At 39.5% G+C, this 60948-nt stretch overlaps 2 protein-coding genes and 2 long non-coding RNA genes across 4 annotated transcripts; 2 read left to right on the forward strand and 2 right to left on the reverse strand.

The window, feature by feature from the left end:
• Positions 1–9873: 9873 nt before the first annotated feature.
• On the reverse strand, positions 9874–11057 carry LOC130070352 (uncharacterized). Its single transcript, XR_008803868.1, has 3 exons — positions 10814–11057; positions 10284–10339; positions 9874–9949 (listed from the first exon to the last, which is right to left on the reverse strand). It is a non-coding gene; the product is annotated as an uncharacterized LOC130070352 (long non-coding RNA).
• A 24092-nt stretch (positions 11058–35149) lies between these two features.
• LOC130070344 (GTPase IMAP family member 3-like) lies at positions 35150–37179 on the forward strand. Its single transcript, XM_056234720.1, has 4 exons — positions 35150–35241; positions 35922–35983; positions 36060–37005; positions 37115–37179. The coding sequence occupies exons 2-4, from the start codon at positions 35939–35941 to the stop codon at positions 37177–37179; spliced, it is 1056 nt and encodes a 351-aa protein (XP_056090695.1). The 5' UTR covers positions 35150–35241; positions 35922–35938.
• A 5432-nt stretch (positions 37180–42611) lies between these two features.
• On the reverse strand, positions 42612–44641 carry LOC130070345 (GTPase IMAP family member 3-like). Its single transcript, XM_056234721.1, has 4 exons — positions 44550–44641; positions 43808–43869; positions 42786–43731; positions 42612–42676 (listed from the first exon to the last, which is right to left on the reverse strand). Exons 2-4 carry the CDS (start codon positions 43850–43852, stop codon positions 42612–42614), a joined length of 1056 nt encoding a protein of 351 aa, XP_056090696.1. The 5' UTR covers positions 43853–43869; positions 44550–44641.
• Positions 44642–58452: 13811 nt separating this feature from the next.
• LOC130070356 (uncharacterized) lies at positions 58453–59636 on the forward strand. The gene is made up of 3 exons (XR_008803870.1): positions 58453–58696; positions 59171–59226; positions 59561–59636. It is a non-coding gene; the product is annotated as an uncharacterized LOC130070356 (long non-coding RNA).
• Positions 59637–60948: the final 1312 nt, after the last annotated feature.

Genomic DNA, 60948 nt, shown 5'->3' on the forward strand with positions numbered 1-60948 from the left:
GCCAGATATTACATACGGTTTCAAATAAACATATTATTTATATTTGTCTTTTGCCCACACATCAGGGAATTTAGACATTACAAATTTCCACTCAGATTGAGTCTGTTGCACTGGCAGTTTCAGCCACAGCACACATCATATTCAGATAAGCAAACTGTTTCATTACAGCCAATAACAAACTTATCTTTTGAAAGCAAAACATCAGCTTCTAGTTATTTCATGGTCAACTTTTCAAGCTGTTTGTTTAATCAGCATTTAGCCACTGTTAATCCAGTACTGCTTCTGCTTATTTGTTCTTACATAAAAATAATTATTCTAGTTCCCTATCGGTCAGTCACTACAACGTAGGTCAGACTGACCAATAGGAATCTCGCTAGAGAGGCCAATCTACTTCGAGTGAAACTAAAACAAGCCAATGCACATTGGCATGCAATCATTTGCATCAGCTGCGCGTCCTCGTCAGCGCGGGTATTTAACAGCAGCTGTTATGATTGCACGCTAGCTTTTTGCTTCGGAGCCAAACGCTTCATGTTAAACCTACAGAGTGTTACTAAGCGAGCCTCTTCTTTGGACCTCTCCTTCCCGGTGCGGGCGTTACAGCACGGCAGCGCGAACAGTCGTCTTTTTCTCTCTCCTGTCTGTGGTGTTGAGCAAACCAAAAAGCTGTTGTAACAGCTGGTAAGGTGCGCCGTACGAGCGCTCAAAAGCTGTTTTCACAGCTGGTAAGACAGCGAGAGAGAGAGAGAGAGATCGCGCACAGACAGGTGCACATTCCTGTCTGTGTTCGCAGTGACTGTTCCCCTGCGTGTTTCAGCACCAGTGAGAGCAGTCCCTAAAAGAGCTTACACAAATAGAGAGCGTCTTTTAAAAAGAAAAAGATGACTTTCTATTTGTGTGTTTCTGGATGCGGTCGTTACCTGGGCTCACAGGATGGTCACAAACGCTGCCTCGTGTGTCTGGGCATTGAACACGCTGAGGCAGCGTTTGTGGATGAGTCATGTACCCATTGTGGGAAGATGACCATCGCGGAGCTACGGTCGAGACTCCTGTTCCTGCAAAGGGGCGGAGTCCCCGTGCCTCTGCCTCGTTCCAATCCTCCTCAGAGGGTTGCTTCGGGCGGGGGCGCGGGTGACCTGAGGATCACGGTGAGCGCGTCTCCTTCGGGGAACCAACCCCCTAGGAGCCCTCACCCCTCTCATGCTCCGCAGCCAGTTGAGCTTCCATTGGAGAAAGCTGGACCATCCTCGAGGTGTGTACCGGTTGTCTCCTTTGGGGCTCCCAGTGACCAGATGTCGATCGCTGCATCGGAGGGTGGGTCAGACTTCTCTGCGGACGACGACTCGGCACCGCTGCCTCCTTCGGGGGTGCCAGCGGTGCCTGAGACGGACCCGGAGATGATGGCCATGCTCTCCCGGGCCGCCAACGGGGTCGGGCTCGTGTGGAATCCTCCACCGTGTCCCGAACCCTCGAGGTTGGATGATTGGTATCTCGGGGTGGCGCGCGCTGGTTCTCAGCAACCCACCCCAGTGCCTTTCTTCCCGGAAGTGCATGAGGAGCTTACGGGAACGTGGACGGCACCTTTTACTGCCAGAAACCGTTCCGGTGGCTCCTCCTCCCTCACCACCCTTGATGGCGGGGCAGCTAAGGGATACACGCGCATCCCGCCAGTGGAGCGGGCCGCTGCAATGCAGCTGTGCCCTAACTCCACTCGGCGCGGAGAACCGTGTCTTCCTTCCCGGGCCTGTAGGTACTCGTCGGACCTATTCGACGAGGCTTACAAGGCCTGTGGGGAAGCTGCCTCTGCCATGCACGCCATGGCGTTGCTGCAGGTCCATCAGGCCAAGGCACTGAAGGACCTGCACGAGGGTGGTCATGATCCACAAGTTCTCCAGGAACTTCGTGCCGCAACGGACCTCGCGCTTCGTGCGACGAAGGTCACCGCGCGGTCAGTGGGTCATGCGATGTCCACCTTGGTGGTCCAGGAGCGCCATCTCTGGCTGTGTCTGGCAGACATGAGTGAGGCTGAGAAGCTCCGGTTCCTCAACTCCCCCGTGTCCCAGACCGGCCTCTTCGGCGACGCGGTCGAGAACTTCGCCCAGCAGTTCTCGGCTGTACAAAAGCAGACTGAGGCCATCAAGCATATCCTGCCGCGGCGGTCAGCTGCTGCCTCCAACCCACCGCCTGCGGCTCCTCAGTCTGCTCGTCGCCGGGGGCGTCCTCCTGCGTCTGCCCCTGCTCCCGCGCTGCAGCAGCAGCCTCCACCTAAACGGCGCCGTGGAGCCAGTCGCAGGCAGGCCGCCCCGCCCGTCCAGGCCCCCGCCAAGAAGGGTGGCAAAGCCAGAGGTAAGCGGCCCCAGGACGGGCGACCCGGAGATGGAAGGGACTGCTCTCCAGGAGACGATGACCGCATCGCTCCTTCCCCCGGAAGAGGGCCGGGTGGAAAATCCTGTGTTTCGTTTTGTTCCGCCGCTGGCCTTAAAACCAGCGGTACCCAAATTTTCAATAAAAGAGCAGTTTCTGCCATCTCTGGGTCCGAAGAGGACCCGGAGAGCAGTGGGGGGACAGAATCCTCACCACTCTCATCCGCCTCCTCTGTCGCCAGTGAGCAGCAGTGTGCAGTTCGAGAACGCCACCGAGCCGCCTCCTGCACCTCCTGCCCCGTGGAACCAGGTAAGTGCTGCACAGCACACACAGACCCTGCTACGGGCCGCCTCCCAGAGAGAGCCTCCCGAGCCACGTCCCTGTGTTCCACCTCGCTGCCCCACTCCGGGTACGCCTACAGTCCCTTTGGTCCCGCTTGCACGGTCTCTGAGAGCCTGGTTAGCGCTCCCCAGTCCGTCTCGCTGGCTCATTCGGACCATCAGGCTCGGCTTTGCGATTCAGTTCGCCCGGCGTCCCCCCAAGTTTCGGGCCATCCACTCCACTACAGTGAGAGCAGCCGATGCCCATGTCTTGCGTGCGGAGATCGCAGTCCTACTGGCGAAGGACGCGATAGAGCCGGTCCCTCCAGCCGATATGGGGTCAGGGCACTACAGTCCCTACTTCATTGTACCCAAGAAAGGTGGTGGGTTACGACCGATCTTGGATCTGCGAGTTTTGAATCGGAGCCTCCACAAGCTACCGTTCAAAATGCTCACGCAGAGACGCATTTTCGGATGCATCCGTCCCCAAGATTGGTTTGCAGCGATCGACCTGAAGGACGCGTACTTTCATGTCTCGATTCTTCCTCGACACAGGCCGTTTCTGCGCTTTGCGTTCGAGGGTCGAGCATATCAGTACAAGGTCCTGCCCTTCGGGCTGTCCCTGTCTCCCCGTGTCTTCACGAAAGTCACGGAGGGGGCCCTTGTTCCCATGAGAGAACAGGGCGTTCGCCTCCTCAACTATCTCGACGACTGGCTTATACTAGCACACTCTCGAGATCAGTTATGCGAACACAGGGACCTCGTGCTCACGCACCTCAGCCAGTTGGGCCTTCGGGTCAACTGGGAAAAGAGCAAACTCGCCCCTGTGCAGAGGATCTCTTTTCTCGGTATGGAGTTGGATTCGGTCGCACAGACAGCGCGCCTCACAGAGCAGCGCGCTCAGTCGGTGCTGAACTGCTTGAACACGTTCAAAGGCAGGACAGCGGTCCCACTGAAATTTTTTCAGAGGCTCCTGGGGCATATGGCAGCGGCAGCAGCGGTAACTCCGCTCGGCTTGCTTCATATGAGACCGCTTCAGCACTGGCTTCACGGCCGAGTCCCGAGATGGGCGTGGCATCATGGCACTCACCGGGTGGCAATCACACCGGCCTGCCGCCAGACCTTCAGCCCGTGGTCAGACCTCTCGTTCCTTCGGGCAGGAGTCCCCTTGGAACAGGTCTCCAGGCATGCTGTGGTTTTCACAGATGCCTCTGCCACCGGCTGGGGTGCCACGTACAACGGGCATGCAGTGTCAGGGGTGTGGACGGCTCCCCAACTGCATTGGCACATCAATTGCCTCGAGTTGCTAGCAGTACATCTCGCTCTGAGCCGCCTGAAAAGGCCGCTACGGGGCAGGGACGTGCTGGTCCGTACGGACAACACTGCGACCGTGGCGTACATCAACCGACAAGGTGGTCTACGCTCCCGTCGCATGTCGCAACTCGCCCGCCATCTCCTCCTCTGGAGTCAGAAGCATCTGAGGTCGCTTCGAGCCATGTATGTCCCTGGCGTGCTCAACCGTGTGGCCGACGAGCTATCACGAGCTGTGCTTCCGGGAGAATGGCGACTCCACCCCCAGGTGGTTCAGCTGATCTGGAGAGAGTTCGGAGAGGCTCAGGTAGACCTGTTTGCCTCTTCAGAGACCTCCCATTGCCAGCTGTTTTACTCCCTGACCGAGGGAACACTCGGCTCGGACGCACTGGCACACAGCTGGCCCCGGGGCCTCCGCAAATATGCGTTTCCCCCAGTGAGCCTACTTGCACAGACACTGTGCAAAGTCAGGGAGGACGAGGAGCAGGTCCTTCTGGTGGCTCCCTATTGGCCCACCCGGACTTGGTTCCCAGAACTCATGCTCCTTGGGACAGTCCCTCCCTGGCCCATTCCTCTGAGGAAGGATCTTCTGACTCAGAGACGGGGCACCCTATGGCACCCGCGTCCAGACCTCTGGAAACTCCATGTCTGGTCCCTGGACGGGACGCGGAGGTTCTAGGTGACTTACCCCCTGAGGTACTTAACACCATCACTTCAGCACGGGCGCCGTCCACGAGACGTGTTTACGCCCTGAAGTGGAACCTGTTCGTCGAGTGGTGTTCTTCTCGCCGAGAAGACCCCCGGAGATGTTCGATAGGGTCTGTGCTTTCCTTCTTGCAGCAAGGGTTGGAGCGAAGGCTGTCTCCCTCCACCCTCAAAGTACATGCTGCCGCTATTTCAGCTTATCACGACCACTTAGATGGCAAAACAGTGGGGAAGCACGACCTGGTCGTCAGGTTTCTTAGGGGGGCGAGACGATTGAATCCTCCTCGACCCCCCTCCATACCCTCTTGGGATCTTCCCCTGGTGCTTCGAGCACTTCAGGATGTTCCCTTTGAGCCTCTGCAGTCAGTAGACTTAAAGCTTCTTTCCATGAAGACTTTGCTACTGGTTGCACTGGCCTCTGTCAAGAGGGTAGGAGACCTGCACGCATTTTCGGTCGACGAATCGTGCCTAGAGTTCGGGCCGGGTGACAACCATGGACCCCGGCCTGGCTATGTGCCCAAGGTTCCTACCACTCCCTTCAAAGACCAGGTAGTGAACCTGCAAGCGCTGCCTTTGGAGGAGGCAGACCCAGCCCTGGCTTTGCTCTGTCCCGTTCGCGCTCTGCGTATGTACGTGGACAGAACTCAAAGCATCAGGACCTCAGACCAGCTCTTTGTCTGTTACGGAGGCCAGCAGAGGGGAAAGGCTGTCTCCAAGCAGAGGATGGCCCACTGGATAGTGGATGCCATCGCCTTGGCTTACCAAGCTCAAGGCGTGCCCTGCCCGCTCAGGTTGCATGCACACTCCACGAGAGGCGTTGCATCCTCCTGGGCGCTGGCACGTGGCTCCTCGCTAACAGATATCTGTAGAGCTGCGGGCTGGGCGACACCTAACACGTTCGCTAGATATTATAGCCTACGTGTAGAGCCGGTCTCCTCCCGTGTTCTCACCCTAAACGGGTAGAAGCACCGAGAGGCCCGGCTCTGTCGGCTTGCTGCACCCTACTGTGCACCCTTATTGCTCCAGAGTGAAAAACCTGTTGAGTCCTCCAAAAACCCCTCGGCCCGGACATGGCGGAGCGTCCAGGTGCCAGGCCTTTATCCGCTGAATCCTTGAGAACCGGATCTGGGCTGGGTTCCATATGTGTGACCCTACGGGGATCCCATATGTGTATATTTTCCACGGCTGCTCCTAACGGAAGCCCGTGTCTTTCCCTTGGGCTAAGTCACCCACTATCTCATATGTAGTACAGCCTTCGGGCTAGTCCATATGTATTCCCCACATAACTCCTTGAAGTAAGTGGCTTCCGCAGCGTCCTCCTTCCTAACTGAGGGGCACGCTTTCCCAGTGTTATCCAATAATCTCACTGTATGGGTTATTACGGAACAACAGTGACAGATACACTCTGTGTGTAGCCTCCTCCTATCGTCCTTCTAGGCAAGAAGGTGTAGAGGCTTGCATGGGGCGCTGGATGGGGTGCAGCAGCTGTGGCGCTTTGGTAGGGATTCCTATTGGTCAGTCTGACCTACGTTGTAGTGACTGACCGATAGGGAACGTCTCGGTTACATATGGTAACCCTCGTTCCCTGAGGGAGGGAACGGAGACGTAGGTCCCGTCGCCACATCTGCTGCCGCCCGCTGGGGCGGCCAGCTTTTTCAGGTTTGGCTCCTCAGCAAAAAACTAGCGTGCAATCATAACAGCTGCTGTTAAATACCCGCGCTGACGAGGACGCGCAGCTGATGCAAATGATTGCATGCCAATGTGCATTGGCTTGTTTTAGTTTCACTCGAAGTAGATTGGCCTCTCTAGCGAGATTCCTATTGGTCAGTCTGACCTACGTCTCCGTTCCCTCCCTCAGGGAACGAGGGTTACCATATGTAACCGAGACGTTCTCAATAACGTTTCACATTTCTCAATCTCAATTTTAATTGTCAAGTTCTCAACCATAGTTTAATATTTGACTTAAGATTTCTCTTGGAGTTTATCAATCTCCAATTAGGATTCACACTAAGTTTGACGAGGCAAGCACTCTCTGCTTGTGAAACTTTTGCAGTTATGGTAAATCATCTGTGAGATTAGTCTCTCTATATCATCTAAAACCTTTTTAAAAATTTTAATGGCAACACAATCATCCTTTTAGTTACTTTGATATATTCTGCAACTCACATTTGTTGGAGTCATTCATTTTACATCAACCTGTATTCATCAATTCACTTATAAAAATTAGTATTATAGATCTTTTCTTCAAAAGGGTTCGTGTGTCAGCCTCAACGGCTCCAACTTACTACACGCCCTTGAAGCAGTGTGTGTCCCATTCAGGAATGTAAACAGAGCTACTGATTAAGCAGTTCTCTGTATTCTTTTACAGTCCACCAGTGGCGGATTTAATCATAATAGCCCAATCATAATCTTCATCATTATTATTGGCAGAACATTAATTTTCATAAGCTGCAAAATATTCTAAGTTGTTTTCACAAAGTGTCTGTTTAACTTTAGTCGCTTGTCGAGGGAAATTATCCCTGACCCAGAATTTCTTTCACTTGCTTCTTGTAATCATCGTAAGCAATACGAGGCTAAACATTTTAATTTTTCTGTTTCTTTGTTTGTTTGTAGCCAGTCAAGTTGTTTAAATTTCCAATCAGAATCAAAATCCTGACTACCATTTACTTAATCATTTCTGCAAATTTATTTAAAGTGAGGGCTTTAGAGCACAGCTGCTTACAGCATTTGCTTTCCTGTCTCACTATTTGTTTCAGGACTGTTCAGGTTACTGTCATATCTTAATCATGGTTCATACTCACCTGAAGTTATTGCAGAAATGGAGGCGGCGATCTTTGAACAACACAGCTTGGCTTCTGCGTGATGAAACTGCAAAGTATACTCCAAAATCACAGTTACATATACTGGTCCATGCCAATTTGGGTCACAACTTTTTTAATTTTTCTCTCGGAATCGTTCCTGATGCATCCCTGGCAAACAACCCTATTATTGTTAGTATCCCTAACTGCCTGATTCACTTTACTAAGTTCGGGGATCCCCTATCTGAGATGGAAGAGATTGAGCAGGTTTACGGTGCCACTGGACCTCTAGCCCAGAGACGTACTCTGCTGGGGTGGTGCTACACCAGTAATGCCCAGCGGGGCCCCCACAGAGCACGCTTCGCTTGCGCTGTCTGCTGCCGTTACCCTTAACGACGCTCTCAGCGACTTCTTATACTGTCAGCAGTATAATTAACTTACTCCTTCACTCGCCTCATCGGAGTGAAGCTCTCCCGCTCTCCTTCAAAATCTCCTCCAGTCAGACAGCCCTAACAATAAACAAAAGCTTACTACCTTGTTTGTTGATTTGCCAGGGGTGTCACCGAGAATAATTGCCAGCGCATCCTCCACCATAACTGTAAGGGGTATACAGTCAAAGACCCAGAACCAGATATGAAGAATGAAGACCCGGAGTCAGAATTATAAAAAATTAAAGAAAAGTTTTACTGAAGATAGTTTGCTATCTTTACTAATGGCGATAGGCACCCCTATCTCCTCACATGTGTTAAATTGTTTAGGCTTTCATGTTTCTTAGCCAATGAGAATCATTCAACCTGTAAGCAATGACGTGGCTTAGACCTTGGAAATGGTATAACTGCTGTGATCTTTGTAACTGTAAGCGGGGCGGCCTACGAACTCCTGTGTGAGTCTTGAAGCTGACTTCTCCTGATGAAAATGCTGTCGTCCACTCATTGGATTTAGGTCTGTGGTGGCCTCGCAGGTTAGAGAAGGGCGCCGGGGTGTCTGGTCCGACCGTCCAGAACCTACATAGAATGTCATACGCACACACACACAAATAACAGACACTAGCAAATAACAGCTCCCATCAAGGCTGAAGAGAGTCTGAGCTCCTTATTATCAGTTAAGTATACCAAAACATAATGCTAAAACATTCACTCGTTTGGGAGAAAAACAGATCACTGGCATTTACTCCCAAGGAAGGAAATATACTGGAAAGAATACATTTTAATACAACAATTAAAGTTTGATAGTAACGCTCAATATAGCTTGACCATATGTCCAGCGAAGAATCATATGTGCCCACGCTGCCTTTAGGACCCTCTAACCTTTCTACTGATCCCAGAGAAAGAGACAAACGGCCTTGTGGGTTACGTGGCCTTCGTGTCCTGCGTGTACTACGTGCAATCTCAAAGTAAGATTGGAATGCACCTAAAAGAAACTGGTTACTTGCATCCATGCATTTAAGAAAATATAATTTCACAAGCACAAGAATATAAAAATTATTATGTGATAATGAATATCTTTGATTATTGATTTTTATAAAGGAAGTATATAACCATTCAAAATGATATATGATTATATATGTATTTGAAGAGGCAAGGGATTTTGACCAACCCTTCAAAACCATACCACTAGGTTAACAGTATACTACTGTCTACACTGCACTGTCATTTACTATTTACTGTATATACTACACTACATGTCTATACTGTACTTTTTTTGCACTTCAGGTTAGACACTAACTGCATTGAATTGTCTCTGTACTTGTACTCTGCACATTGACAAAAAAGATAAATCTAATCTAATGTAATCTATAGGTGTCTTGACACCTCCCTTATCAATATTCACTGTGTAGGCAACTGACTGAATATGTATCATTACGAAATTCTAAACCATAAGTAATAAAACCACATGAAATTTCTGTCAAAGTATGTCTACTTGAAGTGTCTACTGTGTGTTTTGATAATAAATATTCAATCATTTGGTTATTAATAAATATTTATTTAAACAATAAACACAAACAAAAACAATCCTTCAGCTAAATTATTTAAAAAAAATATTATTACCCCTAGTGGATAAATGAACTTCGTCCCTAAGAAACATTTGAGGCTTGTTAAATACAATTTGAGGGTGATGCACGATACCCCCTGCATTCCCAAGACAAAGGTAGCCATGACACTGTTCACCCATTTACGGGACTTGTCAACTTTCCCCGTAAGACCCGATCTCCAGCAACGTCTCTGGGTGATGTCAGACAGCACGATGGACATCTGAGGGTAATGCCGATGAAGATGTTGCAGATCTCTTTCTGCATCCCAAGTCGTTGTCAGCAGGACATCCGGGGCTGCTTTTCCTCTAAGAGAACGTTAAAAGAGAGGAAGGAGTCTGTGCCATCGAAGTCCACACAGCCAAAACTAGTGTACCTTGGCCCCTATGGTCTCTCGGGCCCTCTCTTCCCCATGACGAATGTAGCTGTAGAAGAAACAAAAATAACTGGATCTGTTAATAGCATAAAGCAATCACAATCAAAACACTGTTTTGTCAGTATCAGTAAACAGATTTTAACACACACGACACAAGTAACTTGTCTCAGGCCATTGATTTCTTTCCATCCAAACAAAAAAGAAAAAAATGTCTATGCAGATATACAATAAAACACAAATTAATTGATTTTTATCTGTTCATTGAAATAATAACATGACAATATAGGTATTACACAAGGTTCATTTATCATTTTATTCTCTCTTACAGTCAATGTGTTGCTTTCCATATTTTATACTATATTTCTAAATTATACATGATTTACCTTTGTTGTCAGCCATGGTGTTAGCTTAAGTGCTTAAGTGCAGTTTGTATTTGAACCTATGAGGAAAGAAAAATGAAAAGGGCAACCATTAGTTATAGATGTTATTGGCCATCTATTATTTACATGTTATTTAACAGGCCAAAACAGAAGCTTTTGTACAAAGCGATTTACTGAATAATTTTTTTATGACTAATTCGTCCATTTCTCTTGCGATAGATCTTTTATTGTCTCTGTATAGATAACAGTTAACGCCGTTTTGTGGTTATATTCGGCGACCATTAACAATATACAACATCATGTGCATAAAGCAATCGTGTTAATTATATGCCCAGCAAGCATGCTATCTTTACCAATGCCTAATTTGACCGTGCAAATTATATTTAAAATATTCACTTCCTGGGCGGTTAAATAAATATGACTCATTTAACTTACATTCGACTTAGCATTAACCTAATATGGCGTACTGACGTTAATTTTTTAAATAAATAAATATTAAGCAAAATGACAAAATAATTAATCAGAATACTTACCAAAAGTTGCTCCAGGTCGCGCTTCGCCGTCTCTGCGAGATTAACGTTAGGTGATTCAGATTTGTCTTGGCACAGCTACTAGAAGATTTACAACTGTCAGTCAGTTTGCTCACGTGACATCTACGTCGTCAAGCTCAGTTTGAGCCTGCGCAGAACGCTTGGCTATCAGGAAGTGAGTGCTCATATCGGGCTTCAAGTCTCTCCGTTGAAATCAACGGGGTCGCTGTGTCCATTTCTTTTACTGTCTATGGTCCATGGGCGTCGGAACCATTGTATAAGGGTGGGACAAGACCCACCGACTTTTTAAGACCAATGATATTGGACCCACTCACTTTTATATAATGTCTGTTCGCTTGTCAGAACGCCGTCAGTCTAATCCATTCCACTTGAGGAATGCCCTAATAAATTAAACTCCATTTCCGCTGATATCGCTACATTATATTTCTCAACGAGCCGCAACTCACGAAAATAACCGGCCGTTGTACCCTTCCAGTCAAATATTGCGTTGCAAACATCAATAACAGCTTTAAGTTATCAATGCTGACAAATGACCATGGTGTCAGCGGGATAATCCATGGATAGCTGTCCATTTAATGACGTGAAGTCGAATTTTGTTTACTTGTTTAATTAAAAGGCACCTGAATACATGAAATGGCATTTACTCCAGTAACATTTTTATGAGGGAGGACCCACCCACTTTTTTTTTGCTTCCGACGCCAATGCTATGGTCTACTGTCAGTTGGAGGGGCGTGATTACGGATGTTAAGCAGAAACCCAAACCGTCAAACCTACGTCATCAGGGAAGGTCCTCCAGCGCAGAGGGGAGGGGACATTTCAGATTTTGATTAAAGATTACGAAGCCAAAAAAAATGTTTGTGTGGATTGACTTGCATGGATGAATTGTTCACCACAAACCGATCAATTTAGGCAAACAAAGTAAGTATGGTCAATTTTGAATTCATGGGGACTTTAATGTCAGTACAGTTAACCACCGCATATATTAGTACATATTTCTGATGATCTGAAGTATGACTATGATCAGAACTCACTGTACTGTAAATATGAAGAAATTACTTAAAAACAGTAAAAACCTAAACAGTAAAACCCACCCCCCCCCCCACACTCATTGTGTAAGGGATAATGTATAACGAGGCGGTTGTTATAGCGAACCCCGACGGGCTGATCAGGAGCCCGACGTGAAGCGGAGGTCTTGAATCAGCCTTAAGGGTATGTATTCACTATAACAACCGCCTCGCTCTACATTATCCCGTTTATTACATGGCTACCTACCAAATAAATCAATAATTGATTTGACACAAAATACTGATTTAAAAACGAGTTTATTGATTTAAAAACGATTGTTTTGCTTCCGCTAAAGAAAATAGTCCATTCTGTCTCTACGTTTAGAATCCATGGCAACGCTCTGTTTTTCATGGCAACGGTGTGTTATACTTAGCAGCGTCTGTTATCAAGAAATAACAGACCACATTCTACAGTAGAATTCAACCAAGCTATGACATGGTTTTTTGTATTGTTTTATTATGTTCCCTTATGTGCAATTATAGTATTACTATAGTTTTTTGTACAACAAAACTTTAAAAATGTAGTGATTTATGACCTTTCCCCACCCTGTTTCTCCCCCTCTGATTCAAACAGTCTGTTTTGGAGGTGTTTCCCCTTTAAGAGTTCAGTGTTAACGCCCATTTGGACCAAAACTCGGGTCTTAGGAGGCTACCGTTAATAATTTATGCATAAGCAGCACTGACGTTAGCCAATCATAACAATGTTATTTACATTAGGATATTTTATATTAATTTTATGGGTTTTGTATGGCAGCCATTGCTGACAGTCATTTGACCTTTTTTTCACAGTGAAGGTGTTTGATCATAATAATTCAGTAAATAACTGTAAAATAACAGTGTTTTTTCTGTAAAACATTTAAGGCCAAAGTTTGGAAAAGTTTTTTGCACTCAATTTAAATTAGGATATTTTACTTTATTTTTATGGTTTTTGTTTGGCAGCCGTAGCTGCCAGTCATTTGACCCTTTTTTTTAACGTTTTTGTTTTTTACAGTGTAAAATAATGTGACCGGTCTTCGTTTAGCTCTGCGTTGTGTTGGTGGATGAACGAGACCGGGCAACAGGAATGACTCAGACCAGATTTTATTCTGCATGAATAAAAGGATAAATCAGTACAGGCTCGAGTCTGTGGCCTTCTCTCACAGTTCAGCCTCTCTTCAGTCGCATTTACCGCGAACTCAAACACATTTTACACTTTTGACATCCTTATAAACATGTATTTCAGTTTCTCATATACTCAAATCGTGTTTGTTCAACAGATTTCATAAAAAAAATAAAAGATTTTACAAATTCAAAACAATATTAACAGAAGCATGAAAGAGAATATACCTGCATGAATAAATGGATAAATCAGTACAAGCTCGAGTCTGTGGCCTTCTCTCACAGTTCAGCCTGTCAGTGAAAGGCATTATTTTAGCCAACAGAGCTTGCACACTCATGCTTAATGAATTCTCTCCGAAAATACATTTATAACTCATCACATCATTCACACAAACTTCATACATGTTTCAATAAGATTAAAGTGCATTTCAAAACAAAATTACATATTGTATTACAATAAACAAAACTCATTTCAAACTTTTTAGACGGAGCATTAACACAACTCACCTCTCTTCAGTCGCATTTACCGCGAACTGAAGGAGAGCAACCGGAACCGGAACATGAGTCTTAAAGGAACCACGCACCGCATTTAACAATGCTGCAAAATGACCACGTAACCATAGAAATATGACATCTCAATTAATAGAGATCAAAATTAGAAGAATAAATTCCAAAATACAAAATAATGAAAGAAATTATAACAAAAGGGAGATATTTTGAGTGAAATTAATAAATAAATATCACACCCGTTACAATAACATCTGCATTTTTATTTTACAGATATTATTTGAAAACCTTTTCATAAATGGTTCTACAAAGAACCTAATAAAGTGACATGAAGAACTGTTATAGGTTCTTTACAGAACCTTTGAGAAGGGTTCTTTGCAGTACTGAAAAAGGTTCTTTATGGCACTAAGAAAAAATAGGTTCTTCAAGGAACCTTTCAGTGAAAGGTTCTTTGGGGAACCAAAAAAGGTTCTTCTATGGCATCGCTGTGAAACCCCCTTTTTGGTTCTTCCTGGCACCTTTATTTTTAAGAGTGTAGGACCCCTCAGCCATATTCGCCACATTGCAAGATCTGTCAGTGGACATAAGAGTTCTGCCATTGGGATATCAAGGCCCTTCCTCCTTAGGATTTTAAGAAGTGCAGACAGCGCTGTTTGTGGTATGTTGAATTCTGCAGCCCACTCTGCAAGCCCACGTGAATCATCATCATCATTATAATCTTCCAAGTCAGAACATTCATCTCCATGCAAATCACAGTCACTTTCACAACCAGGCATATCACCTGGCACCCAGTTTTCAGAATCCAAATCATCAAATGAGGAAATGTTAAAATCATAAAAAGAATCTGAGGAATTTTGATCTTCTAAATCATTTGACTCAAAACAGTTCTGATCACACGCATCGTAGAAAGTGTCTGTGGAATCTTCGCTTTCAGGATGCTCTAACAAATCATCCAGTGGGTATTCCTTTTCAGAATCGTGTCCCGACAAATCATCAATCATAGACTCCTTTTCAAGGAGACGCAAATGTTCCTCCACTTTCGCTGATATTTTCCTTCTTTTAGTTCTTTCTGAACACTCCATTTATTCTATAAAAAAAAAGAAAAAAAAGCATTTTAGTTTTTAGTTATGATTACAGGGGATCGGGAATGACAAACTCTCAGGGGTTCCCAAACTTTTCCATTCCAGGACCCACCTAGACAAGAATAATCTATCTCAAGACCCACCAAAATAATTTTAAGCATGAATGTGGGGTGGGGTGGGAGGCGTTAGATCTCTTTAGAGCAGTTTTTTCCTTATAGTATGAAAGACATTTAAGTTTAATTGCAATACAAACTTATGGTACATTATCAAATAAATGTAGAATTAAAATAGCAGCTTAATGGCTGTTGAAATAAAGTGAAGAATGAGTAGTTCTTGTCTGCTGCCTCAACTAATTTACCCAGACATGGCAGAACAAATCTAAAGAAATGAAAGATTAATATAACAACAAATAATTTTCATTTTCAAAATTATTTTATTTGACAGTAGGCCCATGACCTAGAATTTCAATACTAATATTTATGCTGCAAGTGTTGTTAAACTCATCACGTTGTTCAGCGCAGAAAACACTTTCGTCTTCGTGTGTGTACATGTGAAATACGTTTTACATAAATACTTTCCTTTCATGTTAGGTAGCAAAATGCATGCGAGGGAATGCAAACAACGCACTCTTACTAAGACCATATCTCTGAAATACAACAGCGGAACAGACGACAGATTAATGCGTTTCTCAAAAGGATCGTATGCCTAGTAGATCTCTACAAGGTCTCTACAATCAACTTAAGCCTAGTTCACACTACAGGATTTTAAGCCCGATTTAAGCCCGATTTGCAAATCGTTGAGCTCGCCGACAGGTCATGGTGTTATCGCGTGCAAATCGTGGGGGATTAGCGGACGATGAACGCTTGCCAATCTGTTAGTATGAAAGAGCCAACAACGCAGCGAAGACGCTCGCAGACGCGTCGCCGAGCCCAGAAAAATATCTAGCATGCTAGATATCCAGAGCTGTCGCGCGACTCAACCTCAGTGATGTCATGAGCTCCAGCCAATCAGAGCAAGGCATGGTTTGAGGTCACCGGGTAAATCTTTTTTTTTTTTCTTATGAATTTTTTTCTCCGAGCAAATCATCGTGCGAACAGTTTGAAGCACTAGTTTCTGACTGACAACGTCAATATTCGCGTGTTGTGTTCTTCTTTTATTCGCTGGGTCTTGACGCACGTGCTGTTTTGCCTCATTTCCGGTTCGTCTTATCGTGTGATTTTTCGTGACAAAACATGGTTTGTAGACAAGATAGAATCGTTGGGTGACAGAGTCGTTGTCAGCTCGTGTAGTGCGTTACCCCCTGTTGCGGATCAATCACGTTGTGTCGTGTGGTGTGAACAGCTCAACAACTTGAACACTCCTGATTTCACAGAGAGCAAGTCATGTAGTGTGAACCGCACAGTTCAGCCCGACGTTTTAAAATCATGTAGTGTGAACTAGGCTTTAGCTCACGATGACTTTGGTAAACGTAGCCCAGACCTGAATCAGCCTTTCGTGACATTTGAATTATCCGGTGCAATGCGATATCATGCAGAATGCAGAACAGTGATTGGAGTAAACGATATGTGTGTGTGTGTGTGTGTGTGTGTGTGTGTGCGTTGGTGCGACCGGATTATGAGGACAAAAACCATGGATACATACCGACTCTATGAGGACATACCGTAACTACGAGGACAGCACTAGTGTCCTCATAAGTCGAGCAGTGTAGAAAGGCTTATCAGGCTGCGCCTAACCACCTCCCGCTTTTTCTCAATATGTCCTTATAAATCCGTTGTACCCGTTTTTCAGTGTGTGCCAGAGTATGCTCAGAGTGTATAATCTCCCTCTATGTGAAATTCGACGCTACTGCAGTATCATACACATTTCATACACCCAGACCACGCCCAAGCGCGATTCATTGGTGGAACGCTGGAATCCTCGTCAGTGATTGGCTGCTGGAATCCTCGTCAGTGATTGGCTGCATTTCACATCCGTCAAAGTCAGCGCGCCTGCGCCTCTGATCTTCTATCGCAGACGTGTGGTGTGACCGTGTGATTAATCAGAAGATTAATCATCATCATGAAAGATTAATTAGCAGAATTCGAGCGAAGTTGACGAGCTATAGTGGGAGATTTTCACTTTATCACGAGGAAGGTAAGTGCGTTTATTTATATATTCTACCTTTATGGAGTTAAGTGTCATGAGTCAGACAGTTTTTAATAACGTTAGTTACATTACTTTAAACGTGGCCACTAAACGTAGCTAATATAAATCCATAAGCAGTTGGATACTAGTATTAGTATTAGTTGATGAAAGATACATCTCCATGGATGCTTGAGAGAATTAATTTACATTTTGAAATAAATCAAATCTATGTTGTCATCATGATGACTGGTAAAGTTGAGTGGATGAATTTACAGTTTAATACAGTAAGATACAGAAATATATTAAATAAACAGAAACGAGACTAATGTAAAAGTATACTTTCATTAATGTAACGTTACTGTCATTAGAATGACTTGCCAAAATTATCTGGTTGATTCATTTTAGGGCTGGATATTAGCAGACATTTTATGATTCCATTCAATTTTAATTCACGTGCTTTCGATTCTATTTCCAATTCGATTTTACATTTATTATTTTAATGTAAATCAGGTGTAATACATGTAACATTTTCTAAAACTTTCTCTCTCTAGTTAATTTTTCTAAGTAACGAGTTTAGCTTCATTTGATCTGAGGCGCCACATTAAAGAGTGATAAAATGGTATTAAAATGGACTGAATTTGAAATCGGAGACTGTTTCTTATCAAAAGTAACAAGCCTCAAAACCTCACTGATCAACTATTTCTGTGTAAAATGTTGTATTTATTGATATAGTCTACAGTCTGACAATAATGTACTGTATATAAAGCATATCTATCTATCTATCTATCTATCTATCTATCTATCTATCTATCTATATATATATATATATATATATATATATATATCTATATTTATATATATTTATATATTTATAAATACATACTAATTATGTTGTCTGGAATGTTTTCAGTCAACATGTTAAGAAAGAAGAGAATAAAACCTGAGCAGGATGCAAAAGAACACATATTGTCGGGCAAAGACAAAGCCTTCATTGAGGGACGACAAATCAACACCACAAGGCAATCAGACTATGTTCAGACTGCAGGCAAATCAAATCATAAAGTAGGCATGCACTTGTAAGAATGAAAAGTAGGCCTATTGCTGGCAGTCTGGACATGATCTTTCACATTCACACATTTTACCCTTGGGTAAGCCGCTCATTTTCATAAAGGTTAAGAGATGAAAAAAAAAACTTTAAACAATTTTTTTATAATTATTATTTTAAAATAAATACATAAAACTATGTATACAGAGAATAGTGTAACCAAAATCAACTAGTAGGCTATATCACAGTGAAAGCCAATGCTTGATTATTTTTTTTATTTCCTGCACCTCATATTACATTACACAGTTTTACAGGATTTAACTCTTTAAAAGGATAGGTTGGTTAGCTGTGTAACATATAGGTGCACTTGGATTCATGTTTTATTTGTATTATTATATATTATTTTGCCCTTTCAGGGAGAGGTGTGTTTGCACTTGAGCACATTGAACCATCCACCTTTGTTGTTGAATACCGTGGGATTCTCTCTCAAAGTAAACATGTTAAAGATGTTCAAGGCAACTACTTGTTTGACTTCACATGGAATGGAACACGTTATTGGTAAGCTGGCTGTTTCTTTTTTGGTTTATTTATTTTTGGTTCATATTCAGAGCAAACTAGTTGCATGTCATTCTAATAAAAACAGTTATAATTATGATTTATTATTATTACTATTATTATTACAATATAGGGCTGCACGATTTGGGGAAAATGTCATTGTGATTATTGAGGTCAATATTGCAATTGGAATATGCGATTGCGATATAATAAACAAATGGTTTCATGAGTCAACTTGCTTGGTTCTAAAGCAAAATGCACACACAGATTAGTGATAATTCTGAAATGTGTATTTCTCAACTCAAACTAGCAACAACAACTAAATGATTGATAACATCTAAGCCATTGATGTCTGGATAAAAATTAATCCACCCCCATTTAAAACATTAATTATAGCCATCCAACATTACAGTGATTCCATCATTACAATTGAAAGCTATAATTTTTTAAAAAACATTTATTAGACGTCAAAAAATATAACAGCTTTTAATTTAAGTGACCTTCAAATAATCCTCACATAAACCCATTATAAATGACATGTCATATTTACCTGTGCCCTTCCTGTCTAACAGGTATGCAGAAATTTAATAAAGTTATCAAACAGTCTGCGACTCTGCGCTGCATAAATAATAAATAGACTAATCCTTATTAAAGCTACATAAGTTCTTTAGTCAAGAGCAGTGAGTAATTTTCTCTGTCCCCTTTGTTCTTTGATTAACTTTACTGACAGAAAGCTTTGGCTGCCGGCCCTTTAAGAGCAGCCGCTGCTGACAGAGACACGGATCTCACATGCGCCTCATCCTCTCACAACTCTATACGTCCATCATAAGACTGCTCTTATGTTATGAAGATACTCGACAAACGACATTTTGGCATAATTGTGTGTGTTGTTGTTCGTTCAAGAGCGAAAGAGAACTGTATTCTGGCGCGTGTCTTTCTGTGAGTCACAGTCGGACATTCAGCGCGCTCTCTTTTGACTTGTCTCGCATGAATGGTTTTAAGCAATCGCATGAGAGCATTATCATGTAACACTAGCCAAAGGATGACAAATAATAACAGATGCTGCGTTAATTGCGTTAACAGCCCATTGTTTATTTTACATAAAATCGCAGCATTTTGCGCCATATAATCGCACAGGCTTGACATCGCGATTACGATTGCGATAAGATTAATCGTGCCGCACTATTACAATAGCAGATTTGCTAGGGTTCTCATAACATTAGGAACTTATTAGTTAGTGATAATCAATAACATGGTTATTGTTCAACTGGGGTATTATTTTTTTTACCTTAAGTGGATCATCTGACCTATTAAATTCTTAGGAAGTCAAGTTAACTTTCACAATGTGTATTTGAATATAGGTTAAATAGGCCAAGGTTAGCCTAACCCAAATGTTCAGTTAGAACCGTATGTTTCAGTGTGTGTCTATGTTTTAAGTTTCTTACTGCACTATTTTTATCACAGCATAGATGCAACAAAAGAGGACGGTGGAGGAATGATGATGACAAAAATCCAAATTGCAAAGTCAAGACAATCATTGTTGACGGAAGGCCACACCTGTGTCTGTTTAGTATAAGACATATCTTTCCAGATGAGGAGGTCACATACAACTATGGGGATTCCTCTTGGCCTTCGCGTTTAAGGGTGAGTCTCTTAAAGACTTTATCACTGAAAGTCAACCATGTTCTGTATTTCATGAATGTTAGTTTTTTATATGATGCAGATTATTAAAAAAAATTCTGCACGTCTGCTTTGTGCATGACGGAGCCATGAAAGGGACACTAGATATTTAGTCTTTGGTTGATACTAGAATTAGTTGCGGTGACCGATTGGCAAGCATCCTTGCCTCAGTGTTGTACCTGTCTTTCTCATAATTACAGGAATTGTGTGACGAGACATCAGTGGCTGTGACTGAATGCAGTGTGAATCCATCCTCATCAGTGAAACAGAAAGTAAGTGAGCGCATGTTCCTTCATTGTTTTCTTCTCTTTGACACAGGCAATGTTAAGTGTAGGATGGTTGGGCATCATGCTAGACTGGTTGACGTGGACTGTCGTCTTAAAGACGCTGTTGTGACGTCTCAAATTCGAGTAAAATGTACATTGCTCGGTTCATACATTTTCATAACTCGTGCGTTGGGGGATGGGCATGACACTGACCTGAAATATAAGGACAGTTCTCCACTACGAGGACCATCATGTCAGGGTTAGGGTTTGTGGAAAAGATGTTGCTTTGGGTACAGTTGGTACTCAAGAATAATACTTTTACCGCCGCCGCCCCCGCGGCGGTAAAATTCGGATGTGTATTTGCTGCCTTTTACCGCTAAGAGGCGCTACAATCAAGGTGTCAGTTTATTCTCTCTATTGCGTAATCTACCGCCGCGCCGCGACTCATTCAGAGCGATTGAAAGCTGGTAACAGATGAATTCAAGTGAAACATTGTAGTTAAACGAATTCATAATCGCAATACTGAAATTAAATTGAATAAATAGTGAAAACATTATAACAGAAATAAAACATTGCAACAGAAATATATTAGGCTATCAATGAGGGTCTGGAAGAGCATAAGACGTAATTTAATAGCGTTCAGACGGTAGCTCAGTGGTTAACGCAACAACATGAGCCTCACGGAGCTTCAAGCGATCCGAGATCGAATCTCAATGTAGCCAACTCATCTCAATGTTGGCCGACTTTATGTTTTACCGTTCTTGATGCCTAAATAGGTAACTGTTTATTAGCGAGTTCATTAACTGTTTATTTATTTAATGTCAAGCGTTTTGTTTAATTATCAATGCCACATTAACGTAAATTTGCTACATTCCATGTCCGCTGCACGACAAAGCTGATGAGGGAAATGAAAATAAATAAAAAAAGAAAGCTGATCGCGTCAGAAAATGAAAATAATGAAGCTCGTCTTTAATCTGCTAAATTATTGTTTTGTGAATCATTCACGAAATTGAGTTGACTGACAGTGATACCTGGCCATAGCAACGGGAGAAATTTTTCAAAACAGATCCATACATTGAACAAATCAGAAAAGACTGATTTTGTTGACTTGACAGACTAACTAAATAGTATTACTTTCAATATAAAAACAAATGAAAATGTAAAAGAACACTACAATTAATTAAGTTTGAAACCCATCGCAAATTTTGAAGAATGTAAGAAACACAGAATCTTATTCTTGCAACATTTTAAATTTGTATTGTCAAAGGAATTTCAGCTAAATTAAACAATTAAAACAGTACAAAACGAAAATAGTCCAAAGCCACATAAATTAAGAACATGCGTTTTTCTTTGCCTGTCTCTCGCGCTGGATCTCTTTTTAGCAAGTTTATTTTGTCTCCCTCCCTCCCTCCAAAAAAAAAAACTGTAACAAATTATTTAGCCTTTGTTGCTTCAAAGACAAAGCATGCCTTGTTGAATTCACCTTACAATAAAACGAGGTTGATCGCGAATTAAAGAGCTCTGTATCTGCTGTGGCATGAATGTGTTTAGTCAACAATTAATGTTTAGATAATGCCAGATTGTTGACAATCATACACAGTGCTCAAACATTCTAAAACTCTAAAACTCTACAAAACCAGTTGAAACAACTGGATTGAACACTTTAATTGAAATTTTGTGTGAAAACTTTAAATACAAAAAATAAACTACAATATTTATAATTTAATAAGATATAGGGCCTACATTTGGACACACCGAGAGATTTATAAGAATTTAGCCTTTGCCTGCTCATTGGGCTGGCTATCCGACATCTCCATATGAAAGAGGAACATTAACACCTATTGTGCCGATAAAGCCACTGTCCCTCCAACCCCCCCACAGGCTCTCTGAGACTGACTTACAACAAAAAGAAGTCGCAATTCACACTTAAACCGCTATTCTAGCATTAGACTATTAAAGTGTTGATAATGAAGGAATTAAATAATGTAAGCTACATGTAGTGATATTTCTGTCATGAAACATAATTACTAAATATTTCATTTCAATAATTCATTCAATTTCAATAAGTTGTTCTTTTTTATTCAAATAAACCTCAAACCACAGTGCTTCGTTGTGCTGCTGTTAAACTAAATAACATTTATAGAATAATTATGAACTTAAATGAAACAATATAGCAACATTTCGACAAAAATTATTTGATCTGCTTTTACATTTTAATTCAGGGCGATTTAGCCTACATTTAATTAGAGCGAGATTTTCCCCCTTGTCCTTTCCTCGTTGGGAAGCGCTCACATCATAGCTAAACATGTTTGAGTAGATCATCTGTACCTCTCAGTTTCAGATGGATTACATAATCAGATAACATTTATTAAATATTTAGACAATTAAAGGCTTTAGACATAGCCGATTTCTTATCGTGACTGAGCTGAGGCAAGTGGTTTTCGGTTCATTTTTGTGACGCGCAGTTCCCGGAGACAGAGACGAGACGACAGCTAAAATGTTGTTAGCCTAATATGAATAGAAGTTTACAGTTTTGAACGATGTAGGCAAAAAATACGGAGTAGCCTATTAAGCTATTTTAGCTGTTATGAGAAAAATAAATCCAAATGAACGCGCCGCCGCGTTTGTCGAACTCTAATTCAACATGCCAGAATAAAACCCGACTTTAGAACAATAGCGCCACTCGGCGTGGTGTGCCAAAACACTTAATTATAAACTTCAATATTTCATTCAAAATAATCTCAAAACGCTTTGTGACCTTTTGGAAAAGCCGTGCATAGGGCCTACATTAAGGCCACTGGAACTAATGAACAACTGAAACGCTGGTTTTGATTTTATTGTTTGTCGTTTAAACGTGCCTGTTGCATATCTCTATTTTATATATTGTATATGGTATATTGGTGAAGTAGCCTATAACCTATAGGGAATCCCAAAAATTTATATAGGCTATAGCTATTTATAAATTACGATTGGTATTATTATACAGATGTAAAGTCATTCTGTTGGATACTATTTGTTCCAGTGTAAAATGGAAATGCTTGGCAATTTTATTTTATAAATATAAGCAAAAACTATATGGTGTAACTATGACTATGGCGCGCGCCGCTGTGTGAGAAATAAATAAATAAAAGTGGAACGCAGTGTGTGTGTGTTAAGCTCACCCTACGGTTTTGATATTTGCACTAATAAAGTGTGTAAACATTCGCTCGTTATGGATGAACAAGATAGTGAAAAACGGACGGTAAAAATGACTGAGAAAGCTGTGGAAGAACACTAGTCCAGACAACTTCATGCACGCAGGTATAAGCTATCTCAGCTAACGAGCATGATAAAGCAAATAATTAGTTCACAAAAGTAACTCTTCACTAGAAATTGTGTGAAATGATTTCCAGGCAGTAGGTAGTGGGAGTGGCCTGCGGAGCTGAGCATTGCAATGCACTATGGGGATTGTTGTCTACAATCCACAAGCACTAAAAAGTCATTTTCTGCCTTTTATCGGCCAAGAAGGACCCAAATTAGAAATGTATGCTACTATTCTACTACATATATGACCCACTTTCAATACATATTCATGTCTCAACCGGTGGAATTACCCTTTAAACAGAAAAAAGAAGAAAAAAAACACCATTATTAACCAGTTAATGGTCATTTCAAGTAATCGTTTCTGGTTTTTCCCCAGTTTTTGTTTTCATTCTTTGAACTGGTTCAGAGCCCTCATATTTACATAATAATAATAATAATAATAATTATATATATATTATATATACCTGTTTGCTGTGTAGAGAAGATGAATAGTGTGTTGCTTTTTTTCCCTTAGAAAAAAACAAAAATGGGCCTGGGTGAGGCTGACAGCTCCACAGGTATGTGTGTGCGCATATATTTTAGATATTTATTTGAGAAAAAGGATACATGTTGATTTTATTTTTTATCTTCCACAGTAATTCAGTGTAAAGTGGTCCTTTTCATGTTACACAGGACCAGAGACTAGTTTTCCCTGTGTGCTTATCTGCTGATATTTCACATGGTCCGAAACTGTTTGGATCGTAGGGCTGGAATACATTTTAATTCTTGCTTTTTACCCCTCAGGAAAAAGCCAAATGAATCAGGATGAAACTGAGAACTCCAGAGGTATTTAAACATTTGGTTATATTAAAGTTATTCCATGTATATACATATAGGTGTATAGGTATACATATCTGTATGTATATGTTTGTTTGTTTGTTTGTTTTACAGGGACCAAATTGAGGAGAATTGCGAAAAGGCCATGGAGCCCAAATGAAGTGAATGCTGTCATGAAACATTTCAGAGTCCATATTTCAAAGGGACACCTTGCAACAAAGGCAGAGTGTGAGCAGTGCAAGACTGCAGAGGACCCTGTTCTGAGAGAAAGAACGGCCCAAAATATAAGGGATTTCGTGAGGAACCGAGGTTTGATGTTGAAAAAGAAATCTTCTTAGAGTTCTTCGAGAGATCAGTGTCGCCTTCCATTAAAGGTTGTATCAGCGATTTCAGGCCCAAATATAAATGATCACATTCATCTAATTTTTCCTAACGATCCGCTAGCTGCCCGCTCCATAAGCATGCCGTCCAAAAACCGTGTCTCTGTATGCAGCCTAGGCTCTGAGATCTGCACACAAAAGGTGGGGGTGTTGTGGTTTGAGATTTTGCGGTGATTGGTTGGAACACTGTTTATTTTGGTTTTGAGTGGTTGGTGAAACCCATTGTTTTTGTGTGCAGATCTCAGAGCCTAGGCTGCCTACAGAGACGCGGTTTTTGGACGGCATGCTTATGGAGCGGGCAGCTAGCGGATCGTTAGGAAAAATTAGATGAATGTGATCATTTATATTTGGGCCTGAAATCGCTGATACAACCTTTAATGTCTGTGGGTTTTGTTCTCTAAACTGTTGTTGGGCCAGAAGAGTGTTCAAGACATCCTTTTATTTACTTTTATTAAAACACTGTTTTGAAAGAAATGTACAAATACATGCATTTACTGGAAGGCAATTTAATTTGGTTTTATTTCCAGTGTGTTGCTGAGGTCATTTTGAGGCACACTCCCTCATGCACTTTAGTCCCATAATGGTTAGAGATGCACCGATTACAATTTTCTAGGCCGATTCCGATTTTTCCGAGTTTGACCTGCCGATACCGATTTTAGCCGATTCCGATTTCATTTTTTCTAACCACTTTACAGCACACACAAATATTTATTTTCTATTTTTTTATTTTTATAAAACACCATATACTTCTACCCAAACTGAATAATAAAAACAAGTTTAAATGGGTGAATTTTCTATAAATATTTTTGAGTCTTCTTCATTTTCTTTTCTGACATAGCCTACTCCAGTTCTTGTTAAAACACACTAGACATGCAAATTCTGTGCATTTTGGGCACTTTTTGTGTGAAATCATATTTATTTTGCCCATCAAAAAAAGTGTGCTTTCACTTTAATTGAGTGTGAGCAGCGCAGCAAAAATAGACTCTGTGCCGAAACCGCTTCACTGCTGCTCACGCGACGCTCCTGCTTGACGCTCTGCTCCCGCTCCCGGTGTGATGCATTCACTGATTAACATGCACGCCGAAAAAAATACGCGCCTCTCACGCTTGCGGTGTGAAACGGCCGTAATTCACGAGGTTTTCTACATGTGCGTTCCGTGTGCACGTGTGATGCTGATGTTAATCATGCGGCGCCCGAGTGCGTTTGACCGGTATAAAATCGGCATATGTCAGACTGACCGGCCGATCACGTGAAAATCGGCCAATTCCGGTCCCAAGCCGATCAATCTGTGCATCTCTAATAATGGCCTTATTAGATCTCAGTTGTTGAGCCTTTTTTTACCATTTGCAAAATAAAAATTGCCCTTTCAGTTTAATTTTGTTAGTTTTTATTGGCTGTCTAGTTGCATTTCTTCATCTAATTGCCCTTTAACTAGTCTTCTATGAAGTGTAAAACTTGCTGATCTTTGATCACTGAATTTTCTCCAACCAGGTTCATTTTGCACCACATGTGTATATGTTGGTTGATATAGCAACAGCACATTGTAGCACTATTTCCTTAGGTGTGCGTATTACTTTTACAGGTTTAGTGGCAGCAAAAAGATGCACAATAATTTGTGAATTCACTCTTTAATGTAGAATAGTTGATTTGGTTTAGTATGGTTAACTCTAATACAGGTACTCCTGCTATGTGTGGAGTTAATAGTGATGTCCATTTAAACCCAGTTTGTCCTCATAATCAAGGGTTAGTTAGGTGTTTGTGTGTGTTTGAGAGTGTGTGAGTGAGGTCCAGTTAAACCCAGTTTGTCCTCATAATCAAGGGTTAGTCAGGTGTTTGTGTGTGTTTGTGAGGTCCAGTTAAACCCAAAATGTCCTCATAATCAAGGGTTAGTTAGGTGTTTGTGTGTGTTTGAGAGTGTGTGTGAGTGAGGTCCAGTTAAACCCAAAATGTCCTCATAATCAAGGGTTAGTTAGGTGTTTGTGTGTGTTTGAGAGTGTGTGAGTGAGGTCCAGTTAAACCCAAAATGTCCTCATAATCAAGGGTTAGTTAGGTGTTTGTGTGTGTTTGAGAGTGTGTGTGAGTGAGGTCCAGTTAAACCCAAAATGTCCCCATAATCAAGGGTTAGTTAGGGTTGTGTGTGTGTGTGTGTGAGTGAGGTCCAGTTAAACCCAAAATGTCCTCATAATCAAGGGTTAGTTAGGTGTTTGTGTGTGTTTGAGAGTGTGTGTTTGAGTGAGGTCCAGTTAAACCCAAAATGTCCTCATAATCCAGGGTTAGTTAGGTGTTTGTGTGTGTTTGAGAGTGTGTGTGAGTGAGGTCCAGTTAAACCCAAAATGTCCTCATAATCCAGGGTTAGTTAGGTGTTTGTGTGTGTTTGAGAGTGTGTGTGAGTGAGGTCCAGTTAAACCCAAAATGTCCTCATAATCCAGGGTTAGTTAGGTGTTTGTGTGTGTTTGAGAGTGTGTGTTTGAGTGAGGTCCAGTTAAACCCAAAATGTCCTCATAATCCAGGGTTAGTTAGGTGTTTGTGTTTGTTTGAGAGTGTGTGTGAGTGAGGTCCAGTTAAACCCAAAATGTCCCCATAATCAAGGGTTAGTTAGGGTTGTGTGTGTTTGAGAGTGTGTGTGAGTGAGGTCCAGTTAAACCCAAAATGTCCCCATAATCAAGGGTTAGTTAGGGTTGTGTGTGTGTATGCATGATTCATATGGTTACTGATGTCTTGAACAATCTTCTCTTTTTACATTAAAGGTGCCCTTGAATGTTTTTTATTATTATTTTATAATGTTTCCTGGGTTACCCTTATAATGTTAGTATGTTTTTTAGATAAAAAATATTCATAATTTAGAAATAAATGGCATTTTTCCTAGCCTGCTTTTAGCCTCTGATTTGAACACTCTGTTTGAAGGGGCGTGTCTGCTGTGGGATTCAGTGTAGCCAGCCACTGCTGTGATTGGCTGACATGCTTGCATATGAAATAGCTACGCATTACATGTGAAACTCTCTCCCGAATACTTTTACTACTGCTATTATACGTTTTTACTATAACAGCTATAGAGATTAACGAATCGTGAGATGTTTTTAAAGTATTTAGATCTATTCCCATCCCATAAAATGTTGCCTTGATGAGCATTGAGCAGATGACGGTGTGTTGATCGCGAGAATGAAGATCTTATCATTGCAAAGCAGTTTCTGCACTCTCTCTGCTTTCACCAATGCAAACACGATGATGTAAATACAGTAAGAGCTTCGTTGTGCAGTAACGTGCGTCATTGATTTCATAACGAGTTTGGCAAGTGTCCAGATAAACTCGCGCTGTGTGGAAAGATTGTTCTTTCTGTATATAATTTGTTCACAATTTAAATACGATTATTTTCATCCTACTAAAAGAAACGATGTGAAGCTGATATTTTAGTCACTGGCTTGACTTACTGATGCATAAACAGTATTGAACGATTTTGAGAGAAAGATTACCTGTCTGAACTTGAACAATTACACATCAGAAAGTGTTGCTTGGTAGCTCGATCCGAGGCCAGCTCTGTATTGGCCCAAGTTGAGGAAACAGTCGGTGAAATGTTTGGAAATTTCCAGAGAAAATAAAATTAACCCATTGTTTCTTCAGAGGCTCAGATAAAGGAGCTAAAAAATACTTTTGTGTTCATGTGTACATCCACACTGAGCAACTGCCATGCTTCGGCTGGGCAGTTCCGCCTGGCATTGAGGGCTGGCATTATGCAAATATTTGGAGGCGTACATATTAATGATCCCGACTATTGCGTCACAGTCGGTATTGTGTGGAGAACCGACCGTTTTTCAGGGGTGTTTTTCATAAACGTGAATTAAATGAGAACGCGAAAACAGTCCAGTTTGAGATTCACTCTATGTCATGTCCATGCACTGAACTCTTGTTATTTGACTATACCAAGGTAAATTCAATTTTGAATTATAGGTCACCTTTAACAAAACCCAAACCCAATCAACTGGAAATATTTAGCTTTATTCAAAACTATCTTTAGACAAAACTTCTTAATCTAATGAATAAATTAAGACTGACATTCAAGGTTCAATTATGAAAAATATTTGTGGGTGAATGCATTTGTCAGTGATGGTTAAATAGTAAACTCTCCTTTTGGTTTTTTAATTTCTTAATTTTTAAAGCTAAAATATTTCCGTATTTCACTTTCCTTCTTCTCTCTTTGCTCTTCACTCACTTCACACCTGCTAAATCTCACATTACAAACTCAGGTTAGTTTTCTGAAATCTCTCTTAAAGTTTAAGCCAGGTTGAACAATTGCTGATAATTTCTTGTTTTGTTTTTCTATATGCTGGTATTGAAACAAACTTAAGTGATGTGGCACTCTCATGGGTAAAGTTAGTCCAGGTTATACCAGGTTAGTCCTCATAATTAAGGGTTAGGTGTGTGTGTGTATGTGTGAGATGTCCAGATAAACCGGGGTTGTCCTCATAATTAAGGGTCAGGTGTGTGTGTGTGTATGTATGTGAGTGATGTCCAGATAAACCAGGGTAGTCCTCATAAATCATAATTAAATCAGGAAACGCCCACTCCTGCCCTGTCCTTACAGTGCTTTAGTTTGTCAGGTCTTCATATTACCAGACTGTTTCATTAGAATTAAATTCTGAGCAGTCAGATTTTTACCCCATGCCATAAGGAGCAGTTTAATATTTATTATTAATCTCTATGACAAAGGGAAAGGTGGGTCCCCATAAACCAGGATGGAACTTTTTAGGGGAAAAAGTCTTTATAAACCACCCGTACCAGTATGTGTGTGTGTGTGTGTGTGTGTGTGTCATTCATGAAACGTAAATTTTGCTGCAGCCAATAGTGACTGCGCGACCCACCTCTTCCCAATCTGCGACCCACAAATGGGTCTCAACCCACAGTTTGAAAACCACAGTACAATTGCAAGCACTCTCTGCTCGTTCGTGTTGTTTGAAGACGGTGAGAGAGTGCGCGCGCGCGGCCGGCTCTCTCTCTCGCTCTGCTCGTTCTTAACTTCTTATATGCGCCCAGCAGTAATTCACCGAACAAACAAGGCTTTGGGGGGACAAAAAATTGCGTTGGTGGCCTCGAAAAAATGCAGGAAAACCCCTGTATCAGTTGGCCTATAGCTTTCCCAGCCAGTACAGCCATGTGGGGCCCACATGGGTTTGACGTGGGCTATCTAACTGGGACCCAGCCAGTTTTGCTCCCGGTTTCCATGTAGGCCCCACATGGGTTTGCCCAGATGAAGTGAACACTGCTCAGTGTGCACACTACAGGCTGTTAAATGTAACACTGATCAGTGTTGGAGTTAATGAGATAATTAAGTGATTGAATAATATTGAGCATTATTGAAGACAACTAAAGCAGAATCACTGAAGGAGAAAATCTAAAATTGTAAGCCACCGTTATGGCGATCATTGTTTGCTTTAGTTGGGCTCTTGACCCTTATGTTATTAACTTTAGATTTTGTTTGGCTGTTGTTTCTGACTTATAACTGACAGATAAAAAAAAAAAGAAAAAAAAAGTGATGTAGAGGTGTTGGTTATATTATGCCAGTCATTATTTGAACCTTATGTTTAGTGATTTATGCTGTTGGGTTACAGCATAACTGAGATTCTGCATAAATATCCAGAATTTTAGATATAATATAAATGATTTCTTAAAAGTTGTTCTTAAAAGAAATCTTTCTTTTAGGTACGCCCAGACGTCAAGATTCAGTCAATGCATCTCAACAATGCTGACGAGCAGAATATTCAATTAGCCTTTCGCCGAGCCCCGCCCCCCTTAGTTACTGTTGCTACGTCCGTCAAACAAATGGTTAAGCACGACCAGCGCGACGGATTGCCATGACGGGAAGAGGTATACCTGTGCGTGTCAGTGACCTTTTTTGGATCAATACCTCCGCGATATCCTCCAGATCGAGGCAAAAGGGGTTACAGTATGCAGTGGAGGGATATTCAAACTATAAAAATATGCAATGAAGGAGACACGACTACTATCGAGGCTAACGTTAATGCTTACTGGTCTCAAGCGAAATCTGAGAAACCTGATCTGTAACGTTACCTCACATGCAACCAGCACAGCCTTGAAGATTTTATAAGCTGGTGCAGTGGCCAATTGTTTGGAGTTAGAAATATATAACTCACGTTGCATATTTAGTAATTTTGCCTCAGATACAGGATTATACATTCGCTTTAACAAGCAGGATGTGCATTAAGTTACCACGGCAACCGCTTGCGTGTCATGCTGAATGCGATTTTCATGTTTAAAAACTATAACGTAACTAAACGTGTTTAACTATACATAAGAGAAGGAAAGATGCAGATAATCATACATTATTTAAGGTTATTTCTATTCGTTACGATATTGATATATGAACTGAACTGATGTTGTCAAGTAAGCTTCATGCTTTCCCCGTTGTGAACCTGCACTCCTCTAAACTGTAACGTTAGCCCACAGGTTCTGCACTGCTAGTGACTGCTGCTCATTTCCCCGCGAAAATTTTATGTTAACAACAAACCTTTAGAAAACGTAATTCCTTTGTGGATCCTCTTGATCTGCTTTCTCCATGTTTCTTTGACTAATCTCAGTGTCTCAGTCTCACGCGCGCTGCACGCGAGTTAACCATGTTCATCACATTTAACTGGGAGTGGGGCCGTCCACACTGTTTTATCCATTGTGTGCACCGCTCACGTTGTGTTTTCGGCTTTGGGAACAGAAAGAACACAACTCCTCCAGACAATCTCTCGGGGTGTCTGATTTACAAACGCTGTGGGCGCACCACTTCACCAAGATTCTCTTGCTTGGAGTCAATGTTTGACGGACTTGGTCACATGGTAACGGTTGCTATGATGTGTGATTGGACAATGGCCGTTTTGGGGGAGGGGCCGGCGAAAGGTCAATTAGGAAAAGTAAATTTCATAGACAATTCAGATCATAATTTATTCATACTGCAATGCATGATGGGAGCCAGTAATGAGTTGTGATTGGTGGCAACCACTGCAACATGCATTATTATTGTCACCATTGTTGAGATTCACAGGCTGATTATTGATGTGTGTTTCTAAATAAAATCATTTGAAAGTGTTTTGATCAGAACAATGTTTATGAAATATTTTGGATAAAAAAAAAAAAAACTGATTATCATATGCTGTAGAATCACAAAGTTGTTGCTAACAAGTTAAACCACGATATTGTTATGCGCATCTAATCAGTAAAGCCGGTTCTTTGATTAGTAGTATATCACGTTCACCTGCTTTCAGATGGAAGATATGATGCAGATATGAGTGTTAAATTAACACTCAAGAGTGTTGAAGTTAATGAGATAATTAAGTGATTAATTTAGTGATGATTTAGCATTATTGATGAACACCTGGTGTTAACAAGCAGAATCACTGAAGGAGAAAATCTAAAATTGTAAGCCACCGTTATGGCGATCAGTGTTTGCTTTAGTTGGGCTCTTGACACTTATACTTTCACTTTAAATTTTGTTTGTCTGCTGTTATTGATTTATAACAGTCAAATGAACAAAGAAAAGTGTGATCTGATAGTGTTGTTTATGTTTTGGCATAATCATGCTGTGATCTGAAAAATGAAACTTATTGAGATAGTTTAGTTAAACTCATTAGCAATAGTTCTGTGAATCTACAGCATATGATTATCTTTCAAATGAATTTATTTAGAAACACAGACATCAATAATCAGCCTGTGAATCTCAACAATGGTGACAATAATAATCCTTGTTGCCACCAATCACAACTCATTAATGGCTCCCATAATGCATTGCGGTATGAATAAATTATGATCTGAATTGTCTATGTAATTTACTTTTCCTAATTGAATATTCTGCTCGTCACCATTGTTGAGATGCATTGACTGAATCTTGAAGTTTGTGTGTGCCTATAAGAAAGACTTTTTTTTAAACAATTTTTAAGAAATCCTTTACATTACATTACATCTAAAATTCTGGATATTTATGCAGAATCACAGTTATGCTGTAACCAACAGCATAAATCACTAAACATAAAGATCAAATGATGATTGTCATAATACTACCGACATAATTAGATCACTTTTTTTCTTTGATCGTCTGGTAATTATAACTCAGATACAACAGCCAAACAAAATCTAAAGTTATTAATCTAAGGGTCAAGAGCCCAACTAAAGCAAACAATGATCGCCATAACGGTGGCTTACAATTTTAGATTTTCTCCTTCTTTAGATGCTCAATCATCACTCAATTAATCACTTAATTATCTCATTAACTTTAACACTCTTGAGTGTGGACTCATATACACTCCCAGGAGTGTTAATTTAACACTGGAGTTTTTGCTGTGTACAAAGAGCCGTAGTTCACTGACAAGCTGAGCCATATCGCACTAATATCGCGGATGTATCGTCAGCAATATTAATGCGATATGGCTCAGCTTGTCAGTGAACTACGGCTCTTTGTAGTAAATGCCGCTCCATTTGAAAGCAGGTGAAGGCAATTTTCTACTAATCAAGGAACCGGCTTTACTGACGAGATGCGCATAACAATATCGTGCGATATATCGCCCAGCCCTACTCTTAAAGGGTACCTATTATGGCATTTAAAATGTTCCTAATATTGTTCTTGGAGTCCCCAACAACAGTTTTACAAGCATGCAATGAAAAAAAAACACTTTTGTTGTCTTATAATATGCATTTATTTTTACCTGATTTGCTCACCGACTCCCATATGAATCGTTTAGCGAGTCATTTTTCCAAAACCCGCCTTTGCGTGACGCTAATCTGCGGTGATTGGTCAGATGACCTAGCCAGTTGTGATTGGTATTCTCTCTGGCTTCTACGAGTACGAGCGCAATGAGTGGGCGTATCTTATTCAAATAACTGGTACAAGTGACGTCATAAAGCTAGAGAAAATGCATCGTTCGTCTATCGATTCATATCAGCGACTCAGAGTCGACTCTTACTTTTGAGAGACAATAACTTTGTATACGGTGAACTTTCATGTTTAAAACTTTGCAGGATGTTTTCGTTCACTTAGATCTATGTTACACACTACATAAAGGGCAATTTTCAAAAATCCATAATAGGTACCCTTTAAGTAATGTTTTCCAGTCCACATTACTTGATACAGGAAGTTGAGTCAACAGACTGCATGTTGCATCAATTCATGTTTTGAAGTGTAATAAACTTGACACTATAAGTTGACTCAAATTAACTCAGTCAAAGCAACAAGATGACTTGACTTAGTTAAGTTGAGTCAACTAATTTTAACTAACTTTTTTTTACAGTGTATAACAAACAATAATGTGTTTATAATTAAATGTGTAACCTTTATGTGGAGGTTTAGAAGTCATACTTGGAAGTGTCTTTCCTCATTGCCAGTATGAGAGCAAGACGAGATCTGTATGTGCGGAAGGAGTCAGTCATGATACAAAGGTTAAACAACTTTTACTGTCCCTCTTGAGCAACAGGTGCAGATAAACGTTCAAGATACAGTTCCTGTGGGAATGAGGCATAATGTAAATGACAAAGACAATAGAGACTTTCAGCAACAAAATAGATGCACAATAAAGTGGAGTGAAATTATGAATTTCTGTCAGAGAACTTTCAGTGGCATTCTGTTAACTGATCACTACACAACAAAATCCCCAGTGTAAAATTAACACTGGGGATTTTGCTGTGTGTATTATATATATTGTATTTGATAGTGTATATATTTATTATTTTTTTCCCCTGAGAATCATTTAGTGCATAAGATTGATCATGTTCCTTTAATTTCTGTAAAACACCCTCATGTTGAACATGTTGAGTGCTTAGAAAGCCTCACCACACTATCTTGAATCATCAGCAGTGTTTATTATTTCTATAAAATGATCTGAGATGATGCTGATTCCCCTCGTCATAATTCTCAGGTAATTATTACTCTCATTAAAACCTTTGTATTTTCTTGTATTGAGCATTTTGTATTAACCGCATATACAAAGAAAATAATCCAAAAAGCAAAAATATTCCCAAGAGAAAGGGTAATTTTCTGTCTAGCTTTAAACGCTCTAGAGTCTAGACAATTCTGCAGAATAATTAGGTCAAGGTGTACAAAGTTGCACAAAACGATGATTGGTCAGATCAGAGGATTGCTGAGTCACAGTCTATTTATAAGAAGTGCTGTGAGGTTTTGAAAATTAATCATGTTTCTGTAGCTATGTAAGCTGTATTATAACACATTTTCCCAATTTATTTTTTGTTAATGTTTAAAGATAAGGCCCCAGCCCCGATTGACACTGTTTATATCATGATGACATATAAAATGATAATTCATAATCGTCTGGTGTATTTTTGCCTGTATCACAGTGCCCCCTTCCGTTCTTAAAACAAACAGCGACTCAGCGCGTCACGTGATTTACTGGAAGCCTTTGCTACAAGTGAAAGTAAAGTCATCTGTGTCGTTTTAAGCTCCCTTCTGAGGAAACTCATTTTGTATCGACTACCTTGTGTGCTTCTCGGTAAGTAGGCCTATAACTATTCAGCCATTTATTTTTGTTTAACTGTTCATATCTTAGATTAAAGTTAGTTATTTCGAATTGCAATACAAATACGACTCTATGCAGTTCTAATACTAACCGAAACTTGATATAAGGTATCATTTCTCTTTTCAAGTTGTTAAAAATTAGTGATAAAAGACTGTGTATCGATTTTTTTTATCGGATCACACCAGCATACGACCATTGCATATATATTGAATGGCGTAAAATAGCTGCCGTCGGACTATTAAGAAAATTCGTTGTTAGCCTAATATTCACTTATTTAACTTTATGTCCAGGGGAATATATTACAAAGGAAGTGATTCCTCCAGATGATGTTATGAAACTGAATTGAAATTACTGATAGGCTAATCATAATTTCGTATAAAATTAAATTTGTAGCCTATACAAAACTCAAAACCTATGGCAACATGAAACTAAATACTCCTGCAGCTTATGATCTCTTTCTGGGGTATTTAGTTTCATGTTGCCATAGGTTTTGAGTTTTGTATATGAATTTCATTGTTTTCAGGTCATTGCTTAATGAAACTGAAACAAACTAACAAATAAATAATATATATTATTGTTTTATATATTGAATTGTTTGTTACTTGACTTATTTGCTGTTATTGTTCAATTTAGACTGTTTTATGAATAAAAAGTGGTTTCATCTGTGGAAATGTCTTTGAGCAAAGAGATAAAGGACCTTCAGATGCTGGAAAAGGTGAGTGTGTCTCTGTTTCTTGAATATAAATGAAATAACATATTTTTACAATAATTTTTTTTGTTTTTTGTTTCAGAACACGGTGCTGCTGTTGATCGGTAAAACCGGATCCGGGAAAAGCGCCACAGGAAACACCCTCTTTAATGATCGAGTGTTTGAATCAGTAATGAGCTCTTCATCGGTGACCAGATTCTGTCAGACACACACTGGAGCTGTTAATAACAGGAGAGTGACAGTCATTGATACTCCAGACTTCATCTTCTCCACTCACACTGACTTTGATTCAGACTCAGAGCTGAAGAGAGCTCTTGAATTATGTTCAGCAGGAGCTCATGTGATCCTGCTTATTCTGCCTTTAAGCACTTTCACTGAGCAGGAGATGGATTTCTTTGGTTGGTTTGAGCAGAAGTTTGGTGCAGAAGCTCTCAGATTTACTCTAGTGCTCTTCACTCATGCAGGTCAGAAACACATGAGGACACTAGCAGAAATGATCAGGATGAATCCTCAATTATCTCCTTTTATTAACCGATGTGGTCAGAGATATCATGAGTTTAACATTAAAGCTCCAGCAAACAGTCGACAGGTGACTGAACTCATGCAGAAGATCGACACACTGATATCTGAGAACACAAACTCCTGCTACACACTAGACATGATGCAGGAGACTGAGAGGAGAAGAGAGGAGAGAGAGAGAGAAGAGAAGGAGAGGAGAGAGAGAGAACACAGAATGACATTAGAGAGAGTCAGAATAGAGACAGAGACACGAGTGAGGAGAGATATTGAACAAGAGAGACTGGAGAGAGAGAGAAGAGAAGGAGAGGAGAGAAAGAGAGAACACAGAATGACATTAGAGAGAGTCAGAATAGAGACAGAGACACGAGTGAGGAGAGATATTGAACAGGAGAGACTGGAGAAAGAGAGAGAGAGAGAACAACAGATAGCATCAGAGAGAGACAGAATAGAGACAGAGACACGATTGAGGAGAGAAAATGAAGCCAGGAAGAGTTTCAAACATCTGTTCTGTAAGCAGTTAAAGCTGAAATATTTCAGTATAATTATATTTTTTGCTGTAGTGTCAGGAGGTGTTTCGGTGTGGAGCAGAGACTTTTCACATGGATGTATGTTCATTAGGGGTTTCTTTACTGGAGGATCAGCATCAACTGCAGGAGTTTTCACTGGGATTCTCTGGAGATTGATGGTGAAGAGCTGGTTTATCCGTTCATCTTCTCATGAGCGTCCCAGCGCTGTTAGACAGATATTACTGAAGACAGCTGGTGTTGTGTGTGGTTTATCAGCTGGAGCCGTGATTGGTCACTTTATAGGAGGAAATGAACTTCCTGTTACAGTGTTAGCAGGATTAGCTGGAGCTGCTGGAGCTTTTACTGCAATACTGTGAAGATGCTGATGCTCTACATATCATCATCATTACGAGAGAGTCATTGAATCATTAATGCATACATTACATGTTATTTTGTTTAGTTGTTTAATGTAATAATTTTTTTCAGAATCATTAGAGAACCATGACCTCTATTTAAAAAAATAAAAAAATGCTCAAATTACATATACTCGTGCAGCTCTTTTTTGCACACAAATAGCTCTTAAATTAGTTTTTATGTTGCTTATTTTTGTTCATGGTATTTAGCTGCAACTATATTTTTTGCCAAAAAGACAGAATATCTAAATATTTGACTTGACATTTATTTTAACTACAATTTGGAACTGAAACTGGGAATTGATAAGAATTGGCAACAATAAAATTCAAAAGATGCCAAACCCTTCTAAATTACCCTGAAATGATAGATTAGACTAAACACATTTAAAATACATGAACAAATTATTTTTGGACAACACACTTGAGTTGAAATGAAAGTGAATTACTTTCCATGTTTTCCATTAAAATTATTATTTTATTTAGTATATTAGTCAATACATCAAAATAAATTTCATTTAATAACTTATGCATTTTTTTTTTACATTTATGCATTTGGCAGACGCTTTTATCCAAAGCGACATACATTGCACACATTTTTTACATTTTGTCAGTTCTTGCTTTCCCTGGGAATCGAACCCATGACCTTGGTGTTGCTAGTGCCAACGCTCTAATGTTTGAGCTAGAGGAGAGCCTTTAAGAAAATAACTTTAAAATGTATCTTTAAGTAAAACACAATTAAAAAGTGATTTTTTTTAAAACATGCACTTAAGTGTGTTTAGAAATATTGTGATGAAAGTGTACTTACTTTAAGTTAAGCTTAATTAGATATTATTACAAAGTGCATTTGTAAAAAGTGGACTTAAGTGCGTTTAGAAATATGATCATGAAAGTGCCCAGCCAGCACAGCCATGTGGGGCCCACATGGGTTTGACGTGGGCTATCTAACTGGGACCCAGCCAGTTTTGCTCCCGGTTTCCATGTAGGCCCCACATGGGTTTGCCCAGATGAAGTGAACACTGCTCAGTGTGCACACTACAGGCTGTTAAATATAACACTGATAACACAAGAGAAAGATGATCACATGTTTTCTAAAATAAAAACAGGTTTAGAGAATGCATACAATGGTTTTAAAGAATTTGTTTCGAAGCATAAGCATTATTTTAAAATAGCAGCTTTTGCCGTTCTTGAAGGTGTTCTTGTGGCTGCTTTTGGGGCTGCTTTTGTCTGAGTTTACTGCTAGAACTCTAGTTTTTGATCAGGGCCCGTATTCATAAAGATTCTAAGAATCCTCTCAGAAAACTCTTAATTTAGCTTAAAAACTTTTACGTAGGAGTCTTAGCTTAAGAGCGATTCGGGACCGATCTGAGAGCAACTCTGAGGAAGGAAAAGACAAAAACTTTCATCTTAGTGAGGAGGCGAGGCTGACCCCGTTGCTATGTGTGACACAATCTTTTGAAGACTGGTATTGGTTGGTTGTCCAAGAAGGAAAAAGAGAGTGATTTTTACTATAGGGTCTTCTAAGCCTTCACTTTGAAATTACATGCATAATTTTTCCTATTTTACCGTTCTCACACACACACTCACACATTATATATGTGTATATAAATCCTTTTTTTATTTACCATGCTGTTAATTTCCTATAAAGTATTTGGCTTAGAATGATAAAAAAAATTCCACTCTTTCCAATCACACTGATTGCTGGCATGTCTATTTAAGTGTTGGTTTGAATGTTGGTTTTAATGTAACAAACATGAAATCAAAACCAAGAAGGACGAGAAAGCCGGACTGGACAGAGGAACAGTGTTCACTGTTAGCCCAGTTAGTGGATGAACACAAGGCCATCCTTAAAGGAAAATTCGGGCCGGGTGTCAATCTATAGCGTCTTATTAACTCACTGTCATCTATTGTCTGCAACACATTTCTTCTCCCTCTTCATCGTTCTGCCATTCTCTCCTCTGCTATAGAAACTCTTACGCCTCTTAAAAGTCCTCATCCATACTCCTAACAATTTTGACCTTAAGACCTCTTTTAAGCCCAGCCAGTACAGCCATGTGGGGCCCACATGGGTTTGACGTGGGCTATCTAACTGGGACCCAGCCAGTTTTGCTCCCGGTTTCCATGTAGGCCCCACATGGGTTTGCCCAGATGAAGTGAACACTGCTCAGTGTGCACACTACAGGCTGTTAAACGTAACACTGATCAGTGTTGGAGTTAATGAGATAATTAAGTGATTGAATATGATTGAGGATTATTGAAGACAACTAAAGCAGAATCACTGAAGGAGAAAATCTAAAATTGTAAGCCACCGTTATGGCGATCATTGTTTGCTTTAGTTGGGCTCTTGACCCTTATGTTATTAACTTTAGATTTTGTTTGGCTGTTGTTTCTGACTTATAACTGACAGATAAAAAAACAAAAGTGATGTAATGGTGTTGGTTATATTATGACAATCATCATTTCAACTTTATGTTTGTGATTAATGCTGTTGGGTTACAGCATAATTGTGATACTGCATAAATATCCAGAATTTTAGATATACTATAAAGTATTTCTTAAAAGTTGTTTAAAAAAAATCTTTCTTTTAGGCACACACAAACGTCAAGATTCAGTCAATGCATCTCAACAATGGTGACGAGCAGAATATTCAATTAGGAAAAGTAAATTACATAGACAATTCAGATCATAATTTATTCATACCGCAATGCATGATGGGAGCCATTAATGAGCTGTGATTAGTGGCAGCCACTGCAACATGCATTATTATTATCACCATTGTTGAGATTCACAGGCTGATTATTGATGTCTGTGTTTCTAAATAATTTCATTTGAAAGTATTTTGATCAGAACAATGTTTATGAAATATTTTAGATTAAAAAAAAAAATACTGATAATCATACGCTGTAGAATCACAAAGCGCTGTTAACAAGTTAAACCAGATAATCTCAATAAGTATCGTTTTTCAGATCACAGCATGATTATGCCAAAACATAACCAACACAACCAGATCACACTTTTCTTTGTTCATTTGACTGTTATAAATCAATAACAGCAGACAAACAAAATTTAAAGTGAAAGTATAAGTGTCAAGAGCCCAACTAAAGCAAACACTGATCGCCATAACGGTGGCTTACAATTTTAGATTTTCTCCTTCAGTGATTCTGCTTGTTAACACCAGGTGTTCATCAATAATGCTCAATCATCACTAAATTAATCACTTAATTATCTCATTAACTTTAACACTCTTGAGTGTTAATTTAACACTCATATCTGCGTCATATCTTCCATCTGAAAGCAGGTGAGGGTGATTTACTACTAATCAAGGAACCGGTTTTACTGATGAAATGCGCATAACAATGTCATGCGATATATCGCCCAGCCCTAGTTCTGATCACCCCTACATGATGATTATATTCTAATCATCAATCAGTTTATAGATTCTGATTGCATTTTCTCTTGGTGTTCTCAACATAACAATCTGATACAACTGAGCAGAGAAAAACTGATGTTAAAAAATCAAGAGCCCAACTAAAGCAAACACTTATCACCATAATGGTAAGTAACATCAAACCAAACTATTATTTTCAATAATCATATGTTGATTTCAATAATCAACATTTTAACCTCTGTTAATTTTCAATAAGAACTTCTGCAGACGTCTGACAGAATTAAAGCCAACCTGGTTGGTAATAAGTGAAGCTGGTAATGCTGTTTGTGGAGTTGTTTAATCAGATCTTGAGAGATTTCGTGTATTTTATCTTCAGTTGATTTCATCTAAGGCTGTGACTGGAAGTAGCTCTTGTGTTTCTCTTTTCTTCAGTGATTCTGCTTACTAACACCAGGTGTTCATCAATAATGCTCAATCATATTCAATCACTTAATTATCTCATTAACTCCAACACTGATCAGTGTTACATTTAACAGCCTGTAGTGTGCACACTGAGCAGTGTTCACTTCATCTGGGCAAACCCATGTGGGGCCTACATGGAAACTGGGAGCAAAACTGGCTGGGTCCCAGTTAGATAGCCCACGTCAAACCCATGTGGGCCCCACATGGCTGTACTGGCTGGGCACTTTCATGATCATATTTCTAAACGCACTTAAGTCCACTTTTTACAAATGCACTTTGTAATAATATCTAATTAAGCTTAACTTAAAGTAAGTACACTTTCATCACAATATTTCTAAACACACTTAAGTGCATGTTTTAAAAAAAATCACTTTTTAATTGTGTTTTACTTAAAGATACATTTTAAAGTTATTTTCTTAAAGGCTCTCCTCTAGCTCAAACATTAGAGCGTTGGCACTAGCAACACCAAGGTCATGGGTTCGATTCCCAGGGAAAGCAAGAACTGACAAAATGTAAAAAATGTGTGCAATGTATGTCGCTTTGGATAAAAGCGTCTGCCAAATGCATAAATGTAAAAAAAAAATGCATAAGTTATTAAATGAAATTTATTTTGATGTATTGACTAATATACTAAATAAAATAATAATTTTAATGGAAAACATGGAAAGTAATTCACTTTCATTTCAACTCAAGTGTGTTGTCCAAAAATAATTTGTTCATGTATTTTAAATGTGTTTAGTCTAATCTATCATTTCAGGGTAATTTAGAAGGGTTTGGCATCTTTTGAATTTTATTGTTGCCAATTCTTATCAATTCCCAGTTTCAGTTCCAAATTGTAGTTAAAATAAATGTCAAGTCAAATATTTAGATATTCTGTCTTTTTGGCAAAAAATATAGTTGCAGCTAAATACCATGAACAAAAATAAGCAACATAAAAACTAATTTAAGAGCTATTTGTGTGCAAAAAAGAGCTGCACGAGTATATGTAATTTGAGCATTTTTTTATTTTTTTAAATAGAGGTCATGGTTCTCTAATGATTCTGAAAAAAATTATTACATTAAACAACTAAACAAAATAACATGTAATGTATGCATTAATGATTCAATGACTCTCTCGTAATGATGATGATATGTAGAGCATCAGCATCTTCACAGTATTGCAGTAAAAGCTCCAGCAGCTCCAGCTAATCCTGCTAACACTGTAACAGGAAGTTCATTTCCTCCTATAAAGTGACCAATCACGGCTCCAGCTGATAAACCACACACAACACCAGCTGTCTTCAGTAATATCTGTCTAACAGCGCTGGGACGCTCATGAGAAGATGAACGGATAAACCAGCTCTTCACCATCAATCTCCAGAGAATCCCAGTGAAAACTCCTGCAGTTGATGCTGATCCTCCAGTAAAGAAACCCCTAATGAACATACATCCATGTGAAAAGTCTCTGCTCCACACCGAAACACCTCCTGACACTACAGCAAAAAATATAATTATACTGAAATATTTCAGCTTTAACTGCTTACAGAACAGATGTTTGAAACTCTTCCTGGCTTCATTTTCTCTCCTCAATCGTGTCTCTGTCTCTATTCTGTCTCTCTCTGATGCTATCTGTTGTTCTCTCTCTCTCTCTTTCTCCAGTCTCTCCTGTTCAATATCTCTCCTCACTCGTGTCTCTGTCTCTATTCTGACTCTCTCTAATGTCATTCTGTGTTCTCTCTTTCTCTCCTCTCCTTCTCTTCTCTCTCTCTCCAGTCTCTCTTGTTCAATATCTCTCCTCACTCGTGTCTCTGTCTCTATTCTGACTCTCTCTAATGTCATTCTGTGTTCTCTCTCTCTCCTCTCCTTCTCTTCTCTCTCTCTCTCCTCTCTTCTCCTCTCAGTCTCCTGCATCATGTCTAGTGTGTAGCAGGAGTTTGTGTTCTCAGATATCAGTGTGTCGATCTTCTGCATGAGTTCAGTCACCTGTCGACTGTTTGCTGGAGCTTTAATGTTAAACTCATGATATCTCTGACCACATCGGTTAATAAAAGGAGATAATTGAGGATTCATCCTGATCATTTCTGCTAGTGTCCTCATGTGTTTCTGACCTGCATGAGTGAAGAGCACTAGAGTAAATCTGAGAGCTTCTGCACCAAACTTCTGCTCAAACCAACCAAAGAAATCCATCTCCTGCTCAGTGAAAGTGCTTAAAGGCAGAATAAGCAGGATCACATGAGCTCCTGCTGAACATAATTCAAGAGCTCTCTTCAGCTCTGAGTCTGAATCAAAGTCAGTGTGAGTGGAGAAGATGAAGTCTGGAGTATCAATGACTGTCACTCTCCTGTTATTAACAGCTCCAGTGTGTGTCTGACAGAATCTGGTCACCGATGAAGAGCTCATTACTGATTCAAACACTCGATCATTAAAGAGGGTGTTTCCTGTGGCGCTTTTCCCGGATCCGGTTTTACCGATCAACAGCAGCACCGTGTTCTGAAACAAAAAACAAAAAAAATTATTGTAAAAATATGTTATTTCATTTATATTCAAGAAACAGAGACACACTCACCTTTTCCAGCATCTGAAGGTCCTTTATCTCTTTGCTCAAAGACATTTCCACAGATGAAACCACTTTTTATTCATAAAACAGTCTAAATTGAACAATAACAGCAAATAAGTCAAGTAACAAACAATTCAATATATAAAACAATAATATATATTATTTATTTGTTAGTTTGTTTCAGTTTCATTAAGCAATGACCTGAAAACAATGAAATTCATATACAAAACTCAAAACCTATGGCAACATGAAACTAAATACCCCAGAAAGAGATCATAAGCTGCAGGAGTATTTAGTTTCATGTTGCCATAGGTTTTGAGTTTTGTATAGGCTACAAATTTAATTTTATACGAAATTATGATTAGCCTATCAGTAATTTCAATTCAGTTTCATAACATCATCTGGAGGAATCACTTCCTTTGTAATATATTCCCCTGGACATAAAGTTAAATAAGTGAATATTAGGCTAACAACGAATTTTCTTAATAGTCCGACGGCAGCTATTTTACGCCATTCAATATATATGCAATGGTCGTATGCTGGTGTGATCCGATAAAAAAAATCGATACACAGTCTTTTATCACTAATTTTTAACAACTTGAAAAGAGAAATGATACCTTATATCAAGTTTCGGTTAGTATTAGAACTGCATAGAGTCGTATTTGTATTGCAATTCGAAATAACTAACTTTAATCTAAGATATGAACAGTTAAACAAAAATAAATGGCTGAATAGTTATAGGCCTACTTACCGAGAAGCACACAAGGTAGTCGATACAAAATGAGTTTCCTCAGAAGGGAGCTTAAAACGACACAGATGACTTTACTTTCACTTGTAGCAAAGGCTTCCAGTAAATCACGTGACGCGCTGAGTCGCTGTTTGTTTTAAGAACGGAAGGGGGCACTGTGATACAGGCAAAAATACACCAGACGATTATGAATTATCATTTTATATGTCATCATGATATAAACAGTGTCAATCGGGGCTGGGGCCTTATCTTTAAACATTAACAAAAAATAAATTGGGAAAATGTGTTATAATACAGCTTACATAGCTACAGAAACATGATTAATTTTCAAAACCTCACAGCACTTCTTATAAATAGACTGTGACTCAGCAATCCTCTGATCTGACCAATCATCGTTTTGTGCAACTTTGTACACCTTGACCTAATTATTCTGCAGAATTGTCTAGACTCTAGAGCGTTTAAAGCTAGACAGAAAATTACCCTTTCTCTTGGGAATATTTTTGCTTTTTGGATTATTTTCTTTGTATATGCGGTTAATACAAAATGCTCAATACAAGAAAATACAAAGGTTTTAATGAGAGTAATAATTACCTGAGAATTATGACGAGGGGAATCAGCATCATCTCAGATCATTTTATAGAAATAATAAACACTGCTGATGATTCAAGATAGTGTGGTGAGGCTTTCTAAGCACTCAACATGTTCAACATGAGGGTGTTTTACAGAAATTAAAGGAACATGATCAATCTTATGCACTAAATGATTCTCAGGGGAAAAAAATAATAAATATATACACTATCAAATACAATATATATAATACACACAGCAAAATCCCCAGTGTTAATTTTACACTGGGGATTTTGTTGTGTAGTGATCAGTTAACAGAATGCCACTGAAAGTTCTCTGACAGAAATTCATAATTTCACTCCACTTTATTGTGCATCTATTTTGTTGCTGAAAGTCTCTATTGTCTTTGTCATTTACATTATGCCTCATTCCCACAGGAACTGTATCTTGAACGTTTATCTGCACCTGTTGCTCAAGAGGGACAGTAAAAGTTGTTTAACCTTTGTATCATGACTGACTCCTTCCGCACATACAGATCTCGTCTTGCTCTCATACTGGCAATGAGGAAAGACACTTCCAAGTATGACTTCTAAACCTCCACATAAAGGTTACACATTTAATTATAAACACATTATTGTTTGTTATACACTGTAAAAAAAAGTTAGTTAAAATTAGTTGACTCAACTTAACTAAGTCAAGTCATCTTGTTGCTTTGACTGAGTTAATTTGAGTCAACTTATAGTGTCAAGTTTATTACACTTCAAAACATGAATTGATGCAACATGCAGTCTGTTGACTCAACTTCCTGTATCAAGTAATGTGGACTGGAAAACATTACTTAAAGGGTACCTATTATGGATTTTTGAAAATTGCCCTTTATGTAGTGTGTAACATAGATCTAAGTGAACGAAAACATCCTGCAAAGTTTTAAACATGAAAGTTCACCGTATACAAAGTTATTGTCTCTCAAAAGTAAGAGTCGACTCTGAGTCGCTGATATGAATCGATAGACGAACGATGCATTTTCTCTAGCTTTATGACGTCACTTGTACCAGTTATTTGAATAAGATACGCCCACTCATTGCGCTCGTACTCGTAGAAGCCAGAGAGAATACCAATCACAACTGGCTAGGTCATCTGACCAATCACCGCAGATTAGCGTCACGCAAAGGCGGGTTTTGGAAAAATGACTCGCTAAACGATTCATATGGGAGTCGGTGAGCAAATCAGGTAAAAATAAATGCATATTATAAGACAACAAAAGTGTTTTTTTTTCATTGCATGCTTGTAAAACTGTTGTTGGGGACTCCAAGAACAATATTAGGAACATTTTAAATGCCATAATAGGTACCCTTTAAGAGTAGGGCTGGGCGATATATCGCACGATATTGTTATGCGCATCTCGTCAGTAAAGCCGGTTCCTTGATTAGTAGAAAATTGCCTTCACCTGCTTTCAAATGGAGCGGCATTTACTACAAAGAGCCGTAGTTCACTGACAAGCTGAGCCATATCGCATTAATATTGCTGACGATACATCCGCGATATTAGTGCGATATGGCTCAGCTTGTCAGTGAACTACGGCTCTTTGTACACAGCAAAAACTCCAGTGTTAAATTAACACTCCTGGGAGTGTATATGAGTCCACACTCAAGAGTGTTAAAGTTAATGAGATAATTAAGTGATTAATTGAGTGATGATTGAGCATCTAAAGAAGGAGAAAATCTAAAATTGTAAGCCACCGTTATGGCGATCATTGTTTGCTTTAGTTGGGCTCTTGACCCTTAGATTAATAACTTTAGATTTTGTTTGGCTGTTGTATCTGAGTTATAATTACCAGACGATCAAAGAAAAAAAGTGATCTAATTATGTCGGTAGTATTATGACAATCATCATTTGATCTTTATGTTTAGTGATTTATGCTGTTGGTTACAGCATAACTGTGATTCTGCATAAATATCCAGAATTTTAGATGTAATGTAATGTAAAGGATTTCTTAAAAATTGTTTAAAAAAAAGTCTTTCTTATAGGCACACACAAACTTCAAGATTCAGTCAATGCATCTCAACAATGGTGACGAGCAGAATATTCAATTAGGAAAAGTAAATTACATAGACAATTCAGATCATAATTTATTCATACCGCAATGCATTATGGGAGCCATTAATGAGTTGTGATTGGTGGCAACAAGGATTATTATTGTCACCATTGTTGAGATTCACAGGCTGATTATTGATGTCTGTGTTTCTAAATAAATTCATTTGAAAGATAATCATATGCTGTAGATTCACAGAACTATTGCTAATGAGTTTAACTAAACTATCTCAATAAGTTTCATTTTTCAGATCACAGCATGATTATGCCAAAACATAAACAACACTATCAGATCACACTTTTCTTTGTTCATTTGACTGTTATAAATCAATAACAGCAGACAAACAAAATTTAAAGTGAAAGTATAAGTGTCAAGAGCCCAACTAAAGCAAACACTGATCGCCATAACGGTGGCTTACAATTTTAGATTTTCTCCTTCAGTGATTCTGCTTGTTAACACCAGGTGTTCATCAATAATGCTAAATCATCACTAAATTAATCACTTAATTATCTCATTAACTTCAACACTCTTGAGTGTTAATTTAACACTCATATCTGCATCATATCTTCCATCTGAAAGCAGGTGAACGTGATATACTACTAATCAAAGAACCGGCTTTACTGATTAGATGCGCATAACAATATCGTGGTTTAACTTGTTAGCAACAACTTTGTGATTCTACAGCATATGATAATCAGTTTTTTTTTTTTTTATCCAAAATATTTCATAAACATTGTTCTGATCAAAACACTTTCAAATGATTTTATTTAGAAACACACATCAATAATCAGCCTGTGAATCTCAACAATGGTGACAATAATAATGCATGTTGCAGTGGTTGCCACCAATCACAACTCATTACTGGCTCCCATCATGCATTGCAGTATGAATAAATTATGATCTGAATTGTCTATGAAATTTACTTTTCCTAATTGACCTTTCGCCGGCCCCTCCCCCAAAACGGCCATTGTCCAATCACACATCATAGCAACCGTTACTATGTGACCAAGTCCGTCAAACATTGACTCCAAGCAAGAGAATCTTGGTGAAGTGGTGCGCCCACGGCGTTTGTAAATCAGACACCCCGAGAGATTGTCTGGAGGAGTTGTGTTCTTTCCGTTCCCAAAGCCGAAAACACAACGTGAGCGGTGCACACAATGGATAAAACAGTGTGGACGGCCCCACTCCCAGTTAAATGTGATGAACATGGTTAACTCGCGTGCAGCGTGCGTGAGACTGAGACACTGAGATTAGTCAAAGAAACATGGAGAAAGCAGATCAAGAGGATCCACAAAGGAATTACGTTTTCTAAAGGTTTGTTGTTAACATAAAATTTTCGCGGGGAAATGAGCAGCAGTCACTAGCAGTGCAGAACCTGTGGGCTAACGTTACAGTTTAGAGGAGTGCAGGTTCACAACGGGGAAAGCATGAAGCTTACTTGACAACATCAGTTCAGTTCATATATCAATATCGTAACGAATAGAAATAACCTTAAATAATGTATGATTATCTGCATCTTTCCTTCTCTTATGTATAGTTAAACACGTTTAGTTACGTTATAGTTTTTAAACATGAAAATCGCATTCAGCATGACACGCAAGCGGTTGCCGTGGTAACTTAATGCACATCCTGCTTGTTAAAGCGAATGTATAATCCTGTATCTGAGGCAAAATTACTAAATATGCAACGTGAGTTATATATTTCTAACTCCAAACAATTGGCCACTGCACCAGCTTATAAAATCTTCAAGGCTGTGCTGGTTGCATGTGAGGTAACGTTACAGATCAGGTTTCTCAGATTTCGCTTGAGACCAGTAAGCATTAACGTTAGCCTCGATAGTAGTCGTGTCTCCTTCATTGCATATTTTTATAGTTTGAATATCCCTCCACTGCATACTGTAACCCCTTTTGCCTCGATCTGGAGGATATCGCGGAGGTATTGATCCAAAAAAGGTCACTGACACGCACAGGTATACCTCTTCCCGTCATGGCAATCTGTCGCGCTGGTCGTGCTTAACCATTTGTTTGACGGACGTAGCAACAGTAACTAAGGGGGGCGGGGCTCGGCGAAAGGCTAATTGAATATTCTGCTCGTCAGCATTGTTGAGATGCATTGACTGAATCTTGACGTCTGGGTGTACCTAAAAGAAAGATTTATTTTAAGAACAACTTTTAAGAAATCATTTATATTATATCTAAAATTCTGGATATTTATGCAGAATCTCAGTTATGCTGTAACCCAACAGCATAAATCACTAAACATAAGGTTCAAATAATGACTGGCATAATATAACCAACACCTCTACATCACTTTTTTTTTTCTTTTTTTTTTATCTGTCAGTTATAAGTCAGAAACAACAGCCAAACAAAATCTAAAGTTAATAACATAAGGGTCAAGAGCCCAACTAAAGCAAACAATGATCGCCATAACGGTGGCTTACAATTTTAGATTTTCTCCTTCAGTGATTCTGCTTTAGTTGTCTTCAATAATGCTCAATATTATTCAATCACTTAATTATCTCATTAACTCCAACACTGATCAGTGTTACATTTAACAGCCTGTAGTGTGCACACTGAGCAGTGTTCACTTCATCTGGGCAAACCCATGTGGGGCCTACATGGAAACCGGGAGCAAAACTGGCTGGGTCCCAGTTAGATAGCCCACGTCAAACCCATGTGGGCCCCACATGGCTGTACTGGCTGGGAAAGCTATAGGCCAACTGATACAGGGGTTTTCCTGCATTTTTTCGAGGCCACCAACGCAATTTTTTGTCCCCCCAAAGCCTTGTTTGTTCGGTGAATTACTGCTGGGCGCATATAAGAAGTTAAGAACGAGCAGAGCGAGAGAGAGAGCCGGCCGCGCGCGCGCACTCTCTCACCGTCTTCAAACAACACGAACGAGCAGAGAGTGCTTGCAATTGTACTGTGGTTTTCAAACTGTGGGTTGAGACCCATTTGTGGGTCGCAGATTGGGAAGAGGTGGGTCGCGCAGTCACTATTGGCTGCAGCAAAATTTACGTTTCATGAATGACACACACACACACACACACACACACACACACACACACACACACACACACACACATATCGTTTACTCCAATCACTGTTCTGCATTCTGCATGATATCGCATTGCACCGGATAATTCAAATGTCACGAAAGGCTGATTCAGGTCTGGGCTACGTTTACCAAAGTCATCGTGAGCTAAAGCCTAGTTCACACTACATGATTTTAAAACGTCGGGCTGAACTGTGCGGTTCACACTACATGACTTGCTCTCTGTGAAATCAGGAGTGTTCAAGTTGTTGAGCTGTTCACACCACACGACACAACGTGATTGATCCGCAACAGGGGGTAACGCACTACACGAGCTGACAACGACTCTGTCACCCAACGATTCTATCTTGTCTACAAACCATGTTTTGTCACGAAAAATCACACGATAAGACGAACCGGAAATGAGGCAAAACAGCACGTGCGTCAAGACCCAGCGAATAAAAGAAGAACACAACACGCGAATATTGACGTTGTCAGTCAGAAACTAGTGCTTCAAACTGTTCGCACGATGATTTGCTCGGAGAAAAAAATTCATAAGAAAAAAAAAAAAGATTTACCCGGTGACCTCAAACCATGCCTTGCTCTGATTGGCTGGAGCTCATGACATCACTGAGGTTGAGTCGCGCGACAGCTCTGGATATCTAGCATGCTAGATATTTTTCTGGGCTCGGCGACGCGTCTGCGAGCGTCTTCGCTGCGTTGTTGGCTCTTTCATACTAACAGATTGGCAAGCGTTCATCGTCCGCTAATCCCCCACGATTTGCACGCGATAACACCATGACCTGTCGGCGAGCTCAACGATTTGCAAATCGGGCTTAAATCGGGCTTAAAATCCTGTAGTGTGAACTAGGCTTAAGTTGATTGTAGAGACCTTGTAGAGATCTACTAGGCATACGATCCTTTTGAGAAACGCATTAATCTGTCGTCTGTTCCGCTGTTGTATTTCAGAGATATGGTCTTAGTAAGAGTGCGTTGTTTGCATTCCCTCGCATGCATTTTGCTACCTAACATGAAAGGAAAGTATTTATGTAAAACGTATTTCACATGTACACACACGAAGACGAAAGTGTTTTCTGCGCTGAACAACGTGATGAGTTTAACAACACTTGCAGCATAAATATTAGTATTGAAATTCTAGGTCATGGGCCTACTGTCAAATAAAATAATTTTGAAAATGAAAATTATTTGTTGTTATATTAATCTTTCATTTCTTTAGATTTGTTCTGCCATGTCTGGGTAAATTAGTTGAGGCAGCAGACAAGAACTACTCATTCTTCACTTTATTTCAACAGCCATTAAGCTGCTATTTTAATTCTACATTTATTTGATAATGTACCATAAGTTTGTATTGCAATTAAACTTAAATGTCTTTCATACTATAAGGAAAAAACTGCTCTAAAGAGATCTAACGCCTCCCACCCCACCCCACATTCATGCTTAAAATTATTTTGGTGGGTCTTGAGATAGATTATTCTTGTCTAGGTGGGTCCTGGAATGGAAAAGTTTGGGAACCCCTGAGAGTTTGTCATTCCCGATCCCCTGTAATCATAACTAAAAACTAAAATGCTTTTTTTTCTTTTTTTTTATAGAATAAATGGAGTGTTCAGAAAGAACTAAAAGAAGGAAAATATCAGCGAAAGTGGAGGAACATTTGCGTCTCCTTGAAAAGGAGTCTATGATTGATGATTTGTCGGGACACGATTCTGAAAAGGAATACCCACTGGATGATTTGTTAGAGCATCCTGAAAGCGAAGATTCCACAGACACTTTCTACGATGCGTGTGATCAGAACTGTTTTGAGTCAAATGATTTAGAAGATCAAAATTCCTCAGATTCTTTTTATGATTTTAACATTTCCTCATTTGATGATTTGGATTCTGAAAACTGGGTGCCAGGTGATATGCCTGGTTGTGAAAGTGACTGTGATTTGCATGGAGATGAATGTTCTGACTTGGAAGATTATAATGATGATGATGATTCACGTGGGCTTGCAGAGTGGGCTGCAGAATTCAACATACCACAAACAGCGCTGTCTGCACTTCTTAAAATCCTAAGGAGGAAGGGCCTTGATATCCCAATGGCAGAACTCTTATGTCCACTGACAGATCTTGCAATGTGGCGAATATGGCTGAGGGGTCCTACACTCTTAAAAATAAAGGTGCCAGGAAGAACCAAAAAGGGGGTTTCACAGCGATGCCATAGAAGAACCTTTTTTGGTTCCCCAAAGAACCTTTCACTGAAAGGTTCCTTGAAGAACCTATTTTTTCTTAGTGCCATAAAGAACCTTTTTCAGTACTGCAAAGAACCCTTCTCAAAGGTTCTGTAAAGAACCTATAACAGTTCTTCATGTCACTTTATTAGGTTCTTTGTAGAACCATTTATGAAAAGGTTTTCAAATAATATCTGTAAAATAAAAATGCAGATGTTATTGTAACGGGTGTGATATTTATTTATTAATTTCACTCAAAATATCTCCCTTTTGTTATAATTTCTTTCATTATTTTGTATTTTGGAATTTATTCTTCTAATTTTGATCTCTATTAATTGAGATGTCATATTTCTATGGTTACGTGGTCATTTTGCAGCATTGTTAAATGCGGTGCGTGGTTCCTTTAAGACTCATGTTCCGGTTCCGGTTGCTCTCCTTCAGTTCGCGGTAAATGCGACTGAAGAGAGGTGAGTTGTGTTAATGCTCCGTCTAAAAAGTTTGAAATGAGTTTTGTTTATTGTAATACAATATGTAATTTTGTTTTGAAATGCACTTTAATCTTATTGAAACATGTATGAAGTTTGTGTGAATGATGTGATGAGTTATAAATGTATTTTCGGAGAGAATTCATTAAGCATGAGTGTGCAAGCTCTGTTGGCTAAAATAATGCCTTTCACTGACAGGCTGAACTGTGAGAGAAGGCCACAGACTCGAGCTTGTACTGATTTATCCATTTATTCATGCAGGTATATTCTCTTTCATGCTTCTGTTAATATTGTTTTGAATTTGTAAAATCTTTTATTTTTTTTATTAAAAATCTGTTGAACAAACACGATTTGAGTATATGAGAAACTGAAATACATGTTTATAAGGATGTCAAAAGTGTAAAATGTGTTTGAGTTCGCGGTAAATGCGACTGAAGAGAGGCTGAACTGTGAGAGAAGGCCACAGACTCGAGCCTGTACTGATTTATCCTTTTATTCATGCAGAATAAAATCTGGTCTGAGTCATTCCTGTTGCCCGGTCTCGTTCATCCACCAACACAACGCAGAGCTAAACGAAGACCGGTCACATTATTTTACACTGTAAAAAACAAAAACGTAAAAAAAAAGGGTCAAATGACTGGCAGCTACGGCTGCCAAACAAAAACCATAAAAATAAAGTAAAATATCCTAATTTAAATTGAGTGCAAAAAACTTTTCCAAACTTTGGCCTTAAATGTTTTACAGAAAAAACACTGTTATTTTACAGTTATTTACTGAATTATTATGATCAAACACCTTCACTGTGAAAAAAAGGTCAAATGACTGTCAGCAATGGCTGCCATACAAAAACCATAAAATTAATATAAAATATCCTAATGTAAATAACATTGTTATGATTGGCTAACGTCAGTGCTGCTTATGCATAAATTATTAACGGTAGCCTCCTAAGACCCGAGTTTTGGTCCAAATGGGCGTTAACACTGAACTCTTAAAGGGGAAACACCTCCAAAACAGACTGTTTGAATCAGAGGGGGAGAAACAGGGTGGGGAAAGGTCATAAATCACTACATTTTTAAAGTTTTGTTGTACAAAAAACTATAGTAATACTATAATTGCACATAAGGGAACATAATAAAACAATACAAAAAAACATGTCATGACCCCTTTAACAGTTTTGAATGATGTATAACACTTGCCTGTATCACAAAAATCGACAGTTATTTGAGTCTCTTTTGCACTGATAAGAAAAAAAAGAGAGACAATCGCGATAGCCGACCCCTTAATCATCTACTGAATGTTTTATTATTGTTATGGTAATAAAGATAGATCTATATGAAAAATAACTTTCAATATGACTTAAATATGTTTATTACATAGCTTGGTTGAATTCTACTGTAGAATGTGGTCTGTTATTTCTTGATAACAGACGCTGCTAAGTATAACACACCGTTGCCATGAAAAACAGAGCGTTGCCATGGATTCTAAACGTAGAGACAGAATGGACTATTTTCTTTAGCGGAAGCAAAACAATCGTTTTTAAATCAATAAACTCGTTTTTAAATCAGTATTTTGTGTCAAATCAATTATTGATTTATTTGGTAGGTAGCCATGTAATAAACGGGATAATGTAGAGCGAGGCGGTTGTTATAGTGAATACAAACCCTTAAGGCTGATTCAAGACCTCCGCTTCACGTCGGGCTCCTGATCAGCCCGTCGGGGTTCGCTATAACAACCGCCTCGTTATACATTATCCCTTACACAATGAGTGTGGGGGGGGGGGTGGGTTTTACTGTTTAGGTTTTTACTGTTTTTAAGTAATTTCTTCATATTTACAGTACAGTGAGTTCTGATCATAGTCATACTTCAGATCATCAGAAATATGTACTAATATATGCGGTGGTTAACTGTACTGACATTAAAGTCCCCATGAATTCAAAATTGACCATACTTACTTTGTTTGCCTAAATTGATCGGTTTGTGGTGAACAATTCATCCATGCAAGTCAATCCACACAAACATTTTTTTTGGCTTCGTAATCTTTAATCAAAATCTGAAATGTCCCCTCCCCTCTGCGCTGGAGGACCTTCCCTGATGACGTAGGTTTGACGGTTTGGGTTTCTGCTTAACATCCGTAATCACGCCCCTCCAACTGACAGTAGACCATAGCATTGGCGTCGGAAGCAAAAAAAAAGTGGGTGGGTCCTCCCTCATAAAAATGTTACTGGAGTAAATGCCATTTCATGTATTCAGGTGCCTTTTAATTAAACAAGTAAACTAAATTCGACTTCACGTCATTAAATGGACAGCTATCCATGGATTATCCCGCTGACACCATGGTCATTTGTCAGCATTGATAACTTAAAGGGATAGTTCGGCCAAAAATGATAATTAAACCATGCATTACTCACCCTCAAGCCGTTCGAGATGCATATGTCAATCTTGTTTCAGACGAACACATTTTCAGTTATTTTAGAAAATGTCTTAGACCCTTCAGTGGATATAATGTGAAGCAATGGGGTCCACCTCCTTCAAGTCCCAAAATGTGCATATATCCTTCACAGAAGTAATCCATCCGGCTCCAGGGGGATAAACGAAGGCCTTATGAGGGTAATCCGTGCGGTTTTGTCGTAAAAATATACATATTTAAAACTTTATAAATGAAAATATCTGACTTCCGGCAACGATCGACGCACGTTCAGTCAGATATTTTTATTTGTTTGGTCTGAGTCATTCCTGTTGCCCGGTCTCGTTCATCCACCAACACAACGCAGAGCTAAACGAAGACCGGTCACATTATTTTACACTGTAAAAAACAAAAACGTAAAAAAAAAGGGTCAAATGACTGGCAGCTACGGCTGCCAAACAAAAACCATAAAAATAAAGTAAAATATCCTAATTTAAATTGAGTGCAAAAAACTTTTCCAAACTTTGGCCTTAAATGTTTTACAGAAAAAACACTGTTATTTTACAGTTATTTACTGAATTATTATGATCAAACACCTTCACTGTGAAAAAAAGGTCAAATGACTGTCAGCAATGGCTGCCATACAAAAACCATAAAATTAATATAAAATATCCTAATGTAAATAACATTGTTATGATTGGCTAACGTCAGTGCTGCTTATGCATAAATTATTAACGGTAGCCTCCTAAGACCCGAGTTTTGGTCCAAATGGGCGTTAACACTGAACTCTTAAAGGGGAAACACCTCCAAAACAGACTGTTTGAATCAGAGGGGGAGAAACAGGGTGGGGAAAGGTCATAAATCACTACATTTTTAAAGTTTTGTTGTACAAAAAACTATAGTAATACTATAATTGCACATAAGGGAACATAATAAAACAATACAAAAAAACATGTCATGACCCCTTTAACAGTTTTGAATGATGTATAACACTTGCCTGTATCACAAAAATCGACAGTTATTTGAGTCTCTTTTGCACTGATAAGAAAAAAAAGAGAGACAATCGCGATAGCCGACCCCTTAATCATCTACTGAATGTTTTATTATTGTTATGGTAATAAAGATAGATCTATATGAAAAATAACTTTCAATATGACTTAAATATGTTTATTACATAGCTTGGTTGAATTCTACTGTAGAATGTGGTCTGTTATTTCTTGATAACAGACGCTGCTAAGTATAACACACCGTTGCCATGAAAAACAGAGCGTTGCCATGGATTCTAAACGTAGAGACAGAATGGACTATTTTCTTTAGCGGAAGCAAAACAATCGTTTTTAAATCAATAAACTCGTTTTTAAATCAGTATTTTGTGTCAAATCAATTATTGATTTATTTGGTAGGTAGCCATGTAATAAACGGGATAATGTAGAGCGAGGCGGTTGTTATAGTGAATACAAACCCTTAAGGCTGATTCAAGACCTCCGCTTCACGTCGGGCTCCTGATCAGCCCGTCGGGGTTCGCTATAACAACCGCCTCGTTATACATTATCCCTTACACAATGAGTGTGGGGGGGGGGGTGGGTTTTACTGTTTAGGTTTTTACTGTTTTTAAGTAATTTCTTCATATTTACAGTACAGTGAGTTCTGATCATAGTCATACTTCAGATCATCAGAAATATGTACTAATATATGCGGTGGTTAACTGTACTGACATTAAAGTCCCCATGAATTCAAAATTGACCATACTTACTTTGTTTGCCTAAATTGATCGGTTTGTGGTGAACAATTCATCCATGCAAGTCAATCCACACAAACATTTTTTTTGGCTTCGTAATCTTTAATCAAAATCTGAAATGTCCCCTCCCCTCTGCGCTGGAGGACCTTCCCTGATGACGTAGGTTTGACGGTTTGGGTTTCTGCTTAACATCCGTAATCACGCCCCTCCAACTGACAGTAGACCATAGCATTGGCGTCGGAAGCAAAAAAAAAGTGGGTGGGTCCTCCCTCATAAAAATGTTACTGGAGTAAATGCCATTTCATGTATTCAGGTGCCTTTTAATTAAACAAGTAAACTAAATTCGACTTCACGTCATTAAATGGACAGCTATCCATGGATTATCCCGCTGACACCATGGTCATTTGTCAGCATTGATAACTTAAAGGGATAGTTCGGCCAAAAATGATAATTAAACCATGCATTACTCACCCTCAAGCCGTTCGAGATGCATATGTCAATCTTGTTTCAGACGAACACATTTTCAGTTATTTTAGAAAATGTCTTAGACCCTTCAGTGGATATAATGTGAAGCAATGGGGTCCACCTCCTTCAAGTCCCAAAATGTGCATATATCCTTCACAGAAGTAATCCATCCGGCTCCAGGGGGATAAACGAAGGCCTTATGAGGGTAATCCGTGCGGTTTTGTCGTAAAAATATACATATTTAAAACTTTATAAATGAAAATATCTGACTTCCGGCAACGATCGACGCACGTTCAGTCAGATATTTTTATTTATAAAGTTTTAAATATGTATATTTTTACAACAAAACCGCACGGATTACCCTCATAAGGCCTTCGTTTATCCCCCCGGAGCCGGATGGATTACTTCTGTGAAGGATATATGCACATTTTGGGACTTGAAGGAGGTGGACCCCATTGCTTCACATTATATCCACTGAAGGGTCTAAGACATTTTCTAAAATAACTGAAAATGTGTTCGTCTGAAACAAGATTGACATATGCATCTCGAACGGCTTGAGGGTGAGTAATGCATGGTTTAAATATAATTTTTGGCCGAACTATCCCTTTAAAGCTGTTATTGATGTTTGCAACGCAATATTTGACTGGAAGGGTACAACGGCCGGTTATTTTCGTGAGTTGCGGCTCGTTGAGAAATATAATGTAGCGATATCAGCGGAAATGGAGTTTAATTTATTAGGGCATTCCTCAAGTGGAATGGATTAGACTGACGGCGTTCTGACAAGCGAACAGACATTATATAAAAGTGAGTGGGTCCAATATCATTGGTCTTAAAAAGTCGGTGGGTCTTGTCCCACCCTTATACAATGGTTCCGACGCCCATGGACCATAGACAGTAAAAGAAATGGACACAGCGACCCCGTTGATTTCAACGGAGAGACTTGAAGCCCGATATGAGCACTCACTTCCTGATAGCCAAGCGTTCTGCGCAGGCTCAAACTGAGCTTGACGACGTAGATGTCACGTGAGCAAACTGACTGACAGTTGTAAATCTTCTAGTAGCTGTGCCAAGACAAATCTGAATCACCTAACGTTAATCTCGCAGAGACGGCGAAGCGCGACCTGGAGCAACTTTTGGTAAGTATTCTGATTAATTATTTTGTCATTTTGCTTAATATTTATTTATTTAAAAAATTAACGTCAGTACGCCATATTAGGTTAATGCTAAGTCGAATGTAAGTTAAATGAGTCATATTTATTTAACCGCCCAGGAAGTGAATATTTTAAATATAATTTGCACGGTCAAATTAGGCATTGGTAAAGATAGCATGCTTGCTGGGCATATAATTAACACGATTGCTTTATGCACATGATGTTGTATATTGTTAATGGTCGCCGAATATAACCACAAAACGGCGTTAACTGTTATCTATACAGAGACAATAAAAGATCTATCGCAAGAGAAATGGACGAATTAGTCATAAAAAAATTATTCAGTAAATCGCTTTGTACAAAAGCTTCTGTTTTGGCCTGTTAAATAACATGTAAATAATAGATGGCCAATAACATCTATAACTAATGGTTGCCCTTTTCATTTTTCTTTCCTCATAGGTTCAAATACAAACTGCACTTAAGCACTTAAGCTAACACCATGGCTGACAACAAAGGTAAATCATGTATAATTTAGAAATATAGTATAAAATATGGAAAGCAACACATTGACTGTAAGAGAGAATAAAATGATAAATGAACCTTGTGTAATACCTATATTGTCATGTTATTATTTCAATGAACAGATAAAAATCAATTAATTTGTGTTTTATTGTATATCTGCATAGACATTTTTTTCTTTTTTGTTTGGATGGAAAGAAATCAATGGCCTGAGACAAGTTACTTGTGTCGTGTGTGTTAAAATCTGTTTACTGATACTGACAAAACAGTGTTTTGATTGTGATTGCTTTATGCTATTAACAGATCCAGTTATTTTTGTTTCTTCTACAGCTACATTCGTCATGGGGAAGAGAGGGCCCGAGAGACCATAGGGGCCAAGGTACACTAGTTTTGGCTGTGTGGACTTCGATGGCACAGACTCCTTCCTCTCTTTTAACGTTCTCTTAGAGGAAAAGCAGCCCCGGATGTCCTGCTGACAACGACTTGGGATGCAGAAAGAGATCTGCAACATCTTCATCGGCATTACCCTCAGATGTCCATCGTGCTGTCTGACATCACCCAGAGACGTTGCTGGAGATCGGGTCTTACGGGGAAAGTTGACAAGTCCCGTAAATGGGTGAACAGTGTCATGGCTACCTTTGTCTTGGGAATGCAGGGGGTATCGTGCATCACCCTCAAATTGTATTTAACAAGCCTCAAATGTTTCTTAGGGACGAAGTTCATTTATCCACTAGGGGTAATAATATTTTTTTTAAATAATTTAGCTGAAGGATTGTTTTTGTTTGTGTTTATTGTTTAAATAAATATTTATTAATAACCAAATGATTGAATATTTATTATCAAAACACACAGTAGACACTTCAAGTAGACATACTTTGACAGAAATTTCATGTGGTTTTATTACTTATGGTTTAGAATTTCGTAATGATACATATTCAGTCAGTTGCCTACACAGTGAATATTGATAAGGGAGGTGTCAAGACACCTATAGATTACATTAGATTAGATTTATCTTTTTTGTCAATGTGCAGAGTACAAGTACAGAGACAATTCAATGCAGTTAGTGTCTAACCTGAAGTGCAAAAAAAGTACAGTATAGACATGTAGTGTAGTATATACAGTAAATAGTAAATGACAGTGCAGTGTAGACAGTAGTATACTGTTAACCTAGTGGTATGGTTTTGAAGGGTTGGTCAAAATCCCTTGCCTCTTCAAATACATATATAATCATATATCATTTTGAATGGTTATATACTTCCTTTATAAAAATCAATAATCAAAGATATTCATTATCACATAATAATTTTTATATTCTTGTGCTTGTGAAATTATATTTTCTTAAATGCATGGATGCAAGTAACCAGTTTCTTTTAGGTGCATTCCAATCTTACTTTGAGATTGCACGTAGTACACGCAGGACACGAAGGCCACGTAACCCACAAGGCCGTTTGTCTCTTTCTCTGGGATCAGTAGAAAGGTTAGAGGGTCCTAAAGGCAGCGTGGGCACATATGATTCTTCGCTGGACATATGGTCAAGCTATATTGAGCGTTACTATCAAACTTTAATTGTTGTATTAAAATGTATTCTTTCCAGTATATTTCCTTCCTTGGGAGTAAATGCCAGTGATCTGTTTTTCTCCCAAACGAGTGAATGTTTTAGCATTATGTTTTGGTATACTTAACTGATAATAAGGAGCTCAGACTCTCTTCAGCCTTGA

This window comes from Rhinichthys klamathensis, unplaced genomic scaffold (genome assembly GCF_029890125.1).
Source record: "Rhinichthys klamathensis goyatoka isolate OS25496 unplaced genomic scaffold, OSU_Roscu_1.1 h1tg000403l_1, whole genome shotgun sequence".
Classification (NCBI taxonomy): domain Eukaryota; kingdom Metazoa; phylum Chordata; class Actinopteri; order Cypriniformes; family Leuciscidae; genus Rhinichthys; species Rhinichthys klamathensis.

Excerpts from the sequence above, each read along its gene's own strand:
- LOC130070344 (XM_056234720.1), top strand. The coding sequence starts at position 35,939 with ATGTCTTTGAGCAAAGAGATAAAGGACCTTCAGATGCTGGAAAAG. Across the intron at positions 35,984-36,059 it reads ACCTTCAGATGCTGGAAAAG|AACACGGTGCTGCTGTTGAT; the intron begins GTGAGTGTGTCT and ends TTTTTGTTTCAG. Across the intron at positions 37,006-37,114 it reads GAGTTTCAAACATCTGTTCT|GGGTTTCTTTACTGGAGGAT; the intron begins GTAAGCAGTTAA and ends TATGTTCATTAG.
- LOC130070345 (XM_056234721.1), bottom strand. The coding sequence starts at position 43,852 with ATGTCTTTGAGCAAAGAGATAAAGGACCTTCAGATGCTGGAAAAG. Across the intron at positions 43,732-43,807 it reads ACCTTCAGATGCTGGAAAAG|AACACGGTGCTGCTGTTGAT; the intron begins GTGAGTGTGTCT and ends TTTTTGTTTCAG. Across the intron at positions 42,677-42,785 it reads GAGTTTCAAACATCTGTTCT|GGGTTTCTTTACTGGAGGAT; the intron begins GTAAGCAGTTAA and ends TATGTTCATTAG.